This window comes from Adiantum capillus-veneris, chromosome 11 (assembly GCF_014529385.1).
Source record: "Adiantum capillus-veneris isolate H3 chromosome 11, ASM1452938v2, whole genome shotgun sequence".
Taxonomy (NCBI): domain Eukaryota; kingdom Viridiplantae; phylum Streptophyta; class Polypodiopsida; order Polypodiales; family Pteridaceae; genus Adiantum; species Adiantum capillus-veneris.
Window position 1 is genome coordinate 95,041,073 of NC_140941.1, and position 72,089 is coordinate 95,113,161.

The 72,089-nt window shown below is 41.6% G+C and overlaps 2 protein-coding genes and 1 long non-coding RNA gene across 5 annotated transcripts in view; 2 read left to right on the forward strand and 1 right to left on the reverse strand.

Annotated features, from left to right (window-relative positions):
* The window catches only part of LOC147447680 (uncharacterized), a 2,345-nt gene extending 1,736 nt beyond the window's left edge, over nt 1–609 (reverse strand). Inside the window, exons 1-2 of the long non-coding RNA XR_015189731.1 lie at nt 517–609; nt 133–167 (exon numbers count right to left, since the gene is read on the reverse strand). This is a non-coding gene — a long non-coding RNA (uncharacterized LOC147447680). The remainder of the gene's footprint in view (nt 1–132; nt 168–516) is intronic.
* Nucleotides 610–24,462: 23,853 nt separating this feature from the next.
* LOC147447681 (nudix hydrolase 19, chloroplastic-like) lies at nt 24,463–57,266 on the forward strand. Of its 3 annotated transcripts, none has more exons than XM_086523406.1 (7): nt 24,465–25,512; nt 25,631–25,771; nt 25,866–25,970; nt 26,105–26,204; nt 26,314–26,406; nt 26,507–26,798; nt 56,855–57,266. In XM_086523406.1, exons 1-6 carry the CDS (start codon nt 24,943–24,945, stop codon nt 26,761–26,763), a joined length of 1,266 nt encoding a protein of 421 aa, XP_086379532.1. In that variant the 5' UTR covers nt 24,465–24,942; the 3' UTR covers nt 26,764–26,798; nt 56,855–57,266. The 3 variants fall into 3 exon arrangements, with proteins under 3 accessions (XP_086379533.1, XP_086379532.1, XP_086379531.1); XM_086523405.1 differs by lacking the exon at nt 56,855–57,266 and adding an exon at nt 55,261–55,633 and having other exon boundaries at nt 24,466–25,512; XM_086523407.1 differs by lacking the exon at nt 56,855–57,266 and having other exon boundaries at nt 24,463–25,512; nt 26,484–26,670.
* A 3,033-nt stretch (nt 57,267–60,299) lies between these two features.
* Nucleotides 60,300–64,122, forward strand: LOC147447682 (peroxidase A2-like). Its single transcript, XM_086523409.1, has 4 exons — nt 60,300–60,678; nt 61,616–61,807; nt 62,147–62,312; nt 63,278–64,122. Exons 1-4 carry the CDS (start codon nt 60,436–60,438, stop codon nt 63,679–63,681), a joined length of 1,005 nt encoding a protein of 334 aa, XP_086379535.1. The 5' UTR covers nt 60,300–60,435; the 3' UTR covers nt 63,682–64,122.
* Nucleotides 64,123–72,089: the final 7,967 nt, after the last annotated feature.

Genomic DNA, 72,089 nt, shown 5'->3' on the forward strand with positions numbered 1-72,089 from the left:
TATTTATAACTTTTGTGACCCCATCTTGTACATCCCTTGATCATGAGCTTTGCAATATCCCTTGCAAATTATACAAATAAAACACATGCAAAATTGCAACTGAAGGAATAAGAGAGAGAGGGAGTTTATTACCAGCTTTGGAAGCCATATGAAGTGAGCAGCTAGTTCTGAAAATGTGAACATAATCCCATTATTACATAGATGCCCACACATCGTCTCTCTCTCTCTCTCTCTCTCTCTCTCTCTCTAACACACACACACACACACACATATGTTACATCTTGTTCCTCTCTCTGTCAACACCAAATGTTCATCATAAAGTAGAAAAATAAAAGCAGGTAATGTTCACATCAACAAATCTACACAATTGGCTTATAAAAAAACCAAGAGCTACAACATAGAACTCCATCTTTGTCTTGTCTTCCATCTCTTCGCCATTTTCTGCCCTCACCTGGCATCACACAAAGACACAATATATTTTCACAAAAAAATCACACTAGATTTTGGAACATAAACCTGCATAACACACAAAAAACGCTTTGCAAGGGTTGGCAAGCATGACACCGATGCACAAAAAAAGGGGATTCCTGCAACATTGAACAAGACGGTGCACATGCATGATTCATAAACACTAAAAAAATTAATATTTTTAGCTTGATTACACAGTTATGTACACACAAAGCATTGGTGTCAGGTGAATGCTTGACATGTGCACACAAAAGAATTAGCCACACTAAACTCATGCGCACAAAAAAAAGGGGAAGGCTTTGTTTCAAAAGACAAACCCTCATGACTTCTCTTAGGGCACCCTCCTCTTGTATGTGGTTAGCATTACAATTGAGATAGCTTGTATGTAATGGTTAATTATGGTGTTTTCTTTTCATTCTTACTAAGGGTGAGATTGATGTTGTGTAGATTAAAATTCTGGGAATTGAGGAGACGGTGCCAAATAATATCTCTCGGCCATTTTAGTTGCACAGTATTTTAGTTATTTTTGCCAATAAGGGTTTGGGTTGAGTGTGAGAAAGTAGTGGAAGCTTTTGATGTTCGAGGATTGCTTGGATGGACTAGATTCGTGGAAATCATCAACCTGAGTTTTAAATTTTAAGGAGGAATTTTTGAGTTTGCAACATCAGATTTGCAATTCAAAAAACTTATTCGACAAATAATCGTCAAATCACCCAATCGTGCTTATCGATCGTCAAAATCCGTATGCCAAGCTCTTAATTCACATCAACAACCAAAACTTTGTGGTTTGTGAAGGCAAAAGTACAAGAGACGAGAAAAGAAAGAGATCTCAAAGAAACAAAGAAGTGGTGATCAAGATTCTACACCGGAATTACTTGGCAAAGTTTTGGAAGGACCGAATCCAGCATAGATAAAGAAAACAAGAAGAAGCAGATTTTGATGGAGTTTATGAAGGTGGATCTTGAATTGGGTAGAGGTACGAAGAGGGGATAATTCAAAAGACGACTTTCGAGAGCCTTCAAAGCTATGAAGAAATTGCAATGCATAAGCTCGAAAGCGAAGCTGATGGCAATCGAACACGTTGGAAGAAGATTGGGTTGCATCAAGATTCCCCAATTTGAAGGTCGTATTGCGACCTCTTGCACCCGAAGCAAAAAATATATACCACAAGAGAGAAATTGGAGAAGCCGAGCAACATTGATCGAAAATAGAGCCTACAAACAATTTTTCCTTGCAGTTGACCTCAAGAAAAACATGCAGAAATGGCATCAAGGGGCACCCATTGTTGGGAGCAACTTCTTCTTCATGCTCGTGGACTGAGGAGCCTCCTACTAGTTGCCATCTTCTCCACAACTTTCAGTGATGTCTTTTTTCTTTGCAGCTTGATACCTGCGATGTTTTCCGCCCCTTTTCAAAGCTATTTTGACTAAAAGGTGTGGCCATTATTGGATTTTCTTTTAAAAAAATAGTTTTGGTCGGCCACCCAATATACCAAGTCCCTATTTTAAGCTCCTTTGGCCACCCAAAAACCTACACCCCTTCTCACTTACTTGGCCGCCCAATCTCCACAATCTTTGGCCGCTCAACCATAACCTCGATCAAGTCGCCCACAATTCCTAAACTTTCGTCACCCATTTTCAAAACAATTGGACAACCACCCATTGAGCTTAAAATCAATTATTTTAAGAGTGAACTTTCTCCATAAATATTCTCGCTCCATTGTGGTCGGATGAACATTGAAAAAATCTCCATCCAAAATCTTAAAAAGTTGCAGAATTTGCATTAGTTGAGGCTTTGCTCAATCGACAAATTTGATCCGAAGCGTCATTATCTTGCATATTCTTTTGTTGGTTGCCAGTTGCTATTAAAAACATGGAGTTCAAAAGTGAAAATTTTTAAATTTCTTGCACGCAAGACTACTCAACTAAACATTAGATTTCAACCTGCTCTTGTGCTACACTTCTAGACCAAACTTCATCCTCGAATGTACAGCTAGGTTTTTTTATTTTTTCCTTTCGTTACTTGTTATTTTGCACAACGATTATATTCACATATACATAACCATTCTACACACACACACACACACACACACACACAAAAGAAAATTTATTAAAACAAGAGAGAGAAAAATAAAAAAAAGAAAAGCACGCCATCATGGCCCACATTCCACAAACACCCTCTATTGTTGAACAGCTCACAAATTTGGATTAATCACTTGCATATGAGCACATGCAAAGATTGGAATTAGAAGATAAGCTATTGCACATAGTATGAGCCGAAACTTCACCTGCTCCAGAGCAGAACGAAATTAAATGAAAGACTTTCACATTCAAAGACTTTGATGGTACTAAAGATGTAAGCATTGTCCTCGCATGGGTTAGTCAATTAAATGACTACTTTCATGTGACAAAAATTTTCCTGAGTATGACATGGTCAAATGTGCATCAAATCATCTCACCGACAGCGTTGCACTATGGTGGAATGCCGCTAAACAATCTCGTAAGTAACCATTACATGCCAACTCTCTCAATTATAATGCTAACCAATTACAACAAGATGGTGCCCAACCTCGTAACAATGGGAGAAACCTTGAATATTTAGATATACTTTGCTCTCATTGGCTATGTTGGAGCATGCTCTCTCTCTCTCTCTCTCTCTCTCTCTCTCTCTCTCTCTCTCTCTCTCTCTCTCTCTCTCTCTGGTAGCATACAACTAAATTTGTTTATCTAACTCTTGCTCATCGGTTGTTACAGTGAGTGAGTGTGTGTGTGTGTGCACGCGCATGTATGTAAGAGATACTAATAAAAACAATGTTGAGTATGTCTTTTGCAAAGAGAGGGGGCCTTGCCTTGTTATAGTAAAGGTGGACCATCCACATGGCGTATCTAGACGTGTAGCTCAAGTTTGTTGTGGGGAGAGAGAGAGAGAGAGAGAGAGAGAGAGAGAGAGAGAGTGACAGAGTTGAGTTGGCAAAGAGAGGAGGTTCATAAGCAACTCACTACCTGACTTGATAGGAATGCAATTTCTTGTGTGAATCACCTTATGGGATCGTGGCAAGGTTGGTGCTAATGCACGCACATGCGTGCGTGTGTGTGTGTGTGTGTGTAGCTACTTTACTTAAATAATAAGACTTAAATGAACTTTAAAATTCAAAAGACACATGACTTTAGAGAAAAGGCAAAGATTACTACAAAAACAACTTAGTCTTAGAATTATCTTTGTACATGGTATATAAGAATGAGGCCTCTTTCTAGTATACAATGATAGTAACCCATTAAAGAAGTAGTACGAGCCAATGTAATCATGGATAGACATTTGCTTCAAGCTAAAAAGTCAAGCTTTGCCGCATTCTTTTTGGCTTGAGGCCATCATGTGTGCCACTTATGTACTGAACAGGTGTCCTACGAAAGCTTTGCAGTCTATTACTCCATATGATGCATGGCACGATAGAGAGCCTTCTATTGAGCACATGCGTGTTTTTGGCTGTTTGGCATATGCTTTGGTGCCACGAACACAACACAGAAAATTGGATGATAAGGCTGTCAAATGTATTTTTGTTGGTTATAGTGCTGAAAGCAAAAGTTACAGGTTGTATCATCCGCAAACAAAACGTATTCTGGTTTCACGGCAGCTCATTTTGGTTGGGATGTACATCAATCAGACATTGTTACTGCTTTCTTGAATGGTGACATATTTGAGGAAGTTTATGTAACGCAGCCTCGCGGTTTTGTCAATAAAGGATAAGAGGACAAAGTGTGTAGATGTAAGAAGGCTTTGTATGGGTTGAAGCAATCTCCTTGTGCTTGGTATGAGAAAGCTGACACTCATTTGGTCAAACGAGGCTTTTGTAACAGTCCAAGAGAAATCACATTGTATGTAAAGCTTGAGGATGATGTACTTCTCATTGTTGTTCTTTATGTCGATGATTTGCTGATCACTGGACCAAATGAGAGACATATTGCTGAATTTAAGGCTGATTTGAATGCTACTTTCAAGATGAAAGATTTGGGGCTGTTGCATCATTACTTGGGTATACGATTTAAGCAGTGTGATGGTGGTATTGCCTTGTGTCAGAAAATTTACATACAGACATTGCTATTGAGGCGGTCCGGGGCGGGCAACAAGAAGAGTGGCCTCTAAGAACCCTTGTAGGCTCCCGTGCTGCTCAATTGGGTTGGGGTTGGAAAAAACAACAAACACACACACACAAACCCGCAACCTAACCCTACACAAATTTGGGGCACCACCTAGTTTTGGATGCGAACTAGGACGCGTAAAGAGAGAGAGAGAGAGAGAGAGAGAGAGAGAGAGAGAGAGAGAGAGTGCTCGGGATGCTTTGAAATGTATGGGCAATCATCAAGCAAACACAATTATATATGTAAGAAAGAGAGAGAAGAGGGAGGGGGTGCTTGTTGCATTAATACCTTCTTACAAATCTGTCATGGCCGATCAAAGTGAGATTAGTATTTGTTCAACATAGCTTGAGTAAATTTCACCACGACACATCACAAGAAAAGCCACCCCAATCACTGTCTTAAGGCCAGGGGAGTCCTCTCCACCCTGTCGCCCTCTTACAATATGTGGGATTTATGGCTAAATTGATGACAACACCCAGACACAAGCTATCAAGAACTAAAAATATCACCAAGACACTTACACATCATTGTTGTCCATTACTTCACGTTGGAAGAGAGACAAAGTATCCAAGCTTAGTCCAAATCCACCCTCCTTGATTCAGCAAATGTTGGGCTTACACTAGTAGGAGGAATGATAGATTTTCCACTCTCAATTGAATGATCGCTCTCTCTCTTACAATGGCATAGAGTTCTCGTGCTAATCACCCCTATTACAACACATGCACAAGCATACGACAATGAGCTTCCACTCAAGAGCTCCTTCTAGAGAGGTTGAGCTTGGCTTCTCAAGCTATAGCATAGTGCTCTTGTTTATGGCTCTCTCTTTGTGCTAGCTACACCCTCCTTTTATAGCAATTTTGAAGGCTAGGGTTACTCCTCTAACCATGGTTGGGTTAGATTTTCAGCACTTATCTAATTTCTTTTGCTTGGAATTATCAACCTTGGCTTCTCAAGCTATAGCATAGGGCTCTTGTTTATGGCTCTCTCTTTGTGCTAGCTACACCCTCCTTTTATAGCAATTTTGAAGGCTAGGGTTACTCCTCTAACCATGGTTGGGTTAGATTTTCAGCACTTATCTAATTTCTTTTGCTTGGAATTATCAAGAAGTTGGTGTGGATAGATGAAGAAGAGAGAGAGGAGAGAAGTGGAGGTGATAGGACTTTTCATAGTAGGTTAGGGTTAGTAAATTAGTAGAGTTAGTTATTTTATTGATTTACAAATGGAATTGGATATTTACAATGGGAGTATCCAAGTAGGATACAAATAAGGAAGGAAAAACTCTTAATAGGTAAGAAAACATGGATTTCTTACAATGTTGATGCTCCAAGTGTCTTGAGTAGGGTCAATTTTGACGCTTGTTGACGGTCCACTAGCTTTGACGGTACGTTTTTTTCACTCTTGACCTTCCTTTGGGAGCCAAGGTAATTGAATATGAGTAATCAATCACCATGATGCTATCTTTCAAGAGAAGAGGCTGAATTTTATGGTTTTTTGATAGATATGGGTAATATGGATGAGGAAAAATGAGACTAGGTGGTCAATTTTGGAATGGAAGTGTGTGTAGGAAACATGAGTTCACCATGGTTTCTCTTATTCTTCAAGGTTTAGAAGAAGGTGAGTAGGGTGCAGAGAGGAGTGGTGAGAGAGGTGGGGATGATGAGTGGAGAGGTGTGTGTGAAAGAGGAAAATGATAAAGTGGAAGACGGAGTGTGGCTGCATAGCATGGGCAAACTGGGGTCCACAAATAAAATCCTAGTTCATAGCTCGTAGCTCAAACAAATATGAGAAAATTTGAGGTGAAAGTTCAGCTCACGAGCTACAACTTTTGTTTGTATCACCTTTTCAAATTCAGGGAGTATGTGATCTTTAAAAATTCAGCAAAACCGACTGTTTTTTCCACTGCACAAGGTCCTTGTGAGGTCCTTCTTTGGATGATTCTTTTGAATACCTCCAAGAGTGAGCTCTCCATGGTGCATGCATGCATTCCACATATCCTTGACCTTATTTGGTAGGTCTATAATTGAAGATATTATTGAAAGAATAAGAGTCATCACCTGCATCCATTCAATCAAGACAACAGATATGTTAGTCCTGAATGCGTTTTACAGGTGTCAGCGGACTATATCAGTTGTTATCCATGTCCAACTTACAACTTGTTTTACTTCAAACAAACTTCCAAAGTGTAAATGCATTTCAATTTGTAGAAAATTCTTTAAAGCTTGTAAAAAACCATAACCCTTGGAATCTTGATAGCTATTATATGTATGGTTTCTATATAACCCAGTTTTTAATATACCTTAAATAGTTATTTACATATGTATCATTTTGATTAGAAGGCCACCACCCCTTGTGATCAAGTGACTTAATACCACCATTAGTTCAACGTTTATTTTGTGCCTACTTCTCAATCATTTTCCATCAAGATTTTACATAGAATTATGTTATTGTTTTACTTAATGTGGTGAATTTTAGTCAGACAACTTTCCTAAACTAATCAAGTAAATGCAGCAAATCTCTTTTCCACTTCCATCTTTAAAACCATTAGTCAAAACATAGTAACTTATGTTCTCAACTTTAGATAAATCCCTCGAAAAATGTCGTTCTATACTTTTAAACAGTTTTTCAGTTGCTTGGCTTAGACAGAAAAGCACTCAACAAAACAAATCAACTCCTCTACATTAAGTTTGAGTTAAAAAATTTGAAATTTGTACAATCTAGTGTAGATAAGCCATGCCTTAAGTGAAAAAAACCATGTAATCCAGACTGCTTAGTCACGGCATCTCCATCATGGTATGCAATGTAACTCATATTGTATATCGCACTTTATCATCAATGTGACACCATGATTATGCTAGCAACTCCTCAAAAAAAACTGTCATTAAAATGCAGTCACAAGCTCGTCGGACTCATCGCCTCTTTGATTGTGCTTGTGATAAATGTATCCCTTTTTATAAAGATTTGATACTTATGGCAAGCATGTCTGTACTTGTAGTCTTGATCTGGTTAGGAATACCACCGTCCGAAAAATTCTAGCTAAAGGACTTAACCACATACCCACTTTTCCTAAAAACCCATATCTTGCTCTATCAACTTTACTTAGTTGTCTAACTCACCTTGACAGTACTCTCCGACTGGAGAAGACAGTCCTACTGGACTTACCAAATTTGGTTGAAAATTGCTTTTTCCAAAAAATCTCGCTCTTACCATATAAATGGTTATTTATTAAAAGCACACGTGTCACACCACAATTGGCTGTTGAATTTCAAAAGGTTTCACATGACTGGTTTATAGTAGGTCTGGGTAAAAGTTCAAACTATCCCACTCTTTTATACAAAAACTTGGCTTGGAAAATAGCCTACTCTCGGGTTTCTAGGAAGGAATTCACACCACTTATATCCCACCCATTGAATTCATAAAAAAGAACAATAATCGACCACATAAAGCTGCTCTTGGTGCCTGCATCGACCTCCAATACTTAATTATGTACTCCTCCTCTAACTGCTTCCTAGAATGGGAAGATATCAAGATACTTATCACAAATTTTTCCTTAATGGATTCAAGAGAAGTGACATAATTAACAAAATCATAAAATGTTTTTCTCAAAATGACTGGCATGGCCTACATTTTAACCATACTAACCTCATTTCTCTAATTAGGTAGTAGGCCCATTCACAATGGGCCTACTATTGACCCATTGTGTATGGTGCTTGGGACAGGGCGGGTACACACACACTCTTAAGTAATCTTACGGCTAGTATTTAATCCTAGTAAAAAAAAAACCTGACTCTTTTTGACAGGTTTAGGAATTCTTTACCACAAACCCTCAAAATATATAAATAAAAAATGGTCCCCCCCCCCTCCTTTTCCTATATGGGACTGGTCCCTTAAAGCATAATTTGGATAAATGCCTTTCAAAGGTAAAACAATACCCCATAATATACTAGCAGACAGCACTGGGTATTGTAGCTGAGCCAAGTTCCTCTCTTGCGCACCGTCGTCTGAGCAACCACATCCCCAGCGCGAGCCCTCCTCGCTTCCCCTGCGTCCCTTCTTCCTGCCTGCACACCCTCTTTTCTTTTATTCCCTTCCTTTCCCACTTATTTACTCCCCTCTTAATTTAGGGTGGCCTTTTGGCCATTCCCTTGGGTGGCCATCGCGCGGTGGACACTGGCTCACTTGCCTCTTCAACTTCGTAAGGGTACCACATTTGACATGCATTTTCACCTAATCAAAGCAATACCAAGCACTCCTAGTGGCCGATAGGCATACATATCGAGCAAAGCATCACCTAGCTCAACAAATTTCTCCACAGTAGCCACCGACTAGCATTGTCATTGTGAGTTTTTGTTGCCCTTTTCAGTTTTGCGGACATTGCCTCAGCCATTTAGATGCAAGTATAAGTGATTGTTTTTGCATCTGCTCAAAATAACCAATTTCTGAGCCCTGCCTCTGTTGGGTTTATCCCGTAATCATTGCATTCCAAGAGATGACATTCCAAACACAACGCCTCGAGCACTTATTGATCTTTTAATTGCACTGTATTCTAGAGAAGCCTGTTGAACCCCAAAAACTCCCAGATGGCACTCCAATCGAGCGGACTCGACTAGTACAGAGCCGGCCCCCGGTGAATCTTTAACGACTAATATCTTGGCGGAATCTTTAACGACTAATATCTTGGCAACCGAAACTCCGATTGCCGATCTGAAAAGACCGACCTGCTCCACAAAGTGAGCACTTCATCCTGATGCATTCATTCCAGTTTTGTTCCCTCATTTGCAGTTGCTCAATCCGGTACGGATCTGCTACTGACTCAACTTAAAACTGTCATAACTTCTTACCCGTAGCTCCGATTGACGAGCCGTAAAGACAGGCATGTAGAGCTTTTTGAGTACTTCAACTTGGATTAATAAAATCCTAGCTATGACCACTTCAAGCATACTCACTGTTTAACATTACCAAGACCTCTTCTGACCTTTAGAGCTGCATTTGGCACACTTTCATCTTAAAATTGGCTTGTTAGCAAGTCCTTATAACTGCTGATCAACCATGCAGGATTCAAATACTCTTGATCGGCATAAGCCCACGAAAAATATTGAAAGTAATCTGAGAAATCACTAATTGTTTAGCTTGGCCACCTATCCAAGAACAGATAAGGGATAGATGAAAGTCCATTGGCTTGTCAGGGAAGAGTTGGTCCAGATAGTTGAGGATAAACCAGATACCATGGTCAAACCACATAATGCTGGATTTGAATGATGCTTTAGGGTCAAGAAATTTGCAAGCACGTTTACCATATGGTTTAAAAACATTCCAAATAGGTTCCATGTAGAAGTCAAGATTACTTTTAGCAAACTCCATGTTCCCTTTTGTCCAAATGTATAGTCCTGTATTGGAAGAGCATTTGGAATGGTCAATAAGGTTAAGGTTGAAGCGGGATTTAATGAGTTCTCCTTTGTCTAAGAACTCTCCTTTCAGAATTTTGAGTATACAATCCTCAACCTAGAACTAAGATTCTGACTAGTTTCCAAGCCAGCGTCCTGGTTTTTCCAAAAAGAATGAAAAAACCTTATGTATAGAACGTGTGTGTAGCTGTTTTTACTTAAATAATAAGACATAAATGAACTTTAACATTCAAAAGACAACTTGCTTTAGAGAAAAGGCAAAGGTTAGTACAAAAACGACTCAGTCTTAGAATTATCTTTGTACATGGTATATAAGAATGAGGCCTCATTCTAGTATACAATGATAATAACCCATTAAAGAAGTACTTCCCAAGTAGTACGAGCCAGTGTAATCATGGACAGACATTTGCTTCAAGCTAAAAAATTCCAAGAAAGGATAGAGTCCTCACCTGCACCCATTCAATCAAGACAATAGATACGTTAGTCTTGAATGCGTTTTATTGGTGTCAACGGACTATATCACTTGTTATCCATGTCCAACTTACAAGTTTTTTACTTTAAACAAACGTCCAAAGTGTAAATGTATTTCAATTCGTAAAAAAATCTTTAAAGCTTGTAAAAAACCATAACCCCTTGGAATTATGGTAGCTATTATATGTATGGTTTCTATATAACCCAGTTTTTAGTGTACCTTAAATAGTTATTTACATATGTACGTTTTGATTAGAAGGCCACCACCCCTTTTGATCAAGTGACTTAATACCACCATTAGTTCAAAGTTTAGTTTGTACCTACTTCTCAATCATTTTCCATCAAGATTTTACATAGCAATTATGGTATTGTTTTACTTAATGTGGTGAATTTTAGTCAATCAACTTTTCTAAACTAATCAAATAAATGTTGTACATCTCTTTTCCACTTCCATCTTTAAAACCATTAGCCAAAACATAGTAACTTCTGTTCTCAGCTTTAGATAAATCCCTATAAAAAAATGTCGTTCTATACTTTTAAACAGTTTTTCAGTTGCTTGGCTTAGACAAAAAAGCACTCAACAAAACAAATGAACTCCTCTGCATTAAGTTTGAGTTTAAAAAATTGAAATTTGTACAACCTGATGTAGATAAGCCATGCCTAAAGTGAAAAAAACCATTAAATCCAGACTGTTTAGTCACGGCATCTCCATCATGGTATGCAATGTAACTCATATTATATAGCGCACTTTATCATCAATGTGACACCATGATTATGCTAGCAACTCCTCAAAAAAACCCGTCATTAAAATGCAGTCACAAGCTCGTTGGACTCAGCGCTTGTTTTTTGACAGTTATCACAACATTCCTAGTCAGTATGTAGTTATACCCTAGGTGTATATTTCCTTATATTGGCATTAGTGCCCTAACCCCGTAGCAATATCCTAATCATTTTGACTCAGTACGCGGAATAATGAGCACAAAACCAAGGTCACATGAAAATCGCCATGCCTGTACATGAAGTAATCAGGTACTATCTAATGCCAGTCATCCCAAACCAAAAGAGATGGCAAAAAATTCCATAAATGCTAGTCCAAGCCTTGGTGTATGAAAACCTATACCAGTGCAATCATACAATATAACTGGCATGTGAAAACGGCCCATCATAAATCCATACAAACCTTTTTTTTTTGTCTAAGTACCCTTTATGCCTAACAACAAAATTTAGTCAATTACAGTGAAAAGATCACCTGCGTTAAAAAACTACACATAATACGGACAGGTTTCTAATGCATGGTTGCTAAATATCAAGCCAATCCGCTTTTTTGTATATCATATGAAAACCAAAACGCTTGGTGCAAAAAAACCAGTAATTTTTTTTTTTGGTACAAAGTGGACCTGAGAAGCACCCTCTTTTGCCACAAGCTCCATGGTTAGACAGTAGGCAAGCTTTCAAAACAAACTCTCAATCTCTCTTTATACCAACACAAACACCATGCAAAGAGTAGTCAGAGGCACATGGCCAACCTCACCTTTATATAGTGTTTTGATGGTGATTCAAACTAGCAGTATTGCAATCGGCTCCGTTCCCAAAGTGTAGGGCTTCAAGTAGTAGTCGCCTTGGGCCCAAAAGGGGACTGAGTGGGAGAGAGGAGATGAAGAACATCATTAGCTGTCAACAGAGTCTTAGTCAGAACGTCAGGATGCATGCAGGGAGAAGGTTTGGGCATAGATGCCTTGCCTTGTGACTATGCACAAGTTGCAATCTACATGTAGCACGAACTGATCCATCCTTTGGAAACTTAGCATGCTGCATTTTACCCAAAATACAGCCTTCACAAACATGTTTGATAGGTGCTTCAAGAGGCGGCAAAGAACAACCATATCAGATTTTTGCAAACGCAGCAAACTGACAAAATTCAGATGCCCAAAACGTGCATGCCACAGTTTTGCGTCTGAAACAACCCTTGAATCTGCAACTACATTTGCAAAATTTTGTCCATACTTGTCATACAAAGTGAGCTTATACAACCCACGGCACAAAAGGCCAGATGCAACAATTTCATCACCAAAACTGAGATCATGAATTGTACATCTGTCATCCACAAATTTGACTACAAGTCCAAGTCTAGCAAGTGCAAATATAGACAAAAGATTCTTCTTGATTTCAGGTACATAAAGTGCATCAACAAGTGTGAAAGAACTACCATTTGAAGAAATAAGCACAATCTTTCCAACTCCCTGAACTGGATAAGAGACATTGTTGGCACAAGTGACTGAATTCCCATGAGGGACAGACTCGAGAGAGGTGAACAATTCACGATGTGAGGTAATGTGCTTTATAGCACCACTGTCAAAATACCACACATGTGAATCTGCAACAGATGACATGCATTCATCATGGACAACAGGATTGTATTTTTACAATGCAGTTTGGTGCTGACCTGGCTTACCTCTCGTGAACACAAAATCCCCTGACATCTTTGTTGAACATCACAGTCTCCTTTCAAGAAGACTCAACAATGGCTGCATTTGTAGTGGAACTAGCATTTGCAGTGGAACCACCCTCTTTCTTCTTAGGCTCTTTGGCCTTCAACTTAGGACATTGCTTGATCAAGTGATTATTAGCTATACAATAATGGCAACGCATCTTCTTTTTGCCCTTATCACCAGAATTTTCAGATGAATTGCAGCCAGCAGAAGCATTAGGAACATGTGATTTTCCACTCGCAAAAGAACCATAAGAAGTGGCTGCATTGCTGTTACCACCCTTACTTTGAGCAGAAATAAAATCCTATTTAATTGCATGATGTCTAGTCTTGTTCTTTTTAGAAACTGACTCTTGCAACAACAATGTGCATAATGCATCAAACTTGACAACTTCAGGATTTTCTTTGGTCATAATTCTCCAAGTACTAGCAAAAGTCTGGTAAGAATCTGGTAAGGCATCAAGAACAGTCTGAAATGACTTCACTTGCAGAAATAAGTTGCTCATTGATATCCTTGAAACCAGCAAGGAAAGTGTCCATATCATCTTCCTCATGCATAATCTTTGACTCTAACTCTTTACGCAACAATGCAATTTTTGCCTCATGTGGCTTGCATAAAGACCAACTAGAATATGCCAAGCCTGTTTTGCAAATTTCGTTGAACGAATGTGCAGACTAATGGTGCGCTTCATAGACAACGCAATCAATGCATGAGCCTACACATCCTTTACATCCCAATGAGCTTGTTCTGTCGTAGGCAAAAAAACTCTAACATCAGCAATCCTTACAACAAGACCTGCAACATCCTCAACATTGCCTCAGAACCAGGACGTACATCAATGCCCTGCACAATATTCAAGACACCCTTTGACTAAAGAACATGTTGCATCATGTAAGCCCACATAGGGGTAATTGTCCCCATCCATTCTGTCCTCAGCAACAAACATCTTGAACACATTTGTGTTGTTGTTAGCCATGGAAAATGCCTGCACCTGATGTGAAAACTGCCCAAAATGAGGAGAAACTGAGTGAGACCAACACGTACTATATAGCACAACCCGCAGTAGGCTATATGGGACATGTTCTGCAGTAATTGGCACTAACAAGAAATTTTCACAAAAAGACAATTGCATGTGCAAAACCTGGCTGTAGTGGAAATGGAGGTCGAAACGAGCCCAAATCAAAAATCTGAGCAAACTGAGCTATACGAGCTCTCCCAAAATTTTTGTCGACCTGCGAAAGCTCGTCAAAGCTCACTGAAAATGGAGAAAGTGAGTAGGCATGTGCTGGAGCTACTGGCGACTAATCTCGGGAGGACGCGACTTGCTCTGATAGCAATTGTTGGAATTAGGGTTGCAGGAAAACACACACAACTTGGAGAAGATGAAGGAAGCTCAAGGCACACAACAGGAATTGTATTACTTAGTGTGCAATGAAAAGATAGATAGCCCTAGAGTGATGGGTGTATATACAATGCACGGGGAGGAAAACCTCCTAAAGAGGGAAAAAATGCCCTTGACGGTCCTAAGTGTGTTCACACACATCATGACCACATGTATATGGTAACATGGTTAAGCAAGAGAGAATGTCTCTTTTTTTTTTTCAAAAAATGAAAGGTGGAGAAATAAGGCTAGAGAGCCTATCCATGGCATTAACAAAGCCCCCCTACGATGCACACACAGTGCATCAAATATGTCCACTACATAGCCCAATGTATAGGTGAACAAAGAGTTGGGTTAGCAAGCATCTTCATGGTCAATCATTTCAAGATATTGTCAAAGAAAATTATCAATGGAACTTTATATAGCTACATGTATTCTTTTGAAAAGAACAATGTAGTAAGTGAACATCCCCTTCACTTTTGGTTTTTTTTTTTTTTGGGCAGGGGGGGGGGGGGGGGGGCAGAGAGAGAGAGAGAGAGAGAGAGAGAGAGAGAGAGAGAGAGAGAGAGAGAGAGATGAACCATGTTGATTGTATTGGTCAAATTAGCAATGCTCGAACTTTCACATGTTATTCATAACACACATATGTTTCATATTATTTTGTCTTTCACGAGATTAGCTTTTAAACATGAAAACAAGGGCAAATTTTGTTGTATTCTCTACTCCTTGTCTCTTTTTTATTGCCAAATAAAAAAGGTACTATGCAAAATAAGATGCTACATACTCCATCATCTTATCTCTTAAGACAACCAAGCAATATAAAGAAAGCTAGAATTCAATTTGATAATTGCTAGTGTTCTAAGTAAGAGCCCGGCAAGAGTTGGTTATCTCATTAGCAATGGTGACTATCACAACACATTCAAAGGTCAAAAAGTAGTAGTAGATAAATGGTATGCTGATTACTAGGGAACATAAGAAGAAAGAAAAGTTGGACAATCCCAGTTGCATAACATGATTTGAATACTTAATCCAAAAATTAACAATACTGACCTAGACCGATCAGTTTGTCCCACTTTTTTTTGTTGTTGACAACCTTCTATAGGTAGATTGAGATACAAAAGGGTTTCGTGTGGAATTTTCCACCCATGGCCTTGCAAAATGCCTACTCTCCTTAGGCCTAGCCTCATATACTACCATGAGGTGCTCATCAAATGAAAAGGGTTTTGAACCTTAAGGGTCAATAGGCCTTTGTGACTTCTCACCTTGTTGAATACAAAAGCTTACTCTGTTTTGAGCATCCTTGAAGCCTCAAGGCATGGTAACACATTCTCTCTCTCTCTCTCTCTCTCTCTATATATATATATATATATGTGTGTGTGTGTGTGTGTGTGTGTGTGTGTGTGTGTGTTTTCTTAGGCATGAACAATAGAGAAAATTGAAGAGCTCTAGATTTTCTTGGGATTTGTAGGTTTTTATACTAGGTTCGTTAACAAATATGTCAAAGTTGATGTTCCTATGATGGACCAACTAAAAGCCAAGGGCCAAGCATTTCATCGAGGAGAATCTCAATAGCACAACTTCGACACACTTAAGGTCACTCTAGCTACTACACCCATCTTATTTATTGTGCATCCAATGAAACCTTTTGTGTCAGAAACAGATGCTGTTAAATTAAGTTATTGGAGTAGTTCTTTTGCAAGAATAAAGGCCAATTGTGCTTGAAATCAAGAAACTCAATTTTGCACAACAGAATTTGCCAATGCACAAATACTATGAATGGTAGTCATACAACAAGTGGGAGCAAAATTCTCATCAAAATCATGCCCTTCTCTTTAGCGTACTCTTTTGCCACAAGTCTAGCCTTATCAAAAGATATGTGGCTACCATCGAGTTTATGTTTCAACTTAAAACCCCACTTAGTACCAATGGCTTTTTTGCCCGTAGGCAAGTCACATAAAGACCTTGTGCCTTTGTTCACAATAGAATCATACTTAGATCATTATAACCAACCAGTCCTCTAAATTTTGTGCTTCTGTTGGGGTAACGATCAATATGGCCAGCCAAAGACACACCCATACTTACTCATATGTAACCATATTTTTATATCAAATATGAATAAAAAGTCAGTGAATGTTATCTCACTATAGACAACATACATTGTATACTCCTCTTCCTTCCTGCACGCACACATATGCACTCCTTTCAAACTGGTATCAAAGCTTGGCTATGGCAGTGCTCTCCTTTCTCGAGTGACCTTCCTCTCCAATTATAGCTAAGGCTTGTTGCCTTAGGTGAAGTACACATAGAGATAATTAAAATAAAAAATATATACTATATATTGCACAGAGAGTGTAGCAAGTGAAGGGCTCACACAACAAGCACTTCTAGGCACAAGGAGCAGAGCTCACAATTTCAAAAAATTGTGTGGCACAAGGAATAGAGTGCAAGTGAGTTTGAGGGTTGAGCATTTTTGCACGTGCCCGCACATGCACTTTCAAGGTGGATTTTGGTTTTGATTGTTATCGCAACACGCTCGTCATCCCATGAGTAATCCCAACATGTGTCATAGAGTTTTATCCCCCTTTCAAAGTTGTTTTTGCCCTCAAATATCCGTCCGAGCAGCACATCAAAATATATCTTTTTGATAGCTATTTTGAAGCTTGAATGAGCCTATATATCACCCAATCACGAGGAGGAGACAAGTTCTTGGTACTAACAAAGACACCCTCAGAGAGAGCCAAGAGAGAGAGAGTGTGTGGATCTTGAACACACACAGAGAGTGAGTCTTGGCCAAAGTTGGTGGACCCAATCGAGGAGGAGTCTTTTGACATTGATACATAAGTGGAGTTAGTTCTTTCATACACACATGTACGAGTTGTCTTTCTCAAAGGGTCAGACCAGGATTTGACATTGAGAGTAGGTTTACAAGTTGGGAGCATCATTTTTGCTCCGTTAAGAGATTTTTACAATGTCACAGGCATCTAGCGGATCTTTACATTTTTTTCGGGATTCTTTGATTGGCTATATGCGTTCTTTGGCCATATATATATGCCATGTGTGATTATCTCTAAAAGATTGTCTCTATAGTTTATTACAACCATACTCCACTTTAGGTTATAAGATTACATGTATTGTTGGATACAAGTATAGGTTTCCGCATTCACTTTGGCAGGTTATTTCATTAGTTTATGCTTTTCTGTGGGAGTATGCATATTGGTTTATGCGTATAGAATGCACTTTTGAGTGTTATGAGCTCTCTTGAGAGCAACACCCTTGTAGCAATTGGACATTACTACTTGCATTATTTAGCATTTGTTTGCGTGCAATTTCTTGTTATGATTAGGAGTCATTATAGTTTGATGTATGTTGTGTTGTGGATACTGCCATAGTATGCTTTTGCAAAGCCATTCTTTGGCACTTACGATAGTCCTGACCATTTTTGAGGCTTGGTTCAAAAGATAATCATTGCTGAGTTTCGATCTGTTGAGCCTTTGGAGGGTCGTGGTGAGGATTGACCTGGGGATTCTTCAATGTTAAAATCCCTCTGGTGATATAGTTTTTTTGGAGCACCCCTTTTTGGAAGTGATCTCACCATAGGTTATGTATAGAGAGGACTAGATGTTGTTGACCCTGTGTTGACAGTTTATTTGGACGAGTTCAATGATCAACTTATGCACAAGCTAGTTAGTCATACTCTTTATGCATTAGTCTTTGATTTTAAGAAAGTTTTCTTTCATTTTGAGTTTAGATTTTTCTCCAATTATAGGGGAAACTCTTTCAAAATTTTCCAAGGATTCTTGTCATAAAGTTGGTCTTCTTGACATAGTGTTTACCTCTTGTAGTTATGGCCTCTTCTTTTGAGAAAGACATCTATAACATCAAGAATTTGATGGTACAAACTTTTCCATATTGAAAGAGAGAATTTAGAACATCTTGATCTAGAAAGGTCAGTTAGATCCAGTGTTTGAGTGCCAAGAGGGTGATGGCTATACAAGCACATATGCATAGTGGAAAGTTCTTGATGTCAAAGGTAGATCCACTATTCATTTACATCTTGCAGAGTTGTCGTATTTAACTATTGTTCGTGAAGATACTTCTAAAGCCTTATGGGATAAATTGTGCAATACACTTCGTATGCAAGAAGGCGGCATAGTTTTTGGACACTTAAATGAGTTCAATATAATCTTTAGTTAGTTGACATCACATGACTCGATTTTGACAAAAAGATGAAGTCTATCATCTTGTTATGCTTTTTACCTTCCTCATGACACACTTTATCCACAACCATAAGTAACTCTTAGATGTAGGGCAAGTTGGTTTACAATTTATGTAATTGGTACTCTGCTCACTGAAGAGATTCATAGGAAATCATTGATCCTACCAAAGGTGGTGATGCATATGTTGCTAGCTCACAGAAGCAGCGAGGAAGAATTTTTTCATTGTCAGAATTTTTGCAGCAAATCTGATGGTTCTATGAGCAATGTAGATTGGTATCATAGCCAACAGAAAGGGCATGTGAAGGATTGTAGATCATGGTAGAAAAAACGAAAGAATTCTCAAGATGAGAAGAATTCTAATAGTGACACAAAGGGAAAAACTAAGCTTGAGGAGATTAGTGTGGTTAAGTCTCCTAAAACCAATGTTTCAAATATTTTGATTTTCATAGCAAATCTTAACATGGATGCTCTTGTCGCACAAGATGCCACTTCTTCCATGGTATACCGCACAGAGATTGGTTCTGTAGTTATGCAAAGACTCTAGGCATAGTGAAGCTTGTGGAAACTCTTATGTGCTTGATATAGTGTTGGAGAGATCAATTTGGTGTGGAATAATGGCATGGGTTTTATACTATACAATGTCAAACATGTACTTAAGCTAGCAAAGAGCTTGAGTACAGCTAGATGATTTGGGGTACACTACACTCTTTGGGAACAGATCTTGGATGATAAAGAAGGGTACTCTTGTGGTTCTCAAAGATCATAAGCATGGTACTCTTTACTCCATGCATGTGTCTTATGTAAAAGTTGATTTTATCTCTATAGCTGAGATTCCGTTTACTGAGTTGTGGAATAGCCGATTAAGCCATATGATCCACGAGGAATGAAGACTCTAGCATATTTTGATTACTTACTTGTGTTGAGTTTGAGTGATTATTATGTATGTAAGCATTGCATTTATGGCAAACAAACTATGTCTTACACTCGTCATTGGGTAAAAAGAATTTTGAGCCACTAGAAGTTGTACATAGCAACCTAGGGGGGGTAGCTATTTTGTGACATTCATAGATGATTCTACTAGGAAGGTGTAGGAATATCCTTTGAACCATAAGGCCTTCTATGCATTTCAGAAGTTTCTTGCATTAGTCAAAAATTAGTTAAGCAAGAAACTTGAAAGCTTAAAGACTAATAATGAGGGTGAATATGTCTTCGAGGAATTTATAGAACTCTAAGCTAGCCTGAGGGATAGTTTATTTTACACCTCACACACCTTCCTAAAATGGAATAGCTAAAAGAATGAATCTCATTATTTAGGAAAGGGTCACAACTATGCTTTCTATAAAAAACTTGACTTGAGGTTTTTGGGTCGAGGCTATTTTAACATTGGTTCACATTGTAAAGAGATCACTTAGTATGCATAATGCCATTGAACTACTAGATTCTAAACAAGTTGTGGCTAGGCAAGAAACCACACTATGATCGTTTACACATCTTTGGTTGCGCGTCATATGTACATGCCAAAAGAGCTAAGATGACAACTTGAACCAAAGTCATGCACATGTATCTTCATTGGTTATGGTGCACATGGAGAGATGGGTTATCATCTCTGGCACCCAAAATATTGTAAGATCATTAGAAGTTCGAGTGTTGTATTCAATGAGTCCGAGATGCATGATAAGCCTATCAAAGAGGTAGAGTACATGAGAGTCACATTCGAGGATGTCGCCTCAAAATTTGATAAAAAATTAGCAGTCTGGTGAGGAGTCTTCCACTAAAAATGCTCTAGAGAGAGTCGAGACTAGTAGTCAAGGATTGAAATGCTCCAATTAAGCCTCAAATCTGCATGAGCATTCTTAGCCAGGTTCAAATTATCTTATGCTAGCCGATTGTGGGGAACTATCTTGTTTCCAAGAAGCCATGCAAATGGATGATAAAGACAAGTGAGATAAAACAATGCAATTAGAATACGATTTGATTTTCAATTAATGAGAATTGAAAATTGGTTAGATTGCATGCATGCAAGATAATGTTACCTTGCAAATGGGTTTACAAGAAAAAGTATGCATCATGAGATCCAAAGCTTAAGTACAAGTCTAAAGCCATAGCTAAAGGTTTCAAGCAATAAAAAGGTGTAGATTTTGACGAAATATTTTCACTTGTGCATATTAGTTACAGATTTATACTTATGGGAGGGGCATTTTAATTCAAATTTCAAAAAATTTACAAGTTTATGAAGAAAGAGGGGTAGATTTATTCCAATCCATAGAATGTGTAAAGTGGGCTTTTTATTAAGCTCTGATTGCACATGATATAGAGGATTTTGTAAGATGTAAAGTAAGCTTTTAATTAAGCTCTGATTGTTCAACAAAGTCACAAAGATAACTGTTATTCACAAAGGACCTCAATGATGGATCACTTATTCTTCTTGTGTTATATGTTGATTACATGCTAATCATTCAGAGGAACACTCACAAGATTACAAATCCAAAGCAAAATTTCGAGTTAGAATTTTCCATGAAGGATTTGGGAGAAGCTAGTCACTTTCTTGGCATGCATATTAAGCGTGATAGGTCAAAGGGTATTCTTGAGCTTTCCCAAGAGTCGTACTTTCAGAAGGTCTTGCAACATTTCAATATACACGGGGAGAAGGAATCAAATACCCCCATGTTAGCATATTTGAAGCTTAGCAAGAATTATTCTTCCACATATGATTTGAGAAGGCCAAGATGGCTAATAATTTGTATTCCTTGGCATAAGCTATTTCATGTATGCTATGGTGGCTACGAGGCCAATGGGAGTGTGAGCCATCATTGGCTAACCTTGGCAAGAAACATTGGGATGTAGTGGAACATATCCTTAGGTACTTGAAAGATATGATGAGCAAGTGCTTATGCTTTGGGATAGTGATGCATCTCTGGTTGGATAGGTAGATGCAGATTATGCAGGGAATGTAGACAACATGAAGTCTATCTACTTCTAGCTATATTTTCATGTTTCTTGGAGGGTCTATTTCTTGGAGATCAAGTCTTCATAATTGTATGTCCTCTTCCACTACAGAGGCTGAGTATGTTGCAATGTCAGATGCCACCAAGGAAGCATTGTGGTTGGCACATTTAGTGTAAAATCTGGACAAGGGAACTTGACAAATTCCATTGCTGTATTGTGATAGTTAGAATGCCATTATTTGGCAAAGAATCCCTTGTTTCATTCCAAAACAAAACACATATCACTTCATATGGGATGTCTTGATCGATAAAAAGATCAAGCTTGTCAAGGTCTATATAGATGACAACCATGCGGATGCTCTCACGAAGAGCTTATTTGTGGAGTGTTTTACACATTGCATAGAGCTGGTGGGTGTAGGGTGTAGGGTGAAGCTAATGTCATGCTTCACTAATTGTACATGTTTTTGTACACAGTTTTATTTTACTCCACTTAAGTCACATTAGCCGTTAAGTAGGAGGTTTTTGGGGTAACGATCAATATGGTCAGCCGGGCCGGACACACCCATATTAACTCATAGCTAACTTTATTTTTATATTGAATAAGGATAAGGAGTTAGTGAGCATTATCTCACTATAGACTCCACCGTACATTCTATACTTCTCTTTCGCATTGCACATACGCATCCACACTCACACTCCTTCAGCTTCATCAAATGGCAAATGGTTCTTCCTCCTCGTTGTACACACTCAACACACCAAAGCATTACAACATGATGTATAAGACATGGTGAGGAGTACAACTAGACAAAGGTGCACCCAATTTACTATCACAATAAGGTTTACACTACCTCTAGCCTGCTCTTTTCAGTCTTATCATCGTATATAAATTCTATCGTTAGACTTCTCAAACTTATTGCTATTTAAAGAAGCAACAACTACGTGGGTAGGCTTACTACTTGCAGAAAACTTTGAAGGTGGCAACAATGGTATTCCTCCTTTCGTGTGTGGTTGTGAATGCTTGTTCAAACAACACGCTTCTTAGCTCTATTTGTTCTAGAGTGGGACTTCTAAAGCAATAGAATGACAAGGACGTCAAACTTTACATCATCATGTTTATTCTTTGTCACAAGCATAAAGGTTGAGGAATAAGTCTTATAAGAATCTAGCAAAGCACGAAGGACTGTCTGCACAAGAGTACAATCTCAAATGACCTCAGCAATGGCAATTAAGTACTCATGAAGATCTTTAATCTCCTTAAGAACACATCCATATCATCCTCCTCGTGCATAAACATGGACCCTAGCTCTTTACATAGATAAGCAATTTTTGCCAAATTTGAACCTACATATTGAGAAACTACTATATCCCATGTAAGTTTTATTGTTCATGCTAAGAGAATGTTTGAGTAATAGGACGCATAATAGAAAGTGTAATCAATAGATGAGCCTACACGTCCTTATCATTCCAATGTGCCTACAAAAAAACTCTAACAACAAAACTGTTTGAACTTGAACTATCATCCACAAAACGTGGTCTTACATCATAACCACACACAATGTTCCTAAACGCCCTTTGCAACAAGGACATGTTGCACCATGTATGCCCAAAGTGGGTAGTTGTCCCCATCCAATTTGTCCTTAGGAGAGAGCATGCGAAAAACAACATTGTTGGCAATCATGGCCAGTGATTGCACCTAACACAAAAGTTGCATGTGTAGTGGAAGAATTGCACAAAACCAACATGTGTTGTATAGCACAACCCGTAGTAGTCTACAAAGTTCTTGTTTTGTAGAAATTTGGAATGTTGGAAACCTTCACAAAAGGACAAAATCTCTTGCATAGTACTGCCAATAGTGCATAGAGGTTGAGATGAGCTTGAATCAATTTTTGATTGCCCCAAGATCAAAGATCCTCGTCAAAGATTATGTCGTTCTATGAATGCTCATTAAAAATCACCTCAATCAAAGAACCTTAGCCGGAATGGTGTTAACAACGTGGCCATATATGTCGACTGATACCAATTGCTAGAAAATGCGATTGTAAGCATGCAAAGATGAAGAACATCAAGTGAAGCTCAAGAGAACACAACACAAGAAGTAGTTTACTATGTGTGCTAATACAAAGATAATGCTAATACACAAATAAGGATTACCCTAGAGTGATGGGCGTATGCATAAGCCAGAGGAGGAGGTGGTAGCTTTGGTTGAGGTAGAAGATCATACGAAGAGAGGTGCAAGTCAACCACAATTTGAATATGCAGAAACCCTCCAAGATTTCCCAATCTACATCTGGAGGACGAAGAGAATGCTATTGCAATAAGTATCACAAATCTGGAGATGACATAAAAGCAATGATAGGAGCCACTTGATACTAACGACTCTCTCATCAGAGGTCTCTCTCAAACTTGTACTTCTAAAATGGGCAAAGAAGAGAATTGTATTATTTCAGCTAAATGAGTGGCTACTCGTTAGAAGTGTCAAAGTCGGCGATGCAAAAGCGCAGAGACCAATTGGAGAGAGAGAGAGAGAGAGAGAGAGAGAGAGAGAGAGAGAGACTCCTGGACCACCAACCAACTTTGGCAATGAATAACTGATGTGAATACAATGGGGGATTGAGGTTTGCTTATACAACAACCTTAGTAAATTGCCCTACCCAGACTTTGACAAATAAGTAAAATAAATACCTAAAAGCCAAGCTAAATAAAGGGATCACATTGGGCAGTTCACTTGAGATGCCAAAACTCGAACAAGAAGGTGACACCATAAAGCGATTTGCAAAGCCTTGCTCATGGTAGGCCAAAATGAGAGAGAGAATTAAAAGCAATTGCCAAATTTTTCAATGACTAATTCGTAGAGTGCTTATTTCCTAGGGCAGGCTTAAGCAATAAGAGAGCTTATTTTGGACGACAAAATGGATTGAGGAATGCCATTGATGGTATAGATTGTTGACTTCTGGGACAATATCTTGAGGGAAAAGTAGCAATTTTGACAAACAGCAGTCCTCAACTTTGTGAGGATCTACATACGAGAGCAGGTTACGCTTCGCAACTCTCCATCTCTTGTTTACTCGACATAGCCATCCGGGGGCTGCCATAGCTGCAGTTATTTGGTGATCGTCTTCCTCTTCTATTCGCAGAGAGTTTGCAGCATCCACGGAACCAACCTTGTAGAAATCCACAGGTCCTGTGTATATTTTGCGTCTTCAAAAAAGGGCAAGCTCTTTGCAGCTAGAAGCACTCTCGGACAAATCACGACCCGCATGGGAGGCTGATGCATGTGCATGAAGCAGTCCTTTCTCACTAAACTGCAGAGGCAACAGCCATACATGTCCATAGCCACCACTTTCCTGTCACCTTGATTTCATCCTACCACAGCACATTGGCTTAACGTCTTAACACCTTCGTGTCTGCAAGGGAGAAACCGAGCATAGACACCATGATTGCTCATCATGCCTTTGCAGGAAATCCCATCATTTCAGACAAGCGTGGAAATCTTAGCATAGCTGATTTAAGCGAAGCAGAATCAGCAGGTTCGTTGCGTGTATTGCCCTTGCTGGAGGGAAAGCCGTTAATATCCTCAGTAGTGCTGCCTCAAGGTGGACAGATTTGGCGGCTTGCTTGGCAGAATTTTGGAGTTTGTCACAATGCCTTGTTATCTTCACAACAAGCAGTGAATACTTTCTTAGCAGAGCAGCAGAATCTAGACGAGGAGGAAAAGCGGATTTCTATTGATTTTAGCCATGGGATTTTGTCTCATGATCGACTTGTATATCTCGGTGACAGAGATGGTGTAACCTTTTGTGCTCTGGATGTTTCTCCATATCCAATATTTAGTGGTACTGCTGATAAGATTGCACAGGATGCAAAGTGGTTGCAAGGTTTGTCGAAGGCTTGGGAACTCCCATCGTCTGATGCCAGAGTTGGCTTCGTTGACCTTCGGCTACTCATGACAGGCACTGATTGGTCTGATAAACCCACCTTGGAAGAACTCTCAATTGCAGGCCATGTATGTACTTCTTTCCGAGTTCTCTCTGGCTTTGAATATATGCAGTTTCTTGCAATTTTGCAAAGATAAGGTGTATTGCTGCAAAACTCTGTGCTTATTCAGGTGAATATTCCTGCAGGCAAGAGCGATGCTGGATTGGCATACCCAATCAAGGTTTTGTGGACGGTGTGGCAACACAACCGTTCTAAAAGAGGCTGGGAGACGAAGACAGTGTGTGAATGAGCTTTGTAAAAAGAAGCTGTACCCGCGCCTTGATCCTGTGCAGTTTCTTCTTGTTCCCACAGTTTTGAAAGCATATTGAATCAGTCTTTAAATCCAGGTGATAATATGACATATTGTACTGTTGATTATAGGTGGTAATTATGCTGGTGATTGACAAAGAGAGGGACCGCGTAGTATTAGGACGGCAATCACGATTTGTTCCACGCATGTGGAGTTGCCTTGCTGGATTTATTGAGGTGGGAGTTGTTTTGGCTGCTTATGATTGACTTCTTCTACCTTGTTGCTATTTCTCTCACATTTAAAGGAGTAGATCATGTTGAAACCCTTTTTCTGATGGATGGTGGTGAGGTATTTGTCCTCCATGTTTCAGCCAGGAGAGAGTTTAGAGGAGGCGGTGAGGCGTGAGACAAGAGAGGAAGTTGGGATTGAAGTTGGTGAAATTTTGTATCACAGCTCACAACCATGGCCTGGTAAGCAGTACTACTTCATGTTGGCTCCCTTTTTCTAGTGAGGGTTTTCCCTGTGGTAGGGCCGTGCATGTGTCATTTGATACTATTTCTTGTTGGATGTACTGTGTAGTTGGTCCAAGCAGCATGTCTTGTCAGTTGATGGTGGGTTTTTTCGCGTTTGCAACAACATTTGATATAAGAGTGGATAAAAAGGAGCTGGAAGGTGTTCTACTGGGACTTGATTTATGTTCATCTGTTGATTTTGCTGCATTTCTAAGATGATTTATTTACGGATTTCAGTGCTTTTTGGCCCTATGCTGCAGAAGCAAAGTGGCACCATCGTGAACAGGTAAAGAAGGCCTTAGTGTTCAATGAATATAAAAATCAGCAGCAGGCCTCAGCTTTAAAGGTCCATCAAGCATGTAGTGGGGAAGAAAGAAGGAGAGGATCTTCTATTGAAGCACGAGTAGATGCTGGGGAACTTGCACCAATGTTTGTTCCTGGTCCATATGCAATTGCTCATCATTTGATTTCCACATGGGCCACAAATGGACCAGAGGGATTGTTAAGCAAAGTTTGAATGTTCAGCAGCAAGCTTCTGGAGGCAATATTCTGGTACTTACCTTTTCTGGCTTTAGCTGATTGGTCTTCTGGCAAGATCCCTATAGATGTCTTTTGTTATCAGCTGCCTCTTTAAAGTTTCTTGCAATATTGATGTTGGTTGGTAGAATGAGTAGTTACTAGTAGTATTACTTCAACCTAGCATCAAAATTCTGGTAATTAGATGGGGATCAGCTAGACAGAAAATTTAACTGTTTCATGTATTCAATTAGGTTTCCTCCTCCTACTTCTCTCTGTAGGGAGTCGAGGGATTAATATGAGGGAGCTACTTGGACAATCTGTCATCTTATTGAAATCAATCCTAATAATGTTTTAGGTCATGTTAGTCAGAGTGACTAATTGCTGTCAAACCCGATGTTTTGGCCATGATTCCTTTTCCTTTGATGTCTTTAATGGCTGATACTACCCTATTGGGGCTTCAAATTGAAATGGCGAAGATGATGCCATTTTTGAAACACAGACTATGCCTCTCACTTTGCTATGCTTCTTATCATTGCATCCATTGACGTACCTACCCATCAAATTCGTTTTGAGACACGCACCTTGTACCCAATGGACGTATCTATCATATGCTAGGTAAACATGCTAAAAAACATTGATAAGGCAAATCATCCATGTTGGCATTCCTAGATCTGAACATAGTGGCTTTGTCTTGAAATATGAATATTCACCTGAATTTTGTACACAAGTAAACTATGTTTAGTTGTATTGAATAACCAATATTGTTACAAGAAGTTTCTATTATCTAATGGACCTATTTTAAGAACAATGTGCTACACATATTTGCTACATACTCAATTGGATCTTATATGCATAACCACCTCGACATTCTTTTAAAAGTTTTATAGAGATGAAATTATTGCCCTTGAAATAGGCTGGCACTTAAAAGATATGTGGTACACATTAATTGTTAGCACTTCACTCCAAAACAACACTTGCAAGAGCAGAGAGGTGGAGCTCTAGGAGGAGATGCGTTCGCCCCTAAGGTAGGTGCTCCTGGCAGTATTTCTTTTTAGTATTGATCTTGAAGTTAAGACAATTGTTCGTGTGGCTCTCTTCGTGTTGCTTTTAGCAACATGATCCCTTTACCTTTATAGTTCGAATTGCTAAAAGCAATTTATGAAGGTAGTTGCTTTTGAAGTAGTAGCAAAAAGCAATAGATCACACATTAAAGCAACTTGTATACAAAAATTGTCTATGTACTATCACCACAATGTTGTATAGAAACACATTTCATATTCGTTTAAAACTTGTGAAATGAACATTTCGATTCCTTGTGCATACTGGTTCAACTTTTATTTTATTTGCTAGAATCTCCGGAGATTCTTTCCTTGCACCTCGTCACAGCAACACACACTATAGCGTACAAAACCGTTACAAGATTCGAACTCTGGCAGCCGCGTGCGCTTTCGATGCCTTTGGAGCTAAGCCAACCCGCATGAGCGATGTTACTGCCAGAAAAAAAAAAGGAGCCAACGAAGACGCTTCGCCTATGTTACTCTTCTTCCGACAGGTGGTCGTCTCCTGTCGCAGAGCTTCCTTGCCGCTTGGATTGCAACTCTCTTCCATCCGGACTCTCGCCGACTGCCACTTGCTTGCCTCACATGGCTGCCCCTACCCCACCCAAAACCGCCCGCCAAAAAGCGAGCCTCTCTTTGAGTCCCTCGTGTACGCATCTCCAACAGATTCTCGTTTTTTTTAAATTGGTATGACATACTTGTGTACATAAGAAATGTGTTGGAAAACCTCTGCCCTAATGTTTAAAAAGTATTTTTTGATTATCAGAATTTGTTCTAGCTTTGGTTTCATACAATTTGCCCGGTGTTGCGGGCCATTCCTTAGGTAGTCCTGTAAATAGGATAGAGGTCTCATTTGTGAGACATCTTGTGTGATCACCGCTCTCGGCTCTAGGTGTCACCAGCGTGTGACTACTATCTATCCTTTTTGTTGATTTCTTTCTTATTATCTATTTACTTTCACTTTTTGGAAACACCCCTCGGGAAATCTAACTGCCCTGCATTGCACAACTAGTGTGGAACTGTCCAGAGGGAGTCCAGGCCTGAGGGCAAGAGAGCACTAAGGTTGGACAAGGACTATGGTTAGCCAAGTGGGGTCATTGACTAGCCAAAGTGGAATCCTTTGCTACAGAGGCTACATTTCAGTTCTGGATGTGGCCACAGTGTACAAAGAGGGTCGGATGACCTAGAAAGATACAATGGCAGCATCTCCTAAAATTTAGGGAATTGTTATTTTGGGACCTGAAAATGTGTTGACGTCATTACCTCCGGAATGACAAAGGGAACATTTTCTTACTCTGCCATGAAGTCAACTGGGCAACCGGTTGAGAGATTTTTAGGCGGCAACCCCGAAACGGGAAAATGCTTGTAAATGTGCCAAGTGGCACCTTCTGGTGCACTTTCCTCATGCAACAAGAAGTGGCGCTGAATTTGAAGGAGAGAGAGCCTCATTTTTAGTTTTGTCACAGGTTAAGAGCTATGGAGTGCTTGCTTTCCCTCCTATGTACAGTGCGGTGCCAGGAGTGATGCCCTGCGCGCTACGCACTGCCCTCTCTCTCCCCTTTGGCAGTATATTATGCCCCTCTAGTGGGCTCTTCATTTGACCAATGTACAGTTGTGTGGGTTCATGGGCGATTGCCGAGGCAAGAGCCTCTTGCACAGGTACTGGATTAGCAAGCGGCTAATCCCCCCGCAGGTACATGTGAATTCGGAGAGGTTTCACGCCAGAAATCTCGTCCGATTCAAAGGGCAAGTAGCCCTACAGGTGCGGGAGCTCGAGGACTTGCTACGGATGCGACCGGCACGCGAAACGGAGCCCGAAACAGTAAATTACAGCCAGTGCCTGTATGCGTCGGGAAAGTCAGTCAATGCGTGGGAATACTGACTGTGAAGGGTCCTAGTACAGTTATGTTGCCGAAATCGCGTCGGAACAGTTGAAATCCAGCCAAGTGTGTGTGGGGCAGCTTGTAGGGATCCACAACGTTTATTCCCTCTTTTGAACAATAAAGAAATACCGAAAGGGGCGCCTAAGTTAGGGGCCAATCTGGTGTCGGTCTACTCATACAGGTGCAATCTAGCAACCTGTATCCCTCTCCCCTTTGTTGTGTCTTGAAAGTACAGGTAAAGTGGACGATAAATTAAATGGGTGAAAGCTAAATCAAGGTTTAAAGTAAAGTCTACCGCCCTTTTTGGATTGAACAGGCCGGTTTCATGGTTCCATCGACGGGATTAAATCACTTTTTCCCATAGAAGTGAGCCTTGGTCAGATTGGGCTTGAAGACACAGGGGATCATAGACCAGATGCAGGGAATTGCAATTATGGCTGACAGACCAGATGATGTGACTGAAGAGGTTTCCTCTTCACAGGGTCAACAGACACATGAAGTGGGTGAGTCTTCAAGACCACCACAGACGGATGATGATATATTCAGGACCCAGTTGGCTACTGCTGTGGCTATGTTCACACAGGTGATGCAGAACCCGAGGTTTTTAGCCTTTCTGCTACCTTCTCTTCCGTCTCAGCAAGTTGGGTCACTGGATCATATTCAAAAGCTTGTTAAGGCTCAAGCACAGGTGATTCATACTGCACAGTCAATGGAAACACCTGTACACTTGACGGAGAACATGCAGTCTCCACAACCTGTGCCTAAGGTGCAAGAACAGGTGGCTGAGATGCCAGTCTTTCAAGCTGTACCAGTTCAGCCCGCCACCATGTGTGTGCGTGTGGTGTGTGTTGTGTTGGGGAGCATATGTTAGTACCTAGTTCTACACCCACTATTGGGCATTGACGACGTTAGTGGGGATGTCGTGGTATTTAGTCAATACTATGCATGATGGAGTTGATGGTTATATTGTCTTGTGGGTGACTACCATGGGGCTATACCTTGCACTTTCCTTCAAGGGTGAATCTGGGCTTATCCTGGATTCATCTAGGTATATATATATATATGCAACAAGTCTTCCCACCACCTTCAGTACACCCTGGCTATTTTGGAGGTGGATCGGTATTCCAGAGCATGGCTGGTCATGCACTTGGAAATCAGTTTTACACGCCAGGAACAGTGTTCGGGGGTGCTCAAACGATGATGCCTAATCCCATGTACAGTGTCATGGGTATGCAACCAGGGTTTCAGAGCACTCAGGGCCAGTTTGGGATGCCACAGGCAAATTTTGGTATGGCTGGAATTACAAATCAGCAGCCAAATATGGCATTTCCAGGTCAAGTTAATAGCGGCCAAGGAACACAGATGAACCCTAATAGTGTTCCCATGTTTCAGTCACTTCCATATGACAATTTAACGCCGCTGGAGAGGCCAACTCCGTACAAAGAAGGTGGCAAAGGTGTGACATTCACGACCTTTACAGGGTTTGATGACAGGAAGAAGGCTCTCTCATTCCTCCAGCAGTTTGACAAGGCCTATGGAGGGGGAAACTTTACAGAGGCTTCAAAGGTCCGCAAGGCAGCCACTTTCTTGACAGGGAATGCGGGACAATGGTGGACAACTTTATTGCTTCAAGGGCAAGCTCCGTCCACATGGATTTACTTCAAGCAGATTTTTGCAGCAGCATGGTTATCTGATGACTTTGAAGCGGATGTCATGACAGAATGGCACCAGCTTAATGCTGCCACTTGCAAGAATCTGGATGATTACAATCGGAAGTTTTGGAAAGCTCTACTTCCAGTAACTTCCTATAGGTTTGTGCCATTGACAGAACAGATTGAAAAATACTGTTGTGGCCTACCCAAAGGATTGAGAAAGTACTGTACGAAGACCAAAGTCACTACTTTGACGCAGCTCATCGAGGTAGCAAACACTGGCAATGGTTTGCTCAAGGGAGAAGATTGTGAATTCAATACTGGCGTCAAGGAAGGATCAACCAAGAAAAATTCAGCGAAGAAGCATGTTCCCAACGAGGCTCCTAAAGGGACTCAGGAGTCAGCCAACGCAGGGAAAGATAAAGCTACGGCTGAATCAGAAAAGGGACCAGCAAAGAAATGAAAAAGACGTTTTCCTCGCAAGTCAGAAGAGCAAAAGAAGGTCCTGAGGTCAGAGAACAAATGCTTTATTTGTGAGCAGTCTGGCCACATTGCTTACAAGTGTCCTACAAAGAAAAGGCCAGCTGATTCTGATGACAAGGAAGACAAGAAAAGAAAGAAGCCCATGGCTGGTCTAGTGCCAGATATGGTGGGCGACAAGCCAAATTCAGATGCAAGTGAGCTTTGCAGAGCATGGGGAAAGGTCAGGGATCAAACAATGCTTATCTTCTTTGATCTAGGTGCCAAAGCCAACTTCATTTCCCCAGAATTGGCTTCAAAGTTGGGAATCATATCTGAAGAGATGGGGTATACAGCAGAGCCAGGTTTGGCATGTCCTGGCCATACAGAGGCTGTGACACCCATCATTGGAAAGTTGTGCCTACTTATCCAGTCCTATGTAGATGCTGAAGAATTTTACATCATGCCACTGGACGGATGTGATGTGTTGTTAGGTATTCCTTGGTTATTTCGTGTACAGGGAATCATGGATGCCTACAACAAAAAGATCACTGTACAGAGCAGGGGAAAGACTCACATTCTGGATGTAAAGCTTAAAGGGGAGTCTATTCCCACTGTATCAGCTTCTGCTATTACTTCTGTAATGAAAAAGAATCTTTTTGCGTACTTGGTTTTTGCACGTGAAGTGTCAGATTGTGATGAATCAAATTTATCTGTGTTAGATAAAGAAAGGTCAATGTTTTTACAACAGTATAGTGACTGCTTTTCTGATTCATTACCGTCTCAATTACCGCTAGAGAGACCCGAGGACCATGCGATAGATTTGGTGCCAGGCAGTAGCCCACCAAATAAGCCTCCGTACAGGGTTAGTGCAGCTCAGCAGAAAGAGATAATGGGCCAAGTACAGGAGCTGTTAGAAAAGGGGCTGATTCAGCCCAGTTCATCTCCATTCTGTTCTCCAGTGTTGTTGGTGCAGAAAAAGGATGGCTCATGGCGTATGTGCATCGACTACCGTGCACTCAACAAGAATACCATCAAGAATAGGTTCCCTATACCTAGAATCAAGGTGGTACGAAACGTACTGTATGTGGCGTATATGTACATACTGTACGTTGTTCCGTACAGCAAAATTTTTTGCGTACGTAAAAATACGTACTCTTGTAAAAAAATCGCAAAGTACTAAATTTTCTAGGACATTTCCAATAAAAAACAAGAGAGAAGCCAACAACTTATAGAGACATTTAAAGACACGTTTTACAAGACAACCATATACTATGTAACTATTGCAAGAGATTTGGATTTTTATTTTAAATCAGCATTGTACGGGCTTCCCACACATCAAGAATTTTAAGTGCGGAGAGGCTCATTTTCAGTTTTTGTCACAGGTTAAGAGCTATGGAGTGCTTGCTTTCCCTCTTATGCACAGTGCGGTGCCAGGAGTGATGCCCTGCACGCTACGCACTGCTCTCTCTCTCCCCTTTGGCAGTATGTTATGCCCCACTAGTGGGCTCTTCATTTGACCAATGTACAGTTGTGTGGGTTCATGCGTGATTGCCGAGGCAAGAGCCCCTTGCAAAGGTACTGGATTAGCTAGCGGCTAATCCCCCCGCAGGTACACGTGAATTCGGAGAGGTTTCACGCCAGAAATCTCGTCCGATTCAAAGGGCAAGTAGCCCTACAGGTGCGGGAGCTCGAGGACTTGCTAAGGATGCGACCGGCACGTGAAACGGAGCCCGAAACAGTAAATTACAGCCTGCTGTGTATTTTTGCAGGTTTAGGGTTTTGGCCCTAAACGGACCCTAATACCCCCAGGAGGTTCGGGGACGCAAGGGGACCGCTGTACAGGCGATCTGGCGCATTTTCGGGGCTGAAAACAGAGAATTCAGCGTGCTGCAGATTCTCGCCAGGTTTTGCAAAGTGCCCGTATGCGTCGGGAAAGTCAGTCAATGCGTGGGAATACTGACTGTGAAGGATCTTAGGATAGTTATGCTGCCGAAATCGGGCCGGAACAGTTGAAATTCAGCCAAGTGTGTGTGGGGCAGCTTGTAGGGATCCACAACGTTTATTCCCTCTTTTGAACAATAAAGAAATACCGAAAGGGGCGCCTAAGTTAGGGGCCAATCTGGTGTCGGTCTACTCATACAGGTGCAATCTAGCAACCTGTATCCCTCTCCCCTTTGTTGTGTCTTGAAAGTACAGGTAAAGTGGACGACAAATTAAATGGGTGAAAGCTAAATCAAGGTTTAAAGTAAAGTCTACCGCCCTTTTTGGATTGAGCAGGCCGGTTTCAGTAGCAGCAGACCCCGCACCCCCAGCAGATAGCATTTTCAGCCGTCGTCGTCGCCATCCTCGTTGTCGCCGTCGTCTCGAAATTTAGATCCACCTTGCATCATAGTCTCACGACTTGCATCGGCATCTTGTACCGGATTGTGCAATCGATAGCATAGATCTCTCTCGCCATCGAGAGAGGGGCCCTTGGAGGAGGGTTTGACAACTTGTCTGGTGTCATATTCTTCTCTCTCTATCTCTCAGTCTCAGCACCTTCATTCACAGTGTTTATCCACTTTGTTTGTGATCACTTGCACTCTCTCACTAAAGGAACGGAAGGCTCTCCGTTCCGTAAGTAAAAGGAAACCTTGAGCACAGTTCGGAGCACTTATCTTGAGCAAAGATCAACATTCACTTTCGCTGCACCTTACATTGGTATCAGAGCTTTGACATTGTGTTGTATCACTCAAGGAAAAAACCACAAGAACTCTTGGGCGTGTCGATTCCTAGTCGTGTTTTTGAAGAGTGACAGGAAACCCAAGAAAGAAGGGCTTGTCCAGCCTCCCCTTGTGCCTCTTTTCACTCATTGAGAGTGGACCGTGCACTTAATGGCTGGCCGATTGACGTGAGGTGGGAAAAAGCAACCTTGGTGTGAGCGCAAGGCCGCTAAGGGGTGCGGCCGCGGAAAAGAGCATAACCCGGGTGAAGAGAAGATCCTTCTCTAACACAGATTGCAAGCTAAAGAAGAACCTCAAGAACCTCAAGAACTTAAGAACCAAGACCCACAAGAACCCAAGTTCCTCGTGAACTTAAGAACCCAAGACTTCAGTGTATGGTCATGTAAGGTGCAGTGGGAGTGAATGTTGAACTTTGCTCAAGATGAGTGCTCCGATCGTGCTCAAGGTTCCTTTTACTTACGGAAGGGAGAGCCTTCTGTCCTTTAATGAGAGTGCAACTGATCACAAACAAGTGGATAAACACTGTGAATGAAGGTGCTGAGACCGAGAGATAGAGAGAGAAGAATACGACACCAGAATGTTGTCAAAACCCTCCTCCGAATGCCCCACTCTCTATGGCGAGAGCGGTCTACTTATGATTGCACAAATCTCTACAATGCTTGGACTCGCCGACGATGTGATGACGATGAGGACGACGATGAGACGGGCTGAAAACTGAAAATGCTAAGGGCTGAAATCTGCAAATCTTTATCTGCTGAATTCTGACTCTATGTCGATGACGACGATGCAACGACGACGCGCTGAAACCGCAGATGCTGAAATCTGCGTTTTCCGGGCTGAATCTGCAAACTTCGATGGATCTGACCGTGCGGCGAGGATCTGCTGCGGAAAGGTGAGATCTGCGAGGTTCGGGACTTGCTTAACGGAGTCTATGTGCTGAAAACTGAAAACGCTAGTCCTAGAGTTGAATCTGTCGCGATGGAATTGCAAAACGCTGAGGATGATCTGCAACCAAAAATGCTAGGCTGAGTTCTACTTCCTACGGTGGAAATCTGCTAACACTGGGAATTTGCTATCTTTTGGGGAATTTGCTAGCGCTAGGCTGAATTCTGATGCAAAAATGCTAGGCCTTCTGGTGAGTGAAAACGCTAGAGTTGTCGCGGGGGGGGGGGGAGTCTTGCTGAGAAGTTGCCTGATGAACACCGGGTTCCTGCCGCCTCTTTTGCCAGAAAGTGCTAGCTCTGGTTTTGTTATATATTTCATTAGCAAAATTGCCCTGTCTAGTTCCCAACAAAAGTCACTTAAAATAATAAGTGAAATTTGTCAAAAATAGGGAAAATAGGTTTAATGCACTGGGAACTGATCTGAATAGAATCTGATGGAATTGCTCATGATCATGCTGTGTGCAAAGAGGATAAGCATCTAATCTAAGTGTCTGGCATGCACGGTCTGCGAACAGACTCACAAAAGTACCAGATCACTTCCTATTCTAGATTGCTTGACTGAAGTGAACCCTGGTCATGCTGTAGCTTGTCCACGGACACATAAGGTTGGATGTGTCACGTGACATCCCCTCCTTTTCAAAGTGAGGTACTGGTACCCGCGAGGGAGATCGCCAATAGCATCCGGAATCCTGGAAAGGACTCTTCGCCGGCTCACTCTGATGTGTGGGTCGTGCGATACTTGAACTTCATAAAGGTCTGCAACGCTTGCTTCTTTGGGCCGCGTCGAAAGCGACACAGTCTTCTGTGGCTCCTTCAATGCTTCAACTTCGTCCATAGTCATGCTTCTACCTTCTTCAAGAATCTCAGAGCATGAAAATTCTTGAAACCACTTCCAACACAAAAACATGAACATACCCATTCCATGTAAAGTGACTGGAAAAATACTATTCTTCCTTAAAGACTGTGCATGCAATGTAGATGAACATATAGACAGAGTGCCAAACCGTTCATCAAACACACGCAAACAATGGGGTCGAAACTTGTCTTTCTGATCTAAAGCAATCAACTGTGGCAAATCACTATGGAAATGCCGATGCTTGATGCTCAATCCTTCTTTTGCTCTTTCTACGACTGTGTCATGCCAAGGAAGAGACATGGAATCTGACTTCCTTGAATGCATACTTTTCAGCTTTTCATGAGAAATCCGCATACATGCTTGCTCATTCATGAGTGAATCGTGCTCAACGTACAATATGGCATGCCTATGAAAAGGGATCACATATAGACGTTGACTAAAATACAGGAAACAATCACGAATAAAATACTCGATCAATGCGTACTGACTAATCATGCAAACACATAATACTTCCTGGGGGGTTTCTTTGGACCTAGGCTCGAGAGCCAAGATCGGTTCTTCTTGAGGGGGTTCTTTGGACATATCATTGATCTGATACCTGGAAGCACCCCACCGAACCGGCCACCTTATCGTGTGAGCCGAGCCCAGAATGAAGAGATTACGAACCAAGTGAAAGACCTCTTGGAAAAGGGTCTTATCTAGCCGAGTACTTTACCTTACTGTTCGAATATGTTTTGACCTCGAAAAAGAATGCCAAGATTTTCTCCACACTCATGCCGATTGCTTTTCTGAGGGCTTCCCAGGCGAGTTGCCACTATCTCGTCTTGAGGATCATACTATTGATATGATACTTGGAAACACCCCACGGAACCGGCCACCTTACCGTGTGAATCGAGCCCAGAATGAAGAGATTATGAACCAAGTGAAAGACCTCTTGGAAAAGGGTCTTATCCAGCCCAGTACTTCACCTAACTGCTCTTCGGTGGTTGGTTTTAAAGAAAGACGGATCTTGGAGAATGTGCGTTGATTATAGAGCTCCCAATAAAATCATCATCAAGAACAGATTTCGGATTCCGAGGATCGATGATATTCTTGACTGACTATAGGGATCCTCTTCTTTTAGCAGGATCGATTTGAAGAGCGGTTATCATCAAATCCGAATCGCATCAGACCATTGTACCAGATTTGTGCAATCAATAGCGTAGACCTCTCTCGCCATAGAGAGTGGGGCCCTTGGAGGAGCGTTTGACAACATTCTCTCCCTTCCGTAACTAAAAGGAACCCTTGAACACAGTCCGGAGCACTCATCTTAATCAAAGTTCAACATTCACTTCCGTTGCACCTTACATTCTCTCTCTTTTTGTTCAGTTGTTTTGAAGTGCTAAAAGTCTGTTCCAGTCTGTTCTTTTCAGTTGGCACGTGGTGCCGTCCACACACACACATACACACACACACACACACACACACACACAGAGAGAGAGAGAGAGAGAGAGAGAGAGAGAGAGAGAGAGAGAGAGAGAGAGAGAGAGAGAGAGAGAGAGAGAGAGAGAGAGAGAGAGAGAGAGAGAGAGAGAGAGAATCACTGAACTTTGCAACTCCAAACTCTGTAACAACGAAAGGGGAAGGTTGTCACTTTCTAATCGATAATATAGGCCATTCAGGGATAATTGACTAAGTTTTGTACCTTTCTATATTTTACAACTTACAGTTAAGGTGAAGTACTGCACAACTATTTTTTTTCTCTCCGTACTTGTTGCTAATTGGACTATTTTCTTATTTTTAACGATTAATCTCTTTTTAGGATATTTTATTGTGTGCACTAAGAATTGTTAAAAGATTGTAGCTACAGGAACTACCATCAAGAACGGACAACTCTGATGTGTCATTTGATGGGTGACGGTAAACATCGCGAAGGAGTTTTCGTAAGTTCGGTGGAAAGGGCTGGGTTACGAGTACCCCTGATGCGTCACATGATGGGTGACGTGTGCATCAGTAAGGGGGCATCTCGTAGGCTAAGGAGGAAATCCGAACTGAGTAAGAAAATACGCGTAAGAAAGCAAGCACAAGAATAAAGATGGGTTCAATGAAGCTTTTTACGAAAAGCAGGAACAGTCGCGGGAGGGCAGATGTTTTCCCGCGAGGAGTCTGTGTTTGCATTGCATCTGTGTCGTGTCTTGCACCGGAGGACGCCTGGAATGTGTTCGTATAGCATTGTTTTCACTAACTGAGTGAGTTTTTAAAGTTTGAACAGGTTCACACTTTATTTTATAAAGTGGCCGGTCACTTTTAAGTGACCAGCCCTTTTTAATAAAATAAAGCAAGGCTCTTATTAAAAAAAAAAAGCCAGCGCTAAAAGCTACGCAGGGGGACTGAAATCTCTCTCTCTCTCTCTCTCTCTCTCTCTCTCTCTCTAGAAAGCGCCAGAATCAGCGATTCTTCTCTCTCCTCTCTCTAGGGTGCCAGGGCTCTGCTTTTTCGGTTGCTATTCCCGCCGGGTGCCAGGGTCTATAAAAGGGCAGCAAGCGTTCAGTTTTTGGGAGGCCGGGAGCAACAGAAAGTGCTAGCGCTTGGATTCTGGAGCAGAGGTTGGCGACGGAAACGGCAAGTGTTCGTGTGACGACTGAGTACGGAGGTCGCTTTTCCGAGCAAGGAGCGACAGGTATAAGGTGTTGATACGCATTGAGAATTGTTGCTTTGTGTGGTTTGTTTTGCAGGAACCTCCCGTCTTCTATGGGAAAGCCCCTCATGGGAAGTACGGCTTTACGCCTAAGTCCCTTACGGGAAAGTACGGCTCCGCGCCTAAGTCCTTTACGAGAAGGAACGGCTTTGTGCCCAAGCCCTTTACGGGAAAGCACGACCTTGGGGTCTAAGATTACAGAACGGAGGGGTTTCCTCGGGTTCTCGTGCTTGTATAAGAATTCTCCCTGAATAAAGAATACTCTTAAGGGGGGGGACCAGCCCATCTTATGGTCCCCAATATTGTGTCAATCTTCTCCCTTCTCTCATGTTTGCAACGTATTATATTTTTCAGATTTCTAAGTGCTCGTGTACGCTCCCGTTTTGTGACAGTGGTATCAGAGCTCGGACTCCTCTCTTTCTCTGCAAAGAAGGACGATTCCGGAAAGAACCATGTCGGGCCAAGGGAGAAGCGTTGAAGAGGAGCTTCAACAAGTGCAAGCTCAGCTTGCGGATTTGCAACAAGTCTTACTGTTGCCAGACGTCCAAAAGCTCTTGGGCGGAATGAAGAAAACGAATGGAACTGATGCAGCCAAGCATCCAGACAACACTGTTGGCGTGAGACCACAGGAGGAAAGAGAAGAAGAACGTGCTGAGGTTCACAAAGGATCTTCGGATCGGAATGAACGGCCTACTCCAAGGAAAGGCCAGGAAAAAGCGCTCTCTTTGCTAGACGAGAGCAAGGACATCTCTATCTCATCTCCATCCTACTCTCCTGATTATACTTCTACTTCTCGATCATCTCGACAGAAGAAGGAAGCCGCTACTTCTACTACCCTACATCAACCTAAAGATAAGCCTCGATTCAAGAAGCATGGTCGCAAGTCTCAACATCGCATGAGAGTCTTCAAATCGGGCGACAAGGACATCAAGTTCGAAACCTACAACGGACGGAGAGACATCTCCAAAACACTGTCCTTCATTAGGTAGTTTGAAGTCGCCTTTACCAATGGGCACTTCACAGAAAGATCCAAATTACGCCATGTGGGGATGCACCTCAAGGAAACGGCAAGTAATTGGTGGTTAGCCAAGATTCTGGAAAGGTTCTCAGGCCAGAACTTGGGAGAGCTTCAAATCTGAATTTTATGAACAATTTCTTCCATCTGACTTCGAGCAGGACATACGGAAGGAATGGGACTGGCTTGCCCAGAAGGAACATGAAAGAGTAACGACTTATGTGGACAAGTATTGGTCGGTTCTTCTGAAGGTCACTCCCTTCATGAAGATTGCCTACGAGGAAAAGAAACGAAAGTTCAAAGCGGGTCTCCAACTGCAGCTTCGAAAGAGTATGAAAGTGTATCCGCATGATACTCTTCAGAGGATGATGGAGTCAGCAATCATTGCTGAGGATTTACACTCAACCGGGACACCCAGAAAAATGGAGCATAGCACTTACCGTGCAAGACAAAGAGGGGTCTATGATGACCAAGGAGGCCAAGGAAGAAAACGTCCTCCACCTAGGGACGATGATCACTCTAAGAAGCCAGAGGGCAATGGCAAGCGAACTAAGTATCTTTCTCCTACTCAACTTCAAACTTTCAGAGAGGAAGGAAGATGCTTCTATTGTGGCGAGAAAGGACATATGAAACCAGATTGCCCGCTAAAGCAGCAACGGCAAGAACAAGCCTCTACGAGGCAAGAGAAAGCAAGGAAGGAACCCGCACCACCAAGCTCGAACTCAATTCTAGATGTTCAAGGAAACACAGAAACGGTGAAAGGGAAGCGTCAACTTCTGAAGGGCTGGGGGTCTTTGAACAACCAGCGAGTACTGATTCTTTATGATCCAGGATCCACGGATAACTTCATCTCCCTGGATACTGCGGAACGATTGTGCCTCACACCGGCTCAGCTTGGAACACCGGTTACATCCGGATTGGCATTCGAGGGGTTGACAACCAATGCAACTCCCGTGCAAGGACAGCTCAATCTTCGGATTGGCGAGTACAAGGACCGCGAATCATTTTTGATGGCACCCATTGAGGGATGTGATATCATCTTGGGTATGCCATGGCACTTCCACATGACACCTATTCCCGATTATGTGGAAAAGACCCTCACTTTTGATCATGGGGGTAAGAAAATAAAGATTCATGCTAAGATTCATGCTGATGCAGGAGATTGGCACTTCCCAATTGTAAGCCATATCTCCATTAAGAAAGAAATGAAGAAGTGTGTTTTTGCTTACTTGATTTTTGCACGTGAGAAGGATAAAACTAGTAGGGACTCTCTCTCTAGTCTGGAAATTAAGCGTCTTCAATTTATTGAAAAGTACAAAGATTGTTTCACAGAAACACTCCCTGATGAACTCCCTCCGGTACGCCCGGAAGATCACCGCATAGATCTCATACCGGGTAGCTCGCCTCCCAATCAACCCCCTTATCGGGTGAGTCTTGCTCAGCAAGAGGAACTTTTGAAGCAAGTCAACGAGCTTCTAGAGAAAGGGTTAGTACGGCCAAGTGCTTCACCCTACTGCTCTCCAGTTCTACTGGTGCAGAAGAAAGATGGCACGTTTCGAATGTGCATAGACTATAGGTCTTTAAACAAGATCACGATCAAGAATCGCTTTCCGATCCTTCGGATTGATGATATGCTTGATAAGTTGCAGGGTGCAAGTGTCTTTAGTCGCATAGACTTAAAGAGTGGGTATCATCAGATACGGATCGCCCCTGAGGATGTCCATAAGACTGCTTTCCGCACAACCTTTGGACTATTATGAATTTTTGGTAATGCCTTTCGGCTTGACCAATGCTCCTGCGACGTTCAATCGAATGATGGACTGCATTTTCAGCCAGTATCGAGCTTTTACGGGAGTATTCTTTGACGACATACTCATCTTCTCTAAGTCAGAAGAGGAACATCGGAAGCACTTGGACTTAGTGTTTCAAGAATTGCGAAAGCATGAGTTGCATGTGAATGCAAAGAAGAGCGAGTTCTTTCTCTCAGAGATACACTATCTCGGCCATATAGTTTCTCACAATCAAGTGAGTATAGATCCTGCCAAGATCCAAGTGGTAGAAGATTGGCCTATTCCCACTACGGTACATGATGTACGTAGTTTCCTGGGATTATGTTCGTATTATCGAAGGTTTGTCCGAGGATTTGCTCATGTAGCAGGACCACTTCATGATTTGACAAAGAAGAAGATTCCTTTCAGATGGGGATCGAGACAACAAGGAGCTTTTGATCGGTTCAAGTACTTGCTAAGCCATGGACCTATTTTGATAGTGCCTGACTTAAGGAAACCATTTGAGGTTCACTGCGATGCTTCAGGCGATTGCATCGGAGCAGTGTTAAACCAAGAAGGCCATGCAGTGGCCTACGAAAGCAGACTGCTTAAGGATGGAGAGTTGCATGCATCAATCTACGAAAAGGAACTCACGGCTGTGATTCACGCCTTATCCAACTGGAAGCACTATCTTCTAGGAGCGGATTCTGTGATCAAGACTGATCACCAGAGTTTGCGGTATTTTCTTACGCAAAGGAAACTATCTGAGAAGCAGATGAGGTGGGCAAACTTTTTGTCTATGTTTCACTTCCAGATCCTTCACACGGCTGGGAGTAAGAATGTGGTCGCGGACGCGTTGTCTAGGCGGCCAAGGGTGAACGCTATCACTTCGGTGTATCACCAAGAATTAGAAGCACTACCGGATTTGTATCCGAATGATCCAGACTTTTCCACCATTTGGGGAAAGCTACATCGTGGAGAGAATGAGTTTCCTTATTCCATTCGGGACGGTTATCTCTACCACCATCAAGACATATGTGTGGCGGAACCATTAAGAAAGAAGATCATGGATGAAGCACACGCTTCGCCTTATGCGGGTCATCGGGGTATTCTCCCTACGACCTTAGCAATGAAAGATATTTCTTTTGGCCTAGCCTTAAAGCAGACATTGATAAGTATGTCAGGGAATGCTTGGTTTGCCAAAAAGTGAAGTATGATCGGCATAAGATGCCTGGGTTGCTACAACCTTTGCCTGTGCCTAATAAACCTTGGGAAAGTATTGCCATGGACTTCATCATGGACCTCCCTAGAACTCAGAGTGGAAATGACGCGATCTGGACCATTGTGGACAGGTTTAGCAAGCAAGCACACTTTATACCAGTCAAGAAAATGATCAAAGCAAATCATATGGCTAGGGTCTTCCTGGCATAGATCTTTAAGCATCATGGAATGCCTAAGTCTATTGTGAGTGATAGAGATCCTCGCATGACAGGAAATTTTTGGCGTGCCTTGATGGATAATCTTGGTACGAAGCTGAATTTTTCATCTGCCTACCATCCTCAAACGGACGGGCAAAGTGAGATAGCCAATTCCACAGAATTGGATATGTTAAAAGCTTATGTGTCAGACCGGCAATCTGACTGGGAGAAATATTTGCCTCTTGTTGAGTATGCATATAACAATACCATACACTCATCAACAGGGAAAGCACCTTTTGAGATTCTCTATGGTAAGCCTTTGCTTCCACCCATCCTTTTAACTAAGGACAAGATCTTTGCAGCAGATGAATTTGTCCGGGATTTGGACATAGCCTACGGGCAAGTTAGGAGAGCTATTCTACGCTCTCACGAAAAGCATAAGAAAGTTGCAGACAAGCACAGGAGGAATCTCGACTTAACAGTCGGACAGTTAGTCTTACTCAAGTTTGAGAAGGCAAGACTTAAGAAACAAGCGTCTCATAAGGGGAAGGTGGTAAAACTTTCTACCCGTTATTATGGGCCGTTTAAGATCACTGAGCGAGTAAATGATGTCACCTTCCGATTAGAGCTACTGTCACAAAAATACGGAAGCGAAAACTGACTGTTAAATGCAATTTATATACTCAAGAGACCTTGGAGAGAAAGAGAGAAAGCTTGACACATCATTGGGGACCAGAAGATGGGCTGGTCCCCCCCCATAAAGAGAATATCTTTATTACTAAGGGAAAATTTTTTACAAGCACAGGAACGGGGCGAAAGCCCGTCCTCTATTCTTTCTTGTCCTCCTCCTTCTGACTGAGAGAGTAGAAGAACTGCTCTCCTGACTACTAAGAGGATCTTTCCTCTTCTGTGAGATTTTGGGAAGCTCTCGTAGATGAGAGTCTATCTTCCAAAAAACTCATCGGAAGCTCTCAAAGACGAGAGTCTATCTTCCGCTAACTATGTCTCTTCGGACATGATCATTCCTGCAGTCAACCCACGAAGGAACATACAAAACACACGCACACACGCTTGCTGTAATTTTCTGCACATAACCAGAAATTGTTACCTGAGCGCGTTCCAATGCCGAAACGGAGATCCTTTTCGCGACGGAAATGCTCCAAACTTTGTGTGTGTGTATAGTAGGTAGAGAGGAATAGTTTCCTACTAAAGCTTTGCTGAAATTCACCCTAATACAGGTGATTAGGGGCTGAAAACAGAGAATTTGCAGCAGCTAGTAGAGAGAGAAAAAGAGTTTTCTACTACTTTACGCGATGAAACTTCTCCCACAGCTGCCTATGACCATGAGAGGCCTTGTTCTAGGTGATGGGTGCACAGAGGCTCCACATACACCACAAGGTGCTGCTCTCAAGCTTCAATGGAGAGCTTCACTGCGTAGAGGACGTTCAACTTAGGGGGGGTAGTGCACTGCCAACCTGGCAAGAGGGGGAGGGGCTGCTCTCTTATATCCTCCCAGAAGAGGGGGCGCTAGCATGAAGAGAGGGAGTGAGAGAGAGAGAGAGAGAGAGAGAGAGAGAGAGAGAGATTGCATGGGAAAGTGTGCCAAGTGGCACACTTACTTAAAAATTTAAAAACCATTCAACTTTTGACTTTAAAAATCCTATGCTAGTTAATGAAATGTGCAATTAAGTGCACAACTACACACATAGATGCAACCACTTAAATTGTTAGCTGCTCCCCAGCGCAATGCCGTACCGACACTGCTCTGGCATTACCTGTTGGCACTTGTCCGGCCATTTGGTCCAGCGCAAATCATTTAAGAATACTTTAACTAACTTATCCTAAGGCCGTAAAATAATCAGGCCTTAGGGTTATTATTCTAAGGACCCCATCTCATTCCTGTGCTTGCACTAGCGCGCATAATTTTCTGAGCCTGAAATCTGAGGCTACTATCTACCCCTTCATTGAAGACCCGATTTCCCAATTGCTAGGGCTTCAGGGTATTTTCTGCTAGGGTCTCCCTGAGGTGCACTGGCCCAAACTTGGGCGCACCTGAGGCCCCAGAACTGCTAAATCTATTCTGATGTGCACACAACTAATTAGATAATTCTTTTCTCGTAAATAAATTAATTATTTACAAAGTTTGACTTAGTTACAGCTACCACCTAATTGGAAGATCCATAATGCTTTCCATGTCAGTTTACTCCGGCCGTATGTGGGACCGCCTCCGAGCCAACCTAGTGCTGAGGAACCTCCCGAGGTTGAGGAAACAAAAGAAATACTCCAACCGGAGCAGATAGTAAGTCATCAGGAGCGGCCTCTCAAATCCGGAAAGATAACACGGAAGTATTTGGTTAAGTTTAAGAACTATTCAAATCTAGATGCTCAGTGGATGACGCAAGAGGAATTAGCAGCTTATCCCGAGATACTGGAGGTATATGTCCAAGCACTACAGTTGAGGTCAATTGTTTAGAAGCCAGAGGGATGTTGCTAATTGGACTATTTTCTTATTTTTAACGATTAATCTCTTTTTAGGATATTTTATTGTGTGCACTAAGAACTGTTAAAAGATTGTAGCTACAGGAACTGCCATCAAGAACGGACAACTCTGATGTGTCATTTGATGGGTGACGGTAAACATCGCGAAGGAGTTTCCGTAAGTTCGGTGGAAAGGACCGGGTTACGAGTGCCCCTGATGCGTCACATGATGGGTGACGTGTGCATCAGTAAGGGGGCATCCCGTAGGCTAAGGAGGAAATCCGAACTGAGTAAGAAAATACGTGTAAGAACGCAAGCACAAGAATAAAGATGGGTTCAATGAAGCTTTTTACGAAAAGCAGGAACAGTCGCGGGAGGGCAGATGTTTTCCTGTGAGGAGTCTGTGTCTGCATTGCATCTGTGTCGTGTCTTGCAGCGGAGGACGCCTGGAATGTGTTCGTGTAGCATTGTTTTCACTAACTGAGTGAGTTTTTAAAGTTTGAACAGGTTCACACTTTATTTTATAAAGTGGCCGGTCACTTTTAAGTGACCAACCCTTTTTAATAAAATAAAGCAAGGCTCTTATTAAAAAATAAAGCCAGCGCTAAAAGCTACGCAAGGGGTTGAAATCTGCGATCTCTCTCTGTCTCTCCTCTCTCTAGAAAGCGCCAGAATGAACGATTCTTCTCTCCTCTCTCTAGGGCGCCAGGGCTCTGCTTTTTCGGCTGCTATTCCCGCCGGGTGCCAGGGCCTATAAAAGGGCAACAAGCATTCAGTTTTTGGGAGGCCGGGAGCAGCAGAAAGTGCTAGCGCTGGGATTCTGGAGCAGAGGTTGGCGACGAAAACGGCAAGTGTTCGTGTGACGACCGAGTACGGAGGTCGCTTTTCCGAGCAAGGAGCGACAGGTATAAGGTGTTGATACGCATTGAGAATTGTTGCTTTGTGTGGTTTGTTTTGCAGGAACCTCCCGTCTTACGGGAAAGCCCCTCACGGGAAGTACGGCTTTACGCCTAAGTCCCTTACGGGAAAGTATGGCTCCGCGCCTAAGTCTCTTACGGGAAGGAACGGCTTTGTGCCCAAGCCCTTTACGGGAAAGCACGACCTTCGGGTCTAAGATTACAGAACGGAGGGGTTTCCTCGGGTTCTCGTGCTTGTATAAGAATTCTCCCTGAATAAAGAATACTCTTAACGGGGGGGGGACCAGCCCATCTTCTGGTCCGCAATACTGTGTCGATCTTCTCCCTTCTCTCATGTTTGCAACGTATTATATTTTTCAGATTTCTAAGTGCTCGTGTACGCTCCCGTTTTGTGACAGTACTTTACATATTGTATTTAACATTTCTATCGACCTTGAGATGCTCAATGGATGAAAGATTGTGGACAGTCTTTTACAAGTGTTACAAATGAGGACAACTGTTTAGAAGCCAAAGGGATGTTACTTAATTGGCTATTTTTCACAATTTCTTGTACTTCAAATTGTTTCTTTTAATGTACACATCAGAACTTTAAGTGCAGTAGATGTACGAGAAGAGAGTTTTCTGGATGCAGGATGACATAGAGCATTGATGACATAATCTTTCTTGAGACACGTTGTCAATAGCAATTCAAGACCACCATCGTCGGTAGTAGCTTCCCACTTGTAGACTTCTTCTTGGGCCCTCTTTTCTTTACTCTTGTTAGTGAGTTCAACTATTTTATGGGGTGGCTTCATTGTCACGAGCAATGGATGAAAAACGTGACAAAGATCAGAAATCACACTAATTCAAAACACCCCTTTCTTGCTTGGCCGTGCTACTATTTGGTTCTTTGTTTAAGAAAGTATATATATATATATATATATATATATATATATATATATATAGAGAGAGAGAGAGAGAGAGAGAGAGAGAGAGAGAGAGAGAGAGAGAGAGGGAACACCACAATGGGGTGTCAACCAACCCTCCCAAGGGCCCCCACAGAGAAGACACCACAATGGGGTCCCAACCAACCCTCTCAAGGGCCCCCCACTTTACTGTCGGAGTGGTCTCTGCTTTTGATTTGCACAAACGATGTGTACAAAATATGTAACAAGATGCTCATGTAATGATGATGATAACTTGTTTGTAGATCTAACCGCCTGGCCACTTAGCACTGGCTGTCCACTCTCTTTTTGAGTGTAGTCTACCTCTTGATGCGCACCACGTTACTCCTATGGCTACACAAACCTCTTGGTTTGATGCTGAATGAACTTTTCTGGCTAGATCTAACTTCTCCTTGGCTGAAAACAGAGATCTGGACTGATCTGATTTGAATATCTTTGTGGCCTTTTGGCGAGGTTCTGTGTCCTGAATTGCTGCAGATGAGAGGGCTGCAATAGCTAGGTTTTCCGTGCGTATCTGGGCCGCCCTTGCTGCGCTTAGACGAGGTTTTCTGGGTCCCCCTTGCTGGTTGAAAACTGACAGCACCAAAATACTGGACTGATGGCTGATTTGGAGGTGGTTTCCGCAACAGAACAACAGAGGAAGAGATTGCCCTAGCTTAGGATGAGCAGATTCAGTCCGGGCTGTCACAAACAGGAGCGCATAACAATATAAAATATACTTGGATAAATAGAACTTATCACTTAATACTGAAGCTAGAGAATATATATATATATATATATATATATATATATATATATATATATATATATATATATATATATATGGACTAGAAGATGGCTTGGTCCCCCCCGGTAAGAGTATCTTTATTACTGGGGAGAAGTCTATACAAGCACTTGAACCAAATGTATCACCACGTTCGTTCTAGAAATAAGACTCGATGGTTCTTGGAAGCCTCAGCTTCCTATTCCTAGGATAGAACCCTAAAGGAACTTCTACTCCTTATTATGAATCCTTGAGTATCAATGTTTCTGCCTTTGCAACTCAGAGTCAATTCTCGTTCTTGGTGGCCGTACAGATATCCGTTCACAGTGCTCCTGTCATTACTTTGAATGACGCACTAGAAATATCTGTACTCGGATGTCTCCAGTGAGAAAAACCCTCTCACTTAAACTTCCAATAATTCATTTAGAATTATTTTCCCTCGTATCCCAAGCGAGAAAACCCTCTCACTTATAAATCCAATAATTTATTTAGAATTATTTTTCTTGTCAGATAAAGCTAATTTAGCAACATCCCTCTCACTTATAAACAATTATCCTCAAATGTAGAGGTGCAACTAAAGTGTCCGGGGAGAAACAGGCAAAACGGAAATATTCCAAATGTTGCTCAATGGTGAGTTGAGCTGGTCCTTTCGCAAAAGTGAACTTAAAAATTCAATTAAACAAAAATTGAATAATTCAATACTTACCTTACCAGTTCATGTCCCATCTCTAGTGCCTCGAGGATATCCTTCACCAATCATGAATCTTACGAGTTACGTTAGCAACTCGTCATTTTCGTCTTTCCAACAGATTGGAAGTTTCCTTATTGGAGAATCTGTTAACTCAATTCTGCCTTCTCAACCTGGAGAAGAATAATCTTCCTAGAAATCAATCTAGGTATATGTACTTGGGCGAAATCTTGCGCATAGGTATTAAACCTCTTGTATCTTCCCGCATAGGGAATGACCCAATCATAGAGCATTATTCTCATGTGAGGATGTCTTCCTTTTGCAAACAAAGTCTGCCATCTCACTAGAGAAAGTTCTTGTTCTAGGCCTTTGCTCAAGGTAGGCCGATTGTTCCGATCCGAAGATCCCTTGTGCATGGCGGTACTTCTTTTCGTCTTTTTCTCGTGCCGGTTATTACCACCGGCAGTGTTTTCCAAACGCTCATTAGCTTCTCTTCCTTGCGGAGGTCATTAAAAATGTTTCACTTTGCAAGCATCAATGACGGCTTGCAAAATCTTAGGCAGATAAGATTCTAGCCATAGCATTCTCTGAACGTATGTGCAAACTCGGTTCACAATAGAGCGAACTTGCTTTGATTCTTAGGGATGTTCTCCCATATGTGGTGAAGGTAGTTCTTTGTGTCTTGGAACATAAGAGTGCATTGCTTGACTTGCTTGCAAAGAAGCGTATATTGCAACCATAACTTGCTACTTTAGTGGTCAATCCACGTAGCGTACATGATGATCAATGACCATCAGAAAACCTGTCACGAGGACGTGGCAATTGCTAACTTGAGTATTTGGTTTCTTTCCGATGATTTTTGTCTAAATTTTGAGACCCTCTTTTTGGAGTTGCAAATAATCGGACATTGCGTGGCCAATGTGAAACGGCCGAGAGTTTCACCCATAGTCGGGAAGGGTAGGTCACCACGAGTTGGTCGGGCTATTTGGCTGGAATCCGAGCAGTAAAAGAGTGCCTAGGCTCAGTTCAAAGTCATTTAGGCCCCTTGCGACACTTATAAGTTGGTGGGTACTAGGGAATTAACTCAAAAGAGGCAAACTGGACACATGGCGGCTCCAGGCTGATCTGCCAAATCTGCATGAAGAGGGGGCGCCCAATTTGAGAGTAGAGACTGATTTTTGTTCATGGGGGGTTGCTACAGTGTGAGTAGTGGGTGAAGGTGATCACAGCTTTAATGGAAAGCTTGCCTTCTCCCTTGCTCTATGTAGCGCGACGATTTGCTCTTGCGCATCTCTCTCTCCCCTTTGTACGTATGGTAATGCCCCACTAGTTGGGCTTCTGAGATGACCATGTATAGTTCGGGGGGTTCTATGCGCGTTTGCCAAGGCAAGAGTCTTTTGTACAGGAACCGGATTAGCTAATTGCTAATCCCCTTCAGGTACGCACAATTCCATTGCGAAGGAATGCGAACACGGAGAGTTTTCTCGCGTGAAAACTCGTCCGATTTGAAAAGGAACTGTCCCATTGCGTGCGGGAGCACCTGAGACACGCGTAGGCGTGCTCGCTCTGCTTGAAACGGTCCAAAACAGAGAATTACAGCCTGCTGTGTTTTTCTGCAGGTTTAGGGTTTTGCACCTAAATTGCAGGGAATCGCAAGGGGAGCTTCGGAAAGGCCTTGGGATGCGTGTACAGGGCAGTAAGCACCTAAAAGTGGCAAAACGGAAAATTACAGCACGCTGAAATTGACCTGCAGCTCACTGGAAAGCTTCCATACCGCAAGGGAAAGTGTCCTTGACGTGTACTTTTGACCTACAACGATATTTGCGCCGTTATGTTGGCGAAATTGGGTCAAAAACCTGCAATTACAGCCATGGATAGGTTTGGACAGCTTGGTGAGGGCTAGGTGCAAGGGTTCGGATCGTTTATTTGCCAGGGGAGCCTCGGGAAAGCATTGGGTGCTTGTACAGGACAATTTAGAGAGATTTCCCGCGAGGAATCTCGTCTAGTTCAAGGGGCAAGTGACCCTACATGTGCGAGAGCTGGAGAGCTACCCAGAAAAGTGATCGACACGCGGATCGGAGCGCAAAACAAAATTCAGCGAGCTGCAATTTCTCGCCAAGTTTTGCAAAGAGCTCTAAAGTGCGTGGAAAGTCAATGTTTGCTTGGGGTTTTTGTCCGTGGAGACTTCTACTGTGGTTATGTTGCCGAAATCGGGTTGGAGTAGAGGAATTTCAGCCCGATAAAAGTGGGACATCTTGTGGAAGTTTATAGGGTTTTCTGAAGTATAATAAGAATAAAGAAAAAGCGAAAGGAGCGCCAGTGTTTGGGGCCAACAAGGTGTCGTTGTCTGCTTGGTAGCGCTCTAGCTGCCAAGCCGTGGTTTGTCTTGAAGTGTTGAATTCCAATCACAGGCTTTTTCGTGAAGTTCCTTTGTGTTGTAAAGTTAAAGTAAAGAATTTCGGGTGAAAGCCAACGCCTACTGTCCCTTACGGGCAGGTTTCACCATATCAATTAGTGACCTTCTAGATGGTTTAGCAAACCAGTTCATCACCAAAAGCAATTTTTCAACTTGATTTTACTCTCATAAACACTCGAGAATGATTAGTCCTGGTTAGACATGCGTATCTTGTGTGAAAAAGAAAAAAGCACTTTACGAGTTCCTCAGACATGTAACTTTGATCAAAGACCTGCCCTCTCATTTAATGTTGAGGGTCTTCTGTTCTAAAACTCAGGAGTTAGATTGAAGGCCTTACTCTGAATCTTCCTGCGGATAGCAATATATCCTTCTAGGAGAGGTAACAAAAATTTGTTGTGGCTGTGTTAAATGGTTCCAATCCACTGTAGGGATTAGATTCTTTGTACACAAAAGTGTACACTTTCAGCTTGCATGGTCAGGACTCAACCATCCACTGCAAAGGATCTTGCAGATATATCTGTATGCATCTACGAAGTTTGAAGAAAAGTCCTCCGTTGAATTTCTTCCTCAGAGAATGGAGCCACCGTTGAAAGAGTAAACCACACATAATGAGTAACTCGCTCGTGCTTCTATTTGGCAAACCGATCCCAATTTTTTTAGATGCCTTCCTCAAAGTGTAGAGGAAAACATTTGTCGGAAAATTTGGCCTTGAATTGAATCCAAGTCTTATTTTGAATTCCTTGTAGAGCTTTGGTATACCACCAAGTACTACTAGTCCCCTTGAGGTGTTTGGTCACATGCCTCATCTTCAATGCTTCTGAGAAATTGCCGTTTGCAAAGGCAACTTCAAACTTTCGAATGAAAGCAGTAGCTTTTGGGACATCTCCCCTCCGTCGAAGGTATCAAACTTGATTGGAGTGTTCTTAGGTTTAGAGACCTTCTTTATATCCTTCTCGTAAGGACGGGATTTTCTTGGCTATGGTTCTGGACAAAATGTTCATGGATATTCTGGAAGAGGAGTGAGGTGAACAGTGGATGATAAGGAAAATTCTTCCAGACTTCTCCGAATTTCAACAGAAGAATTCGGCTCACTTCTGGGTGCTAAAGGATCTTGAGCATTCCACTGCTCGTATTCTTTAGGTTCTAGAGCATCAAGCTCTTGTTGCCTCCTCAGAGAATCCCAAATCTTATCGACTTCTTGTAGAGGAAAATTTTCTCAACTCTGCGAGCTCTTCTTGCAGGACTTACGGTTCCGCTTGCTTCTCTCTTGGCTCGTCATGGCTTCTTCCTGTATCTTCCCAGAGTCGTCCTCCTTTACAGAAAAAGAGAGGAGACCATGCTCTGATCCCTGTGTCACAAACGGGAGCGCATAACAATATAAAATATACTCGAAGAAATAGAACTTTAAAAAATAAAATAAAATAAAATAAATAAAATAATATATATATATATATTTAGCGCTTCTAGTTGTTGTTTTGATCTTTAGCGCTTCTAGTATTTTTAATATAGCTTGACAAATGCTAGCCTTTATCATGGCTGAGTATGCCCATCACCTCCGGAGGGTGATAGAAACTCAGCTCGTTGGTTTTGTAGAGTACGTTCAAAGCATGAATGACCTCTATATAAACCTGCACCTACTCTTGGGCACTGACAACGTGAGTAGGGATGTCATAGTTGTTGTCCAAGCTATGCATGATAAAGGTGATAATCTTATTCTTCCTGTTTGGACAAGTAGCGAAGTTGAGATCACATATTGTCAAGTTTGGTTCTTTGCTCTTCGTAGGTTTGTAGTAGTATTCATTGTTCGATTTCGTATTTAGCTTACCCGAGGACTTAAGAATGTGTTTCGTTAGAAGTTGTTGTGTGAAGTTTGATTTCTAGGATTAGGTTTTTAAGATGTCTTATCCTTTTTTTACTTAAAGTTGAGTACTTGTTTAAAGCCAAATACATTGCGTCAACTTATTTTACACATGCCTTTTTTAAAAACATTTTTAAGTTAATAATGTTTTGTTTTATCTAGTTTTGTTTCGTAGCAAACAAAGTGATTTAGTTTGTTTGTTTTTGTTTTTCTTTTCTTTTCTTGTGTCCCTTGCTTTTATAGTTTTATGAGTGCTTTATTCCCTCTTATAATTTGTGAGTTCAGACTATTCTGAACTTATGAAGGTATATATATATATATATATATATATATATATATATATATATATATATATATATATATATATATATATATATAGAGAGAGAGAGAGAGAGAGAGAGAGAGAGAGAGAGAGAGAGAGAGAGAGAGAGAGAGAGAGAGAGAGAGTGTACTGGGGACTAGAGGATGGGTTGCCTCCCCCCCCCCCCCCCCGGCCCGTAAAGGTATCTTTATTATTGGGGAGAAGTCTATGCAAGCACTTGAACCGAACGTATTACCACGTTCGTTTTAGAATAATACTCGATGGTTCTTGGAAGCCTAAGATTCCTATTCCTAGGGCAAAACCCTATTCCAAGGAACTTCTGTTCCTTATTCTGAATCCTCTAGAATCAATGTTCCCGCCTATGGATCTCACCTTCCAGACTTAGGACATGGCATCCCTGCAACTCTTTTCCAACTCTATTCTGAGGGTCTTTTTCTTGCATAGTCAATTTACGTTCTTGGTGCCTTACATATATTCCCGTTCACAGTGCTCCCGTCATTATTCAGAATGACGCACTAGAGATATCTGTACTTGGATGTCTCCAATGAGAAAAACCCTCACTTAAAATTCCAATAATTTATTTTAAATTATTTTTCCTGGTGTCCCAAGCGAGAAACCCTCTCACTTATAAATCCAATAATTCATTTAGAATTATTTTTCCTGTCAAATAAAGCTAATTTAGCATCCTGTCAAATAAAGCTAATTTAGCAACGCTGGCTGCTACAACGCTGGCTGCTACAACGCTGGCTGATAAGCTAGGTCCTGTTGGTTGCAAAAACTCTAGGCTGAGGAAGTTCCTCTCTTTGTGACTTTTTGTCTTTTCAGTACCCCCCTAGGTTGCTTATTTAGATTTTCAGTTGGAGGTAGGGCAATCACTTCGAAATAAATTGTCAAAGTCATAAATAATCAGAATGGAGATGGAAGTCTGTTTGCACAAAAAGCATTCAAAGTTTTTTAATCCTTTCACATCCCAGTTCTTCTTTATAGTCATTTCTAAAACACAGGAGAGGAAGAGAGAGATTTTCTCTTTCACTTTCCGTCACAGTCCAGGCTCGAGGGGCAGAAGACTCTCGTTGCTCATCTAGTGTCTTTTACTGACGGGAATTCTTGCCCAGAGCCGTCAGATTTTTGCCACATCAGCAGCCGTAATTTTCATAGCAATCATTGCCAATGATTGTAGGACTCATTAGCAGACGGAATCCCCAATCGCTCTGATGACGACACATCAGCATTGGTAATTAGGAGGCTTTATGCAAATGATTGGCTCGGCAGAATATTATGGCCCCCCTCGCTTGGACTGTGACGGTCGGGAATGGTCTGTCAAAGACCATTCCCCAAGAATGAGGCTCCCACCATGGCTCCCGGCTCTCCGTCGGTCGCCATGTGGTCGCCTACATTCTTGGGAATGGTCTCTGACAGACCATTCCCTACACTGTAAAAGTAAGGAAGGAACCAAGCATTGCATGAAAATCATGGCTAAAACCTCTAGAAGACTCAAAGAGCCACGTGTGAAGGCAAGAGAAACTTTTTGGTCTATGAATCAGTTTGGTTTTCATTTTACATACACCATTTGAAGTTGTTGATGTTGATTCTCCGTTAATTCAGATGGGTGTTTAAACATATTCCATTAAGAATTTTTTTCTTTGTTACAGACAAATTGATTGCTTACTCTTCAATTATGGATGCTCTCAGATTATTGTACTCATTCCAGGTCATTGGAAGGGTAATGAGTTGAATATTGGAAATTTTTAGCTCACCTTCTAATTTTTTTAAGAAGGGATTGCAGTGGAGAGCTCATGGCCTTCGAGTTTTTAGATAATTATAGGGAAAGCAAAATACTTGAATTTTTTGCCCAGGGAGATGATGGGAACTTGGTTTTGTGGATCTTGCGTATGTTCTGCCCTTCTATTTAGGATATTTTTTTGTATATGAGCCTGCTCCTATGTGATGGGGTTCTTGATCCCAGTAAAAGAAATTAATAGCATCATCTTCATGAGCGAAGTGGTGTAATAGTGCATTTGAAGATATGCTCTCTCTCTCTCTCTCTCTCTCTCTCTCTCTCTCTTTGTGTGTGTGAGTTTTTTAGTTTTTAGTTCTTTTTTACTTTAGGTCATTGTATTTTGTACCCAGACAGTGTATTAAATCCACCAAGATTGTAGGTCTTTTGGAAGACGTTTCATGTCATTTCATCTCTCTCTCTCTCTCTCTCTCTCGGATTGAATCTTAATGGGGTTTTTACCAGCAGCCCACGTTTTTATTTCAGTCTTTATCAGTTTGGCACTCTTTCTCCCCCTCTTGAATAATAGTTCTCGAGTTCAAGACTCGTGGGATTGTTCCCACGATGTTAAAAAGTCTCTTGTTCTTCTCTCTCTCTCTCTCTCCCCCCCCCCCCCCCCCCCCCCCCGGCCCCCAGCGTGTGCATGCATGCACATCATGTACAGACGTGTATATGCACCAGCCATGTCCAACCCTTACAATCTACTCCACGTTGCCCAGCTCCATTGTGCATGCATGTGCGTGCTACAATCTACCCTCAAGAGTAGCTGCGGACATAGTTGAGGCATTGTGTTTGGTTTAGTATCCCAATCTGTCGTGCCGTCACATACAAGACTGGTTTTATTATGATTTCAGTTGACATGAAATCTTGGCATTTGGAATCCTAGAGAGAGCAACTTGCATGCAACTCTTGGAATCACTATGTGATGATTTAATCGCTGATATCTGATACAAGAATGCAGAAAGGAGTAATAGGGACGGGGGATTATCATAAGAAAGGGAAAGTGTATTGTAGAGATGGTATTCTGTGTTGTAATGAAGACTCGGAAGGAATTTGTGCAGTGAGGTAATGTGAGAATTCAATGAGTAGAGAAAGGGTGTGTTGTGTCTGAGACGACCTCACCTCGTTAACTTGAGTAACAAAGCCCCATCAGTAGGATGGGATGTCAGCTGCCATTTGGCACAAGCATGGAAGGTTGGAGGTCCTTCTTTCATTTGGCACAAGCATGGGAGGTAGATATGGCTGTGGACCTGACCTCACATAGTGCCTCCTTCCAAGATGCAACCCCCCCCCTCCCCCCTCCCCCGGGCGGGCTCTAGTGCTTAAAAACCACCACCAAATTGTCTTTAAACGTTGTAACTTGGTTGTTTTCAACTCCATCAAGACTTTTTGTAGATGATTGTAGATTCATTTTTATAAAGATAATGATGTAAATGTCTTACCACCTCAAGCTTGGTACTTGTACTTAGGTATGGGCATGAATGATACACATTGCCAATGATACGACCAGTGGAAATTTCTTTGAATAGAGTCAGCAATAACACACCCTATGGACATACATGGTTGGAGGACCTCTTTTCATTTGCACAAGCATGGAAGGTAGATATGGTTGTGGGCCCGACCTCACATTGTCAAGATCCTCCCCCGCCGGCCCTAGTGCTTCAAAACCACCACAAATTGTCTTCAAACCTTGTAACTCAGATTTTGCTATTTTGGTGGTTCTTTTCAATTCCATCAAGAAGTTTTGTAGATGATTGTAGATTCATTTTTCTAACGATAATGATGTATATGTCTTACCACTTCAAACTTGGTACTTGTACTTAGGTATGGGCATGAATGATACATATTGCCAGTATTATGACCAGTGGAAATTTCTTCGAATAGAGTCAGCAATAGTACACCCTATGGACACACATGGTTGGCCTTTTGATTTTCATGAAAAATGCTTGTCGTCCACATGTAGATATGTAGATGAGATGCAAAACACACCTTGCAAACTGTGGCAAAATTCCAATCTTTGGCTACTTTAAAGGCCATGAAACCAAGTCACAATGTGAAAATTCCGAAAGTTCAATGGAAGAAAAATCATGGCTAGTATATGCTCGAACAATGCTTGATATAAGAAATAAGATGTGGAAGTTTTCCTCTCTCTTGCCAGGCACCCTTCATATGATTGGAAGGGGGGGCTATTTAACCAATCAAGGACATCTATTCTCATAAGCCTATACGTCCTAGATTTTTATGCACAGATGACTCGGGAACATGTAGCCCATTTTCCACAAATTTGAAGGCATGATGGACGTGCACAACATGGTGCCTTGGTTCTCCATACTCCAACCCATTACAGCGATTTGAGTGAAATATGATACGATCACTCAAACCCAAAGCTTGGGGCAAAAGAGTACGAGTCAACAAGTCTTATGGCCCTATTGGATCTACCAAGCAAAAGACATACACAGATTTAGAGTTTAACATCTCATGCATTCATAATACTTTGTTTTTTTACATCATTCTTATTCATATTGTAGCATATGCAACTGTGGCAGCTAGAGTTGGGGAAAAGGAAGCTAAACCATCAAAGATCCAATGAGCATATCAATGCGAGAAAGTAAGAGGCTAGTAAGCTTCGCTTTTGAGTAAAACTTACTCCTATGCTATGAACTGTATTGTGCTTGGAAGATTATCAAAGTTCATTTTTTGTAGCCCATAGTTTAAAACCCAAAAACGATTTTTTGTACATGTCTCTAACGTAAAAGATAATTCCATTTCTACAACCCAAGAACCATTTATTTCTATGTGGCATCATTGATCAGGCCATATATGCCAAAAAGGAATGAAACCCTTGTGTAGTTTTTTCCATATCATGTCTATAATTTCATGAAGTTTGAAGTTTTGAAAACTATGTTTGTGATAGATAAACACAATGTCCATGTAGGAGAAGTGGCAAGTTAGTAGATCTTGTTTATGTCTCATTGATATTTGTGGGCCTATGCATGCATTGTCATTGGGAGGTGCATTAGTACCCAACTTCAAAAATTGTTCCCCCACATAGTCTACTTACTTTTGTCACTTTCACTCGTGTTTCAAAAACCAAAAATGAATAAAAGGAAGGATAATTTAGAAGCCTAAGGGGGAAGGGTAAACCAAATCAAAGGTTGGCTTGAGTGGATGTACAAGCTTACATGAGATGGACACATAAATAGCTTAGAAGATCCTGTGATGTAGTATGGACCATACCCTCTCTCACTTTTTCTCTCCTCCATTTGGAGGTTTAATTTGTGGGTGCTTGGTAGCTGGGGTAAGGGATCTCTCTTGTTTGTTGCAAGTAGGGTAGAGGAGCCAATAAAAGGATGGATCCCAAAATTTAGACAAGGTTTGACTAAATATATTGTATCATTTTCATTATTTGACTACTTGATGAGTCAAACATTTTGTAGTTTCACATTATGTATTTTTTGATATAAATTTGATTCAGAATCATGGAATAGGGGATTGAACTATAGAGATTTAAATTTCCTTAAATTGGCCCATAGTGGCCCTAAATTGGCTTTTCTACCCTAGGTCAAGTGGGTCAAACCTCCTTGCTTCTCTCTGTTTGCATGTTGAGCATTTGTCGACATATGTCGTCTTGTTAGCAAGAAAACCTTTAGGGTTTCTCGTTCATATAATTTAATAGTTATTCCTACTCTCTCTTCCCCCCCCCCCCCCCCCCCCCCCCCCCCCCCCCTTCCGCGGAGGTGACCCGACCCTTAGTCATCAACACATGGCACTCTTAATTCTATATACATCAAAGCTTACATGTACTTGTTTCTTCTTGCTGTTGCCTCTTGTCTATTGAAGTCATCCTTTTAATTAAGGTTTTGAAATCAATGGCCTTGAGATGCTCTCCACAAAAAGATGATGCACATGTTTGCTTTTCTACATGCTATGGTTACCATAGAATGAGACTTTGGCATTGACTCTTTCTTTAATGGCCAAATCATGCCATACAAAAAGAGTAAAGTGTTGTGATCAAAGCAAGGTTTCCAACTTAGAAAAGGGAAATAAGAATTTCTTTAATGAAGCACATATATAATATTAGGTGATTTTTTTTTGGGATAATGCACATTGCAAGAGTTAATTGAACGTTAGGTGAATCATGAACCAATTAGGTGGGATCTTTTCACAATGGATGAGTGCACTCATCAGACTAGAAATCTCTAGAGGGACTTTATCTTCCACTTCCCTTAGCTTTTGCTTGAAATCCTCGCTGTAGGAAAATATTGACGTTTTGACAACTTCGGCCAGTCAAGTAATGAAAAGAGGTGCGACAAGTCAAAAGGAGGTGAAAGACGACGAGTTCCTCCATATGGTAAAGAAATGTCGGTCCAACTCGCAGCTGGCAAGAGAGTCGTGTGTGCGCGCAGACAGAGAGAGAGAGAGAGAGAGAGAGAGAGAGAGAGAGACACTGAGAGCGCGGTGCCTCTTGGATGGTTGTCTGCCAATTGGTAGTGGAAGGCAAGGCCCAGCTTGCGTCAAATTAAGAGGTGTGGGAGCAAAGGTGGCGACCAGAAAAAAATCAGATTGAAGTATCTCTCTCTCTCTCTCTCTCTCTCTCTCTCTCTCGGGGGCGAGAGAGCGATGGAAATAGTTTGTCTGCCAATGAGTAGCGGTAGCCTTGGAGTTGGAACTTGGAAGCGCTGGCATGCATATATTCGTCAAAAGGATAAAAAAGGAAAGAAGTGGGGGGCCGGGCACTTTGAAAGGTGGGCGGGGGAGCATGAATTTCGGAGAGAGACCAGCACCGAACTGACGTTGCAATCCCGCGTTTTCCTCCACTAGCTGTCTGCTCTCTTCTTAGCAGCTCAAGGAAGCTGCTCCATTACTATCAGGCGCAGCTGCTGCCCGCAATTGCCTATAAAACCGCCCTCCTCCGCTAGTTGCCAATATTGCACGCACCCACACTCCTACTACTGCATGCATACTAGCTTAATATATTCCAAGACTAATCATTTAGCTTGGCCTTTTAAAAACTTCTTAGACTCACACATACTATAGTTGCTTTGCCAATATGACCGGTTTCAACCCTCCTATGCAGCTCATCATATTCTTGTCATTGCTGTTGATGGCTTCCACCACCACCACCATCACCACCGCCACTGCAGCTCCGCAGCAGCTGTCTGCTACATTCTATGACAAGACTTGCCCCGGTTTGCAAAATGTCGTCCGCTCTGTGATGAGCCAAGCCGTTCAAAAAGAGCCGCGCATGGCCGCTTCCATCTTGCGCCTCTTCTTTCACGATTGCTTTGTCCAGGTCTGCCCCAGCTCCTCAACTTTTCAATTAGGTGTGGTGGCATTTCAACTGTCACATATTCTACTCGTACTTGCTTAGCTTAGCTTTAGCTATAATTGTCGTTTTTACAGAAAAGGTCCAAAGTAAAGTCTCCAAGGAAGACCCAAGTAAGGCTATGGTCACGCGAGACTTGGTTATCAATTATTGATAACTATGCCCAGAAAAAGCATTAAATGAATAACTAAGCCTCTTGCATGGTCAGGCAAGGCTTAGTTATTCATTCATCCTCCCTACTATGCCTTGAACTTTACAACTATAGCAAAATCTGCGTAGTTACAAAGGGTAGGCATAGTAACTCATTTAATGCTCCTTTTTGCGTGTGACCAAGAATGAGGCTTAGTTATTTGTTCAAGTAACTTATAACTAAGCCTCGAGTGACCATAGCCTAACCACTCTTTTCATAACAAGCTTTGATTCAAGGACAACTCTTTCTCATCATTGATCGAATAAAACAATTTCTTGGCCTTGTCTTTTTTTTTTCAGTCAAACCAATCACATGAGAGGGATTTATGCCCAAGATTTTTAACTAGAAAGTGTCCTTGAAAATCAAGGTCCAATGAAATGACAACCAGGATTTTTCATTTCCACCCGAAAAACTTACACTACAAACCTGAATATGTGAGCATTGTTTCTCAACTCAGTCACCAAATGATATGGTTTTAAAAAGCAAAGTGGCAGCATTTGAGCTATAATTGATGTACTTATATATGTCCTCTTGATGACACCATATTGTACTGTACATGTCATAAACTTTTCGTCCTAGACTAAGTTTTTATCGGCCAAATTTAGCAGTGATCCTCTAAGATAGTCTCTTGATACAAGCTCATTCTAGTCAATGACAATCTTACTACAAGAAGAATTTTTTTCTCATTTTATAATTTCTTTGAAGCTTTCACAGGGATGCGATGCTTCCATCTTGTTGGATGATGTGTCTGGATTCCAAGGTGAGAAGTCAGCAGGCCCTAATGCCAACTCTGTGAGGGGCTTCGACGTCATCGACAAAATCAAAGCACAAGTTGAAGCTACATGCAAGGGTGTAGTGTCTTGTGCTGATATTCTAGCTCTTGCTGCAAGAGACGGGGTGGCGTTGGTATGTCCTTTAAGAAGCACTATTTCTTACCATATTAAACAATATATTTTGTAAATAAGCAGAGCAATATATTTGAAATTTACAAATGATAAAATGTTCATTTTGTGGTCATAAATGAGTGTGGAAAGGTCCCCCCCCCCCCCCTTTCCCAAAAAGAAAAGAGAAAAAAGCCCCCACAAAACCTCCCAACAAATTAAAAACATACCAAGAAAAGAACTGTTATTTTTTGGAACATATTGACATAGTCTTTTGTTGCAAGTCACAAGTGCAATAAAATGATAGCTTTTTTGGTGGAAGGTTTTCTCCTTAGTGGAATAAAATGGTGGACGTTTTTGGCAGCAAAAAGGTCCAAGCTGGCCTGTTTTGCTTGGTCGAAGGGACTCCCAAACAGCAAGTCTATCGAGTGCAAATAGCAATATTCCTTCCCCCACCTCCACTTTGAGTCAGTTGACTGCCAAGTTTCAAGCGCAGGGTCTATCAGCTCGAGACATGGTTGCTTTATCCGGTAAAACACTTTGTAAACTTAAATGACGTGGGTGTGGGTAGCATCACATTGCCCAATAAAAAAAGACTTTGTAAGCTTAATTAAATGTGCAAATGATAAAGAAACTTGTTTTATACAACTCTAACTATAAAATAGGGATAGGAGTAATTAGAAATTTTCATTATTGACGGTTCTAAGTAATCTTGCTTCAACAATATATAAGGCTTTTCTAAAGAGTTCACTTGTTTAAAGGCATGCGATTGGTGCGCATGTGGGTGCTTTCCCGTAAAAACTATCTGATTGCAAACGAAAAAAAAAGGCATGAGATTGGTCCGCGTGATTCGCAAGAAGATTTAGAAATTTTCTCATGTAGGAAAATGGAGTCTTTTTAAGTGTTTTTCATGATACACTGCATAACATCATGAGCTTCTGCTTGAGAGGCACCGCATACCTAGCTAGATATGATTGGGGGCAGGGGACCACCAACCCCCCCACTGGGCCGACGGTCCCCTACCCCCAATTGTACCCATCTAAGTATGCGGTGCCTCCCTCACAGAAGCTCATGACTCATGACGTTGATGTAAGTCACAATGTGTGAATTATTGTGAGAATTTGGCCAAAACTTCTTGTGATTGGCTCTCCTTGTACTATTTGCGGGCGCACGCACATAGAGGTTCATCTTTATTATCTAGGTTATTATTTATGGCACGGTTCATCTTTAGGTGTAGGAGAAAGTTATCTTTGAGGTTTTATAAGTTATATAGCGGACGAATCAAAGGCCAATTGCAACTAAAGCATTGCTAAGACAACAACAACCTTGTTTTCCAACCCATATTCAATTGAACCTTTACAATCTAGCATTGACAGGTTAAATGACTGATTTTAACTAGTTTTACTATCAAAATGAGTGTCTCATATTTAATGCCCCCACTTGTTTTAGTACATAAAAGAAAAAAAAAACTAATAAGGTTGATTGTTTCTTGTAGGGGCACACACAATTGGGCAAGCGAGGTGCACGACATTCAAACAGAGGCTATACAACCAAAGTGGGACGGGGCAAGCAGATCCCACGATGAACACTGCCTTTGTGGCACAACTGAAGGGGAGGTGTCCGAGTAATGGAGGGGATAATAATTTGTCACCACTGGACGTGCTCTCACCCACGAAATTTGACAAGCAATACTTTGCCAACTTGCAAAATGGCAAGGGCCTTCTCACCTCTGACCAAGTGCTCTTCTCTTCTTCAACTCAATCCCTTGTCTCCACATGGTCCTCTGACCAACCAACCTTCTTTTCTGCCTTCACCTCTGCCATCACTAAAATGGGCAACCTAAACCCCCTCACCGGTTCCTCTGGTGAAATTCGTGCTAATTGTCGTCTCAGAAATTGAAACTCAAGCTTCCCCACATTTTTTCCCATTGACTCTTGCTCAAGTTCCCTCTCTCACAACAAGCTAAAGCTCATTAAAGTTTGCAATATATACCACATCCATTCAATCTACTCAGCTAAATTTGGTAGTTGCACCCACACTTTCTTGCTCACAAAAACAAATCTTATGATAAGTTCTCTCTATGACACATCTAGAAGTACTTTCCATGCACAAACGAATGTGTGTGAATTCGACCAAGAACCATTTCTTCTATCATCCTTTTTGAAGCAATTACTTGGATCTCCACCTGCCTAGCGTACAACAAAACTGTGAAGATTTTACCACCATTAGTACCCTTAACAACCATTGGGTTGGTATCATCTTATTGAAGCATGGATTGTCCCATTATACACCAAGTGTGATGTGAGACCAATTGATTAGAGTAATACATTGAATTCTAGATCCATTTCTCCATTCTAGAACATTTGCAATCTTTGCTGGTCTTATCATTGTCGGGATAAGTGTTGCCAAGAATTTGGGATTGTTGTGGTTTGTTTCCTGTTGGTTCCTTGTGGCATTTGAAGTTGGGCTCGTTGGCTTTGAAATTATTGGTGAGTTTGTGTGTGTTGGAAATAGGGTTGCAAAGAAACACACACAGCTTGGAGAAGATAAAGAAGCTCAAGGCACACAATAGAGAGTACATTTCTTAGTGTACAATGGAAAGATATGTCAACCCTAGAATGATGGGCGTATGTACAATGCACGGGGAGAAAAACCTCCTAGTGAGGGAAAAAATGCCCTGGCAGTCTTAAGTGTGTTGCCAAACATCACTACCACATATATATGGTAACAGATCCCCCCTAGGAGTGATGCGATGAACGAGAGCTGGCACCTAGTGTATAGGAAGTGCCTTGCCCTAAGGACATGATCAATCCACAAAGGGAAGTAAGCCCGAAGCTTTGCGAAAAGCTTCAAACTATCACGAGGCAATGCCTTTGTGAATGGATGTGCAAGGTTGTCCTATGTCAACAAATAAGCCAAAATAATCTCTCCTACTGAGAGTCTCTCTCTAACATAGTGATAATGCACCTCATGTGCTTTATGGGAGCATGAAAAACTGGGTTCCTTGCAGTTGCCAATGCGCTCTGATTGTCAGTGTAGATGATGTTGGCAGTGTCCTATCCAACACCCAAATAAGCCATAAGGCATCTGAGCCATACAGACTCAACCGTAGCTATGAAGACTGGAAATTGCCCTGTACTCAGCCTCACAACTGGAAGTGGCCACAGTAGATTGCTTCTTGCTCAACCATGAATCATGATATGCATGAGCTATCAAGCATGAAACAAAAACCACTTGTGTACACACACATGTCATAACTAGCCTAATCTACATCCAAAAAGCATGTAAACTTGGCGGCAAGGATCCCCCCTTGGGATAAAACAAGCCAAGATATAAAATGCCACTTAAGCAACAAAAAATCCAGACAATGTACCACTGCTTAGACCCTAGGCTATGCAGCAATTTGCTGACCTGTGAGATTGCAAACTAAATATTGTGCCTCGTATTGCACACATAAATAAGGCATCCAAAAACACTCTGATAAAGAGTGACATTGACAAAATCACCAACATCATGAAGACTCAATTTTATATATGTTTCCATGGGAGTAACAATAGGTTTACAGCCCTCAAGTCCAAACTTACATATGTCTATGTAGCTTGTTTGACACAAGGCAATACCACCATCACACCGCTTGGATTGTAAGTATTGATACAAAAGCCCCAAGTCTTTCATCTTGAAAGTAGCATTCAAATCAACGTTAAATTCATCAATACGTGTCTCATTTGGACCAATAATAGCAAACCATCTACATATAGAACGACGATGAGAAATACACCACCCTCATGCTTGACATACAAAGTTCTTTTAGTTGGACTGTTACAAAAGCCTCGTTTAACCAAATGAGTGCTAGATTTCTTATACCAAGCACAAGGAGACTGCTTCAACCCATACAAAGATTTCTTAAATTTGCACACTTTATCTTCTTGCCCTTTCTTGACAAAACCGTGAGGCTACGTCACAAAAAATTCCTCAAAAATGTCACCATTCAAGAAAGCAGTAACAATGTTTGATTGATGTACATCCCATCCAAAATGAGTTGCCAAAGCACATAGAAAATGCACAGTAGTCATATGAGAAGTGGGAGCAAAAGCCTCTTTATAGTCTATGCCTTTCTGTTGTGCATAAACTTTTGCAAGGAGTCGAGCCTTATAGCGATCATTCTCACCATCCAGCTTACATTTCAACGTGTAAACCCACTTTGTACCAATGGCCTTTTTGCTAGGAGGTAAATCACATAAAGTCCGTGTCATTTTCTATAAGTGGATCATATTTTGATTGCATGGCAGCCATCCAAATTTTAGAATTTTGTGCTGCATCAAAAGGTAGAGGTTCCTCTAGATCACTTACGCTAGAAACACACAAATCATAACAATCCAATGCATGGCAAGGAGCTGAATGAGTAGGACTAGACAAAGGTGCATCCAATTTACTGTCATGCAAAGTATGCACCAGCCATTTTGGCATACCTCTAGCCTGCTCATTCTCAGCCCTTTCCACATCAAGTACATCATGTACATCTGCATCAGTAAAACAGGTTGATTCGTAGCATTTTTTGAAACCCCCATAGGCTGTACATTTGCCTCATTTGAATTTACATCTAAGTTTCCACCACTAAAAAGAGGCAACAAACTATCATAAATGTCTTGTAAGCTTACTTTATTGTCTCTGGTATACATGACAATAGGGGTTGAATGGAATCTTCCACAAACACAACATCTTGTGAATTGAACCAAGATACGCTTTGGTTGTAGATGGTATAACCTCTAACCTTTGCTTTCAGTAACGTAACAAAAAAAATGCATTTAACAGCCTTAACATCCATTTTTTTGCGCTGCATTTGTGGCACCAAAGCATAAGCTAAACAACCAAAAACGTGCATGTGATCAATAGATGGCTTCCTATCATGCCATGCTTCATAAGGAGTCATAGACTGCAAAGCTTTTGTAGGACACCTATTAAGTACATAAGTAGCATACATGATGGCCTCAAGCCAAGAAAAATGTGGAAAAGCTTTCTTGTTATGTTGGTCCGAAAGACATTCAAAACACAAATTGTGTTTCTTTGCACGCTCAAAATCAGCAGTGCTGAGAGACCCACGTGGAGTATCTCGTGATTGCTTAGGCTTCTTAGCCTCCTGTGGCCGTGGAGAGGTAGATTGTCTCTTATTCCTCTTGGAACATGTGGGAGATCTACCTCGCCATTGGCTCTTAGCCACATTGCTCTTATCAAAATTATTCTTAGAGTAGGAAACATTTCCTTTCCTCTCTTGGTCATCATCATATCTTTGGGCACGACTGATGGCTTCTTCCAAAGTTTTTGGATGTTGGGTCTTGACATGAAGGCGATAGTCTTTGTCAAGACCCCTATTAAAACCCCGTATCTTTTGGAATTCATCTAGACCTTCTATTTTTAATATGATTTCTTGATACTTCGAAAGGTATTGTGTGAGAGAGAGGCCAGACATGAGGCATGCATCCCGTGCTAACCAATTCTTATCTTCTTCATTGGAGTCGAAAAAATCTTTGGAGAAAGAAGCTTGAAACGCAACCCAAGGCGGAGGACGAGCGTCTATTGGAAATGTCATCCACCACTTATAGGCCTTGCCTTTAAGAGATAGAATTGTTTCCACAATCGTCTTTATATCCGGGGCGTGTCTCAATCTATGAATATCACTCCATTTTTGTAAGAACGTATTGACCGCATCCTTATTGCGATCACGCTCTTCCCTGTGAAACTCAGGAATGGTGATATTCTTAAGTAATACATTGCTACCTTCTGCATCTTCTGAAGCACTTGTCTCTTGGACTCCTTGAGTCATGCGAGCTTGGTTCCCTTGAACCGTGCCACTTGTGGCTCCTTGAGGTGTCTGTGAATTCATAAATTTCACAAGTAACTCCGTAAGATTGGTAACATTTGCATTGAGTGCAGACCCAACAAATACGTAAGTATTCTATCTTTTCTTGTTAACTCAACAAAGCTTTCCCTTTCCTTCTAGCTTTCCTTTGAACATAAGTATTCTATCTTTTCTTGTTAACTCAACAAGGGTCAATACATTGATGGTAAAGTGTCAATAGATTGATGGGTGCTGTTGACACTAATATGCATGACAATGATGATATAGGATATCATGGCCTTTTAGATATGGCTGCTTTCAAGACTTTGGAACATCACCAAAGCGTACTTGAACGTAACCTCTCTGCTTTCCTTTGAACATAAGTATTCTATCTTTTCTTGTTAACTCAACAAGGGTCAATAGATTGATGGTAAAGTGTTTGCCTCTTACCCTCATGGGGTGGGTTCAACCCTCCTTGATGCAAAGGTTAAGCGGGCCTTCCTACGTGCGCAGCCAATGGAAGCCTTCGGAGCCTCTGTGCCATAGAGTTTTCGGTCGAGTTTGCCTTGTTTGTCCGCCTTGGTCATGTAGGTGAGGTGGCCGCGGTTGGGAAACTGTTCCTGCCTTCTTTTTGCTGCACAGCGGAGACCTCTAAATCCACCTCTAAATCCACAACTCTATTTGCAAAATTTTGCCCACACTTGTCATACAAAGTGAGCTTATTCAACCCACATCGTAAAATGCCAAATGCAACAATTTTGTCACCAAAATTGAGATCATGTGTTGTATATCTATCATCTACAAATTTCACAACAAGAACAATTCTAGCAAGTGCATATACAAACAAAAGGTTCTTTTTGATCTCAGGTGCATCAACAAGTGTGAAAGAACTACCATTTGCAGCAGTCAGTATAGTCTTTCCAAATATGTCACCATTCAAAAAAGTGTTGGGGTTAAAGGCATTGTTTCTTTGCCTGAGGCTGGACGTCCACTGTTTGGCCGCCCGCTGACCTTATTCTTGTACATATACAAAGAATTAAGGGGTAGCTCACTTTGAGACTTACTCAACCCATAGAACACCTTGAACTCTCTCCTTCTTCCCTTCCCACATGCACACATCGCACCATGCACACACATTCCTTGCATTACATTCTTCAACTGGTATAAAAGCCACGATGGCGATCAACGCGTGTGCAATAGCTTCCTCGTGATTGACAAGGAAGCAAAGGAGCTTGGCTATGGAGGCTTGAGCTTGGTGACAGGAGATCCGGCATGGCAGAACTGGATCAGAGTGTTTTGGTGAGGACCCGACAAGGACGGGGTGAGATCTCGGATCTCGGACCATTGACATGTGCAAACTCTCTCGAGCTTGTAGAATCTCAAAAGGTGTCTGCAAGAAATTGGGGATCTAAGTAGGAACCAAGATCTGCACAATTTGGGGGATTGCAAGCTAGCAAGTCGAGTAGCTATAGGAGAAGCCGACACAGAGCTTCGGGAAACAAGGCAAGGTAGGGTAATAGTAGAAGGGAGAGGGGAGCATCGAGTGCTCAACCCCGTGAGCTACCCAACCAACTCCTTGCCATGTGAATCACCCAACAAGGCATCAATAAAACGAGCAGGACTTGGTTCATGAGCAAATTTGAGTAGCAAGAGAGAGCATACAAATTGAGAAGGGCTCAACAACCTCGATTGTAGCAAGAGAGAGCATACAAATTGCAAAGGGCTCAGCAACCTCGATTGGAGCTTGGATTTGCAAGGAGCAATGTTTTTTTGGCTACTTGCAACAGGTACAAGGAGAGTGGGAGATAGAAGGCAACGAAGAAAATTTGAATTTCTAAAAAGCATCAAGGCTCGGGGATAGATTTCAGCAGTGAATCGGAGTTGCCTCTCTCTCTCTCTCTCTCTCTCACACACACACACACACACACACACACACACACACACACACACACACACACACACACACACACACACACACACACACACACAAACGTGTTGTGTGTGGAAATCGAGTAGCAGCAATGTTGCATAGTCTGAGTGAGCAATCAAAAGTATTTGGGAACTATAGTGCTTGAATTCGACAGCAAATTGCTTGTGTGGTGGTGTTCACACACACACACACACACACACACACACACACACACACACACACACACACACACACACACACACACACACACACACACACACACACACAAACACAAATGGCAAGGAGTAATGGCTTAAAATGGAGGATTTTAGGCTCCCTTGTGCAAAGGCCCCTATAGGATATTTCAAACACAAATGACTTAAACTGGGGAATTGAAATATCCCTAGGCCAGTAATATATCCTGCTTCGTGTGTAACTAAGCCTAAAAAAATCCTTTTAAGGTAATTTCACTTAGTATGCTTTACTAAATTGAGATAAACTGAGAGCGAGTAAATAAGGGGGTTTCGGTGGAGCTCTGCAGCGCGCCTACTCGATCGACGAATCGTGGAATCTGTGCATCTGTAGAAGAGGAAAGCTGGCAAGGCACATGGCCATTCATTGCAATCTACCTCCACTGATTGGAAGGATGTGGATGATCGGCTGGATGCTATGATTGGACTGTGTAAATTCGGACTACTCTACAACAAAACACTATAAAGATGAGGGTCTCCCTCACTTAGCTAGCTCGTATATACCTTTGTATTCTCTCTGTGTAACGAGGGTTAGTGCCTGGGAGGGTGAGCTTGGAGTGTATTACATTATGGTGAAGGGAAAGCATATCTTGGAAGTCCAACCGTTGGCTTCGGCTTCTTCGTCTCAGGTCGAGTTCCTTATCTTGATTAATAATGAGTGGAAGATCTTGGTATTGTGAAACACATGTTTAAATTGAGATGTGTGTAATAGGAAAAAGGCTATGAGCTGCACGCGGTATCCCTATGAACTTGTATGATAATGAGAAATACTGCTTTAACTGCTAGTGAATATATCTGGTTGACAGTTAACCTGGTCGATATGCAGGTCTTACTAGTTAGTGTACTGTATTTGAAAAACATGAGAAAGCTGGCATGGTAGTTGATGTCAGAGACTGGTTATTCATTGCAAGCTAGAAGTCTTTAGCCCTCATTAAAGTGTAACCCCTGACGTTACTTTGTCATTGGCATGAAGTGAGGTTGTAGAATGTCTCGACCACGGATAGAGGCCCGTCCTTGGGTAGATTAACTGAGGTATATCCGAAGGTATGCAATCTCAAGAGTGACGGTATATATGTTGATTAATAGTCCATGCTGTTATGGTGTACTTGCTATGCTGACCGATTGCTTTGGTAGCTTTCATTTACTGGGTTACCTGAGAAGCTAGTCCAGTCCAACTGATGACATTGAATTACTATATACTCATTTAGTACTAATGATGTGACACTATACTAACCTTTGCCGACTTGAAACAATATAACCATGTATGTGTGGGGTGAGAAATTGGGATAAGGAGAGATTTACTTACTAGTTATGTTTGTGCAAGCTCATTGCTGAATTTTAGAGTGGATATTAGTTTGAATTTAAATGGGATGTTCATTAAGCATGGATTATGGATATTTTCATGTTTACATCATACTAATGCAGGTGTCAGTAGACTCCATAGTCTAAACTTCTTACTAACCAGGCAGCTGCATTTGGCTCATGGGACTAGGTCTGAAAGGGCTCATTGCTGAAGGTTAGGATTTATATCAGCTCGACTTTGGATATCCAACTCAAAGGATGTTCATTGTATTTGAAAGCCTTGAAAAAACTGGCTTGATAGTCGGAGAATAGTTATTCAGCTTAGGCGGGTAGGGATAAGCCCTCATAACTGTGTAACCCCTGACCTTACTTTTTCATTGACATGAAGTGAGGCTGTAGAATGTCTTGACCACGGATAGAGGCCATACTTGGGTAGATTAACTGAGTTATATACAAAGGTATGCAATTTAGAAAGTGGCAGTATATATGTTGATTAACAATCCAGGCTGTTATGGTATACGTGCTATGCTGACCGGTTGCTTTAGTAGCTTTCATTTACTGGTTTACTTTGGAAGCAAGTCCAGTCCAACTGATGACATTAGTTTACTCTATACTCATTTAGTACTAATGTCGTGACATTATACTAACCTTTGCCGACTTAAAATAGCATAACCAGGTATGTGTTGATGAGGACTGGGGATAAAAAGAGATTTACTTACTGGTTATGTTTGTGCAGGCTCGTTGCTGAATTGTAGAGTGTATAGTAGCTTGACTTTGGAGAGGATGTTTATTGAGCATGGATTATGAATATTTTTGTGTTTACTTCATACCAATGCAGGTTTCGGTAGACTCCATAGTCTAAACTTCTTAATAACCAGGCAGGTTCATTTGGTTCATTGGACTAGGTCTGAAAGGTTACTATACTTGGCTTTCTAGACCATAGCTTGGTATGGTACTGAAGTAGGGTTACGGATAAAGAGAGATGTACTTGATGATTATATGTGTGAGT

Bases quoted from the DNA above. Each gene is read 5' to 3' on its own strand.
- LOC147447681 (XM_086523406.1), top strand. From the start codon at position 24,943: ATGATTGCTCATCATGCCTTTGCAGGAAATCCCATCATTTCAGACAAG. The intron at 25,513-25,630 runs GTATGTACTTCT...ATATTCCTGCAG, and splicing joins AACTCTCAATTGCAGGCCAT to GCAAGAGCGATGCTGGATTG. The intron at 26,407-26,506 runs GTGTTCTACTGG...CCTATGCTGCAG, and splicing joins GGATAAAAAGGAGCTGGAAG to AAGCAAAGTGGCACCATCGT.
- LOC147447682 (XM_086523409.1), top strand. From the start codon at position 60,436: ATGACCGGTTTCAACCCTCCTATGCAGCTCATCATATTCTTGTCATTG. The intron at 60,679-61,615 runs GTCTGCCCCAGC...AAGCTTTCACAG, and splicing joins TTCACGATTGCTTTGTCCAG to GGATGCGATGCTTCCATCTT. The intron at 62,313-63,277 runs GTAAAACACTTT...TGTTTCTTGTAG, and splicing joins AGACATGGTTGCTTTATCCG to GGGCACACACAATTGGGCAA.